Raw genomic sequence first — 69,258 nt, forward strand, 5'->3', positions numbered from 1 at the left:
CGAGTTGGTGAGATAGGTTAGAGAGGAGAATGCCTGCTCCTGCCCTTCTCTCTCTCTCTCTCTCTCTCTTTCTCTTTCTCTTTCTCTTTCTCTTTTATCATCTTATATATATATATATTAAATCCTCAATCATATAATAAAGTTAAAGTCACATTTAACTATAGAGGTGACATTTAGTTTGGTGTCAATTTAAATTTTTTTTATATATAATGATAATGTTTGTATATTAGGCCAAAATTCCAACCTCTTTCACATATGTATGTATGTATCATCCTCCTTTTTTTTTATTACTATATGATTTAAATATTATTTTAGTTTCTACGTTGAAAGCTTCGTTTAATTTTAGTTTATGTACTTTCAAATGTTCAATTTTAGTGCGTGTGATGTTAATAAATTTTAACTTCAGTATTCTAAAGTTAATTTTGTCAATGTTGACTTAATAATGATAATAATTCGCATCCAAGAAATACAATGTGTATTCCAAAAGAAAAAAGCTTGAGTCTAGAGTTTGGGTCGATTGATCAAACTAATTATAAACATATACCAATAAGGAAATAATGGATTAGTGCTTGGTCTTACATCGCAAAATGTAAACCTAACTATACATGACTGTCATAGAAAAGATCTTATACATAGTCTCATTTGACGACCTCAAAAGAAAAGGAAAAACCTTGTCATACTTCTATTGTGTTGAATTATATATACACTATGTATGCAGTAACTTAAGAAATGTGTTAGGGTTAGCACCAAACCTATGCAAGGACCTTTGATTCAGGTCAACTCAAAAAGTGAAATCAAATTCCAAAAAACGAGTTGAAGAATTAAGCAAATGTGAAGAAGATGTAAGAGTCCTCAATTAATATGTTGTGAAACTTTGTTAACTTTGTTTCATAATTTTCTGTAAACAACTTCTTCATATATTGTATATTAATGTTGGGTGGGGTTTGGTTTAGGTTACTTTTAATTAATTTGATAATTTGATTTGCCTCTCCAAATCTTGCTTTACTCAGCAGACAACATGTACTATCATGCACATTCACAGCTACTTATATATTCTAAATATATGACATAAGGGAAAACTAAACTAAACCCTCCATTCTTATTTTTTGGCTCAATTATTTCCTACACATGCCCCACACCACATTGTTTAGTGGCCTTTGCACCCTAGACAAGCAAAAGTGGGAAAAGATTAAACCTTTTTTTTAAGTGGGTTTTGATAATTTATTATGTGTTATGTCTTCCTTAATATCATATGGGTTTGCATTTATTTGTTTGAGGGAACAGTCTCACTTTGGATGTCTCTTACAAATACGAAAAATGTAACTTAGATTTAAATAAAACAATATATATATATATATATATCGTACCAATGTCGAGATGTAAAAGAGTTGTAATTGTGTGGTATTTTCTTGTTTCTAATATTTGAATAAGTTTAGTTAATCATTTATTTGATTAGATCTAATACTAATCTTAACTTATGTAGAAGAAGAAATGATATTTTCTTCCCTCGATCAAATTTTGACAGCAAACAACGTCTACATGGTCATTCAAAACATTACTGAATTAGGACGGAAAGATATGTTTGATTGATTAGATGAATGAAATGAGGATGTGGAGTAAGATTTGTTAATTTTAGGTAGGGATGGTGGGTACACAAGAGGAAATTGTGATGAGTGGTTTTACTATCCTTGTGCAAATAAGTATAAAGATGGTATGGTAGTTGTGGTTTTTCTTTTTTCTTTTTCTTTTTCTTTTGGGCTTTAGGTACACTATCATTCACCAAGAGAATAGGGGATGGGGGAGGGGGGAAAGCTAGGTAGAGAGAAATTAATTATTAAATAAATAAGGGTTGGGGGGGAAAAAGGGTTTCTAGAAGAGTTTGGAGTTTGGTATGATGATGCAACAAATAGTAAAAAAGATATAATCATAAATTTTGGTTGTGGTTGTGGTTGTCTCTCGCCTTTGGTTCAACTTCCACTCTTTCTTTTTCTCTCTTTTTTTTCTTTCTATCCTTTTTCCTTAAAACAAACCAACAAACATATTGTTTAGATCGACTCTCCCACTTGATCTAAAATAAAATAATAGAGATTATATACAATTGTTCGTTGAGTTAAGTTCACTTTAGGATTGGTGATGTGTAAGGTTGTTTAATTAAACAAAACGATTTTTTTCTTCAAGTAGTTAACCAAAAACTTTAGATAAAATTATAATTTGATTTAAGAATATGTGTTTGAAGAGAAATAAATTACACCCTACTTTACTTAGTAGTGAAAGAAAGAGATGGGCACTTTATTATAAAAGCTTTATATATAGTTTCACCTACCATTTTTCTATTTTTCTATTTTTTATTATTTTTCACTTTTTTTTTCCTATTGTTCTTCTTTGCACTTCTTTAGCAAAACCCATCAAAACATATCAACTTTACATTCATATATGAAAGAGCTATCATCTTTATTCCTACGTCACAACTTGTGGGTCTTTGCCTTCTTCCAACATCATATGTTTTCTCCCAACACCAACAAAAAAATTACAAATATACCATATGATATGATAATAATAATACTTCTCACATAGTTACGTTCATATTTGGAATGATAGATGAAGTTGTGAAATCTTGTTTACTCGTTTAACTTACTCACAATGTGTGAAGTTAATAAAATATATAATTAATGTTTTGTAATTGTAGAAGTCATAAACTCCTTGGAATGAAAAAGAAGATGTAGTTCATACAATTCCACTTTCTCGAACTTCAACTATATATTAGGTCAAACACACCTCTTTATCATGAGAATAAGTTCATTAACTAATTGTCTTATTTTCTTGTAAGGTCGTAAATAGAAAACTTTTGAATATATATAGAACAATTAGGATGAACTTCATTAATCATTCTACTATGAACTTGACATAATACTTTAACGAAGCTCCAATTACCCTCTCGATAACATCAATAATTAAAAAGTAAAAAACATAACTTGTATCATTTTTTACCTCTATAATATCACGTAGAATTTAGAAACATTTTCAAAAGTAGTAAAATAAATTAAACTATTTACAAAATATAGCAAAACGATAGACACAAATAAACACTTATTACTATCTATTAATGTCACTGATAAAAGCATATATCAGTTTCTATGATAGACGTTGGTAGAATTTGAAATTTTGTTATATTTTGTCAAAATTGTGCTTTTGAACAACAATTTTTCAAAATTATATTTATAACTTGTATGAGTTAAAATTCTCAATTTTCAAAACTCAAACACGAACTAGACCAATCATTAAGATTACGTTTGAAAATGATGCATAGGTACTTCTTGAAATAATGTTAATTTAACATATAATACAGACCATTAATTGATGAGAAGTTGAATTAATAGAAAGAAAAATGAAAAATGAAAAAAGAAAAAAGAAAAATGAAAAATGAGAGGGGTATAAGGGGGAAAAGTGGATATTAATAGTATTTGTGAGGCAGCAATCAGAGAAAGCAAAGTGGTTCCATGAAAACTGGACTTTGTTGTTTATTGTTGTTTGTTTTTTTGTTAATTAATTAATTTAGTTAGGTCTAATATTTAACATATAATATAAATCATATTATATAGTCACAACCTCACATCATGTCATTGTCCCAACCCAACCACACCACACCTTATATTAACAGAATTCCTCAATATGCCTCACCACCACCACCACCCACATGCCCTTTTTCCTATATAACAAAACAAAAACAACCCCATGATATCCCTATATATAGTTCTCTTACTCTCTTCTTCTTCTTCTTCTTCTAAACTCTCTCTCTCTCTTTCCTTTTAAGCCAATTTAATTACATTATTTTTGTCAAATCTTCCATCTTAAACTTTAAGTTTGGTATCTTATACTTATTTAACAATTTAGATACTATATATATATATATATATATATATATATATACATATACACACACAATCATATCTCAAAACGTACTACACATTTGAGTTGGTGATTGGTGTATATAACCAAAACGACAAACGAGAATTAGACTAAACGACCAACTAATCTAAGTTGCCTACGAAAAGGAATATATCGACCACTTGAATGTCAAACCAAAGTAGAAACTAGATCTTTGAGAGTTTGTTGAATTTTAGACAATATATATTTATTTATCCTAGTAGGTCAATATCACTTGCTTTTTAAACAACAATATCACTATTTGTCATTGGGTATTGTTCCATAGATTAATAATGTTAAATCTTTGGTGAGATGTGTTAGAGAATTGGACTAATTTATATTAGTAAAAACTGGATTAAAAATCACCTTTGAGTGGGTAAAAGTAGTTCCTAATTAACTTTGTTATAAAACATATTTTTAAAAAGAATTAAAAGTCAAACAAAATTAAAAAAGAAAAATGAAGGAGGGAAGTGAAATTCAAAAATAATTAGGTGGATTGATTTAAAAAGAAAATAAAGAAAGAAAGAAAGAAAGGGCCAGCACATGAGCACGTGGAAGTCATGTGCAAGAGGTATTTGAAAAAAGAGGAATGAAAGATGATCCTCAAAGGGCTTACCTACCTCTTTGGCTGTCCTCCACATGTGGGGCACCTACCCTTCTCCAAACCAAAGAATATACATGGGATTGGCCATGGCCCCCACCTTCCTACATATTACCTTTTAATTCTACCCTAAACCCTTCTTCTGTATTTCTTCTTTTTCTTTGCTAAATCATTCATTCACACAACTAATTTTACATCTCACTCCCTTCTTTTCTTCTTTCTTTCTTTTCAATTTACTCCATCACACAATCCATCTTTTTCCTAATCTCCACATCCGAGATTGAGAAAAAGATTTTCACTTAAAGTTAATCAATAGTAATCTGACAATTTTTTTTGTTGATGCATTTGCTTCTCTTTCTATTGATGTCTTGTAGCTTCACTTATAGTTTTGTAATGTGTTATTGCTCTCTAAACATTGGATCTACTGTTGCTAAAATAAGTTAATCCATAAAAAATCACTTACACTATAGACTCCATACCTTCACTTGTAAAAATTCTTCTAAATTTAGCAATTGTCATCGTAGAAATTGAACTCCCAAACGATAAAAAGTACATCTTTAATATATACACAACGTTTCTACAAAATAAATTTGAAAGTTCAATTTTAACGTTTTTCCTTTCTCCTTTTTTTTTTTTTTTCTTTTGTTCCTTCCCCCAACCCAAAAACAAAGAACCTCCAAACATGTAGATTTTGAACCCTCCACTTTTTGTCATATACTTTTAAAATCATTGTGGTTAATTAATATTCATTTGTCATTATTTTAGTTACGCATAATTTGGAATAATAGCATATAGTTCCCATTATTATGTATAAATATTTGCTGTTAGTTAGGTAGGTAACATTGTCACTTTTTCTTTCCCAATTTTGGATTACAATTTTATAATCTATTCTTTAATTCATTTACTTCTACTTTTTCTACTTAAATGTCTTATATTAGAACATTTTTGTAATCTTTTTTTTACTTCAAAAATTCTTAAACAAATATTAAACTCTAATATACTAATTATTTCATTATTCTCCTTGTCACATTTGCAGCACCAATAATATATTTATACTCTCAAATATGTTCTTATACTAAAGTCTAGTTTTCACATTCACACATGTTCTTGTACCAAAATTAGTTTCCACATTGAATATGATTATATTTGTTATAACTTTGACAAATTAATGCGGTAGATCTCAACTTTTTTAGCCCAATTAAGTTAATTATAACAGTGCAACACTTTTATGACTTACTTTGAGTGTCTTTCTTTATATTTACCAAAATCTTAAATTGATCACCTACGTCAATCTTTGTATAATTTTCTAATTTGACTTACGTTCATGAGTAGGGAGGAATTATTATTATTATCAAAGAGTTTACATGTAGCATCCTGCTAAACAATAACATATTATGTGTATACAATACAACTTAAATTAGAACTTAAATTTGGAGGGTGTTGCGCTCAAGCCCCAATTAAGGTGTGTCACTCGTATACCTCAATTACCAACCTTTGTTTGGTCACTCGCACAATATGACAAATTCAATGCATTCCAACAAACTTCGCTTGGTCAAAGACGTATATATATGTCTTGACCAACCAAACCTTGCTCAGAGTCACAACAATATGTCAAACATTACCGTTTAAATTTGTTGGTTCACTTGAAAAAACCAAAACTTTTATGATTGAAATGGACTCCAAACAATTACATAGCATGTGACCAAAGCACCTACCATGGCGAGAAAAGGTGCAATGTTTGGAGATTGGCATCCTCAATTTGACCCACTTTATTTCATAAGATCCACATGCCATTGCCCTCCCCTCTCTACCAACCTAATCTAATCTCTTTGTTCCCAAAAGCATCACAGGACTCCCAAAAATAATATATATATATATATATATATATATAATACTTTCACTACAGATAATACACCTTGAGTGAAAATGGATCTTTCCAGGTAGTTGTCAACAATGTACCTTTCAATCTCTCTTATCCAATCTCCCCCCAACTCGACATTTGCCCACCTAACCCGCTTCCACGTTATAATTTAACTAGTTGTTATAAATATACCTTAGATATTTTATCTACACTTAAAACGACCGAGCACTCTCTAACAATAAATCGATTTCTACATTTGCTTGTGAACATAGCTAATATACTGTTGACAAACTGTGAAAATCTACCTGCTTAGGCTCGAAAAGTGTTTTATTTATTTGTCTATTCTATAAAATTATTGTTTTATTTATTTGTTGCATGAGATTGAAATGAGGAGATTGGTGGGAAACGTTAGACATTACTGACATGTCAGGTAAAAAGTCAACAATATGTCTGAAGTTCAAGCACAGTAGTGGTTGAGGAAAAAAAATATATGAACTTTATCAAGAACAGAGGGATGTGGTAAAGACCAAATTAATTTTTCAAACCGGGTAGCATGTGAGATTTACGGATACAATTCAACTACTTCAATGGAAGGGAAATTGAGAAGTGCTGAAATGGGTTGAAAAATTGACATTTTGTTTTTTCATTTTGCTAATAAGTCCATTGACATTGCTATTTTGCTATTTAGTACATGTATTTTTTATAATTTTATTGCATGTGGCTGATGGCCTTCCACATTCATACATTTGTAAAATGAACCACAATTGCAGAATAAAGTTTTATAATAATGTCTTCATCTGAAGATAGGAAGAAAATGAAACGTTGTCCTTTGAGAATTTGCCCTTCAAAAGAAATGTTTTTGGACATCAACTAATAAGGTTCGTCTACGACCAAACAACCAAAATACATCAACAAGCTAACAAACATTAGCTCTCCCAAGGATCCAGCCAAGTATAGCTGCAAACTATGGATTCCAAAAGACCATGAACATTATATTGAAATGTGATCTATGCTTTGAATAACCAAGGTTTAGAACTGGCATGATATATACAAATCCTCTAATTCCATTAGCACATACCTGTATTTTCAGCTTGTAGAGTAGATCATATAGTTACGCTCTTTCCTTACTGTCCATTTTGTTCTATCAAACTACATGCTTTGCTAGCCTAAAACTTAATCCAATTGAAACTAGAGAAGGTACAGAAAAATCAACCTTTTTCAATGGAATTGGCCTGCTACTACTAGCATGCATCACACATTATCTCCTTATTTGATTCTTAACATTATTGTTGATGTTCTTACGTAAATCAGGTTATAAAAAAAACTTTTCACTGGTCCAAAAGTTATACAAAACACACCCGAAATTTACAGCTCAAAAAACAAATAAACGAATGCAAACACGAAAGAAGTTATCTATGAGGAAGTTCTCCATTGAAGTTCAACATGGATGCGTCCATTCTTTGAGTCTATGAGATGGTACTTCTCATTAATCCTTTTGTTAGCCACCACATCCGACAGGCTGATGTCCACATAGCCAAGACATTCCTAAAGTACAAATCAAAAAATATTTTTAAGTTTCACTCAATAACCTAAGTAAATTAGTTGTTGGTTTTCTTGGTAATGTTTTATTGATAATTACCTTCGGATGCAGCAAACCTATTTTTGAAGAAGTGCTGATAACTTCTATGTGTAATTTGTCATTTGTTGGAGGTTCGTCTAGTGCAAAATGGAACTCCTCCTCCCATCTTGGATCTCTATTCTTCTTCACCCGCTGCAAGGTTTTCAAGTCAAAAAAATCGTGACTATTTGGTTTTCTTGTTTCTGTTTTATGACTGTTTTATTATGTACTTCTAAGGATGTTTTCAAAATCTAGTTAAGTTTTGAAAAACCAAAGCAAAGTAGTTCTAAAAGCTTCTTTCTTTTAATTAATTGACTCAAAATTCAAGTGTTTCCTCCTAGCGAACAAGTATAGACTTCAAGAAGAGAAGATTAATAACAAAATGGTTATCAAATGGGTTTGGCCTTAGTTGTTAAGTTTTGTTCTTATATGAGTGTTGTGACCTAATATGTTCAGTAACAATCTTGTTCTATGTAAGTGAATAAAGAAATTGCATTGACTGACATATACCTTAGTTTTTTTCTTATCACCTCTGAAGTAAATCCTTACAAATGGATTGGTGTGATGTTTTCCTTCAACATCTTCAGCTTCATGAATTATGACCACCAACAAACCGCCACCGGCTGGTGTTCCGTCAGGAGCTTTTGGTACTGCGTGCATTTCCTCAAAACCTTTCGGTATCTCATCCTCTTTAAATGGTCTATATTTAAGTTCAACTACAACCTGACCATGGTCCTTCTCGTTTTCGATGCCATCCGAATCAGTCTTCTTTCTAAGAGCAAGAGTCAAGACTTTCACCTCATCAGGAGGAAGATCTTTCAAAGGTACAACATTCATGCCCATCTTGTCATGCTTCCCAATCTGACATATATTTTAACTCCACATTTTAAGAGATTCAAGGCTGTCCTTTTGGTTCATGTCGACTTAGACACGGTCATTATTTAAGCTGTAAAGAATAATTACCTGCTCCCAATCATAAACATGGAGCTCTAAGGCTTGGGATTCAGGATCTCGAACAACTAACTTGAACTCCTCGTTCCATTCGGGGTTCAAGTTATTGTGCTTCACGGATGTCTTCTTCGAAGGTAACTTGTCGTCGGTGAGCTTTAGTTTCATATATGGATCTGATGCACCTAAAAGATCCTTTTTTCTAAGGTTCATCGCTTTAACAACTTTCACATGAAGAATTCCCACAGGCTTCTTATAGGCTCTATAAAGTTAATTATACTAGATTAGTCCAATCCATATATAGAAAGAAAACTTTAATAAAACTTCACAAGGAGAACTATATACATACTTGGCAGAGTCAAGAATTTGTATTTTAAAAGTCTTTGGCCACAGATACATGCTTGCAATCTGATCTTTTATTCGCTCCTAACAAAGTGAATTTAGAAAGAAATATAATAAATATGCAACAGACAAAGTTTGCTCTGATAGAGAAGGTGTTCATGAAACCCAAGCATAAACATTGCCCCCGTATAGTAACCATTTTGAATTTGTCATTTTTTTGTTTTTGAAAATAAAGTCTATTCTATCTCAACATTTTAACATGGTTTCATTTTCCTTGAGTAAAAGAGTTTGATCTTAGCTAATTTCAAAGAATAGAAACTAATTTCCTTTGATTTGTTTTTGAAAACATTGGTAAAAAGTAGATAACAAAGAAAGAAAATTGGAGGTAGAAGAGGAATTTATAGGCTTAATTTCCAAAAACTAAAAACCAAACGGTTACAACCAAATGAAGCCTAAACACACAGTTTATTTAATGGTCATCCTTCGAATGGAGGGAGATGGAAATGAAAATCAAGATAGATAAATTGACAAGCATCATACCTGGACAAACGTATAAAGACCGGGTATTGACATAAGGTCTACCCCCATGAGCTTTAGTCCAAAATCAATGTGTGGCTGCAAATCGTAAGAGATAGTTGATAGATATGTTGAAATAGAAACAGGGGGAAAAAATACTGAACAATTATCTTCCACCGTTCTCGAAGTTAGGTTTAATGCTAAGTTAACAGAAAGAACAAGTAGTTCAAATGAAATAGCACCAACTTTTAGAAATTCAGTCCTTGTTGGATGAACATTTTGTTTTTAGTTCTCTGTTTCTGAAAATTTTCTGTCTCTTTACAATTTCCTAAGAAATATCAGATTACTTAATTTCTAAATTGGGCCTAAACGAATAGGCAATCATCTTATCTTAGAAACATTAACCATATATATAAGGCCATGTTAAACCTCCTCTTCATAGCAGATTTTTACATTTCTTTAACGCTACGAGGCCCGACCAAGAAAACAATCTAAACATTGCCTTCTCAAACTAAACTAGTTGCACAGACTGTAAAAACATTACAGGCTCCTCGCAAAACTAAAAACAATCACAAACCTTTTCCATAAGAGAGACAGAAATGTTTGCAAAACAAGGAAAACTTGGAACCAGTGGCTTCAAGATGATCCGGGGAATGGCGAAAACTTGCAGATCCACCATCTTTCAACAAAAGCAAAAGGGAGTGAAGATAAGAACTTGTTCTCAGTTCTTACAAACATTTCCTTTGATCCAAAAATGTACAGTTCACCTGAACAGTGGCTTTTAATCCAAAGGCTTTAATTGCAACCATGATGTTGGGATTTCCTGCCCACTTAATTGCTGGTTCCAATATCAACTCATTTTCATGCATCTCATACACTTTCATACCTGTTAAGAACAAAGTTGAGTTAAAACTCTCTGCACCAAACAATGTTTTCAATTCAAGACACTCACAAGAACAGTGTTTCAAAAAGCCCTTTCGAGCCCACGCCTAGGCTCACGACACTAGTCTTGCGCCTCACCTTGAAAAGGCAAGACTCAAGGAATAAGGCTAAATGGCAAAACATCTTGTGCTTGGGGATCTTCTTTTTCATATTTCCACCTCAACTATACATGTGCATAGGGATCTTTCTGAGCCTTGTGCTTAAGGCTCAAAAGACTTGCGCTTTATTGCACCTTGAACTTTAAAAAACACTGCACGGGACTAATTTGTCATCATGACGTTCAGGCAGACATATTAGAACAAATGTATTATCCATGTTCTCAGTGTCCCATCGGATTTCTGTTCTTAAACAGAACAACTATCAGATTTGCTTAATTAGTGAACGACCCATGACAAACTTCAAGAGTGTTTTGTCATATTTCAGAGTGATTCTAAGAATAGTTAAAATCATGCGATTAAAAGTGTAAAATTAAACACTTAATTGGTTACGAGTGATTAAAGATGTGTTAAAGTATATAGCAACACTAACTAGTCTAGAAGTATACATAATATGACATTAATGTGTAGATTAAATTCTTAGAATTATGTAAATAAATATCTGAAAGAAAAAATCTAGAAATATCCTAGATTTTATTTAGGTTAAGGAATTGTAGAGAGTTCTTTTAGATAAGAATGAGACTAAAAATATCTACAATAGTTAGAATTCTAGAGAAATATTTTGACTCGGGCTCCAAAGATTTCATTCCTATACATAGGAGGTGTGATCCTCATATGTGAACCAAGCAAACCAAACAAGCAAGCAAAGAGAGGAAGAAAAGAACAAGAGAGTTAATGAGAAACTTTGAGTAAAAGTGAGTGAGTGTTTTGAGAGTAAAAAAATGGTCTCTCCAACAGTATCCATTGTTTGAAAATTTTCTTAGAAAAAGTTTCTTCCTTCCAAGTGAGTGTCTCTTTCTTTTGTGTCAATTTCTTCATCAAAGATGTGTTCCAAAGTGATTTAAAACATGACAAATATGTGTTTAACCCTTTCAAAATCACTCCCAAAGCAGTTAATGAGTTTAACCATAGATTGGCTTCGTCGTACAACTCTCATAAAAGTGTTCGTTTGCAAATTTTTCTAGCATTTGAGTGAACATCTTAAAACAATACCATGTTTCATTTGCATATTAAAAAAAGGAGGAGGAGGCTGGGAGACAAGAGTTTAAAGCATAAATTATTGAAAAACCTTGAAGAGTCGGCGAAAGCGACCCAAGCGTGAGCTCTTGGATTTCAACAGACTGGATCTTATACTTGGGAATTTCCTCAGCAATTATAGGCTTAATAACAGTTCTTACTGTCTTGGCAATTGCCTAAGCCACAGAGATTACAATGTAACAAATTAAACTGATGACAAAGTAAAAGAAAAGGAGAATAATTAAAATAAAATAAAATAAAAAACAAGTACCTTATCAATATAAGGCCACAAATAGTCAATAAACGAGTTTAGCCAATCCATCTTTAAGAAAATGATACAAAAAAAGATTGTTAGCCATGAAAAACTCCAATAACTCCTTACCACTTCTAAACACCATAATGAACAAACAGAATCTTTTTTTTTTTTAATTATCAATGATTAATTAAAAAACATTTTCTATAGTATTTACGTACTCGATCATAATCTGGATTCTTCACCCAAAGTGGCAACTCGAGGAGCATCCGCTGCATAGTTTCCGGGTCGGGTTCAGTCAATGGCTTGATTTCAGGATTCTGTGACATCCTCAACACACAAAACTAAATTAAAATCTGGAAAAATAACAAAAAGCATACAAGTAATAGTACATTGCTAATAAGAATAGACCTTCCTTTGATAACCATCTCATTTATTAGTTTTAGTTTTTGAAAAATAGAGTTTTGTAAACTTTGATGCCTACCTATGAGTTTCTATGTTTTGTTAATTACTATTTCGAAGTGTTTCCAAAATTCAAGCCAAAAGCTTTGAAAACCAAAAAAAAAAAAAAAATAGATTTGTAAAAGTTTTTGTTTTTGTTGTGGAATTTAGGTATGAGTTCATATGTTTTTTTTAAAAAAAAATTCAAATATCAAACAAGATCTTATTAGGCTTTCATAGATAATAATCATTTGATTTTTTGTTTTCCGTTTTTACTTTTACTTTGTAGGGTGGTTTGGAAAACGGTTCTGAAAACGAAAACGTTTTTAAAAAACAAAAATGAGAAACTTAAAAATTCTTTTTGGAGTTTAGTGAACTTGAATGTCTAGTTTTGAAAACTAACTAAAACTATGCCAAAGAAATGGTAAGAAAACAAACAAAACCAAGTTTTATATATTTCAATATTTTTCCTACATTTTAGAAATGCGTCAAAATCCAAACAAAATCTAATTCTAATTGGCCAAATTTAAATTTAAAAGAAAAGAAAAACCTTAGTTATCAAACAAGGTTTTTTAAGGCTCACTAATAGTAATGTTAAACCAAACTTAGTTGATGATGAGTTGAGGTAGAATAATATATGTTACGTGTTACAGGGACTGGAATCAGTAGGTAGAAGCATTGTAGAACATACCTTCACCTCAGTTGGTTTGAAATAAATGAAGAAGAAATAACCAAGGATGAAGCCAGCTGAAATCCCAAGGGAGAATCCACAAATGCTCCAAAGGGCGTTAAGAAAACCCATCACAAACCGCCGTGTGTGTCGGAGCCGGATCCCACTTCCGGCTTCCTCGTGCTCGGCCGGCGAGGTTTGTTTGTATGAGTTCTTGTTTACTTTGATTGAGAAGTTTTTTGAAAGTTGGTAAAAGGAAGGAAAAGGAAAATTCTTTTCTTATTTGGTAATCCACCGAGAAAACGCGATTCGTTGTCACGTTTTGAACACAAGAGGGATTAATCAGAGAGATGGGGTTGAAATTTTGTTTACACGTGGCCCAAGATAATCATACTTTTGAGACTACCGTGACATAAATAACCATACTTATTATTCTCCTTTATGAAAAGTGGGTTGTTATCACTTACATAGTTTGTGTTACCATACTCATGTTTTTGAGCTCTAAATTATAGTTTTAAAAATAACCACTTATTTTATATCAACCATCCCATATTCATGATATTTGTTTATAAAATACTCCATCTAATTCACTCCATCCTAGTCAAATTGTCTATGAATAGTAGCATTTTGTAAGTTGGCAAGTATAAACAATATTGGAGATAAATACAAAAAAATTAGAAAGAGGGGAGAAATTGGAGATTTACAATTACTTAATTATTTTCTTGTTTTTTATTTTATTATTTATTTACATTATATATTATTTTATTTTAATATTATATTTTATCGATTTTTGTATTTTAATTGTGTCCCATTTTTAAAACAAAGAGTAAATATTGTAACAAATAAAAATTGATGAAAGTAAATGTGGTAGTAAATGAGTGGTTTTGAAATAATAAATTAAAATAAGTGTTACACTCGATGTATAACGTAACACTTGATATATCTAATATACAATCTAAGTGTTATACTTAATATCCTTGATACATGCTTATTTATATACATTAATGTTGAAAATGACTAGATGTGAAAGGAGAAAATATTTTGAAAAGTAGATGAGGATTATATTCCTCACCCGTGCCTCACTTCATTTATGCATGTATCTAATTTTGATGTATGTAACTATAGCTTATCATGCACAATAGTTATATGTATAAACTAATTATATATATATATATATATATATATATATATATATATATATATATATTATAGGGGTACTTGTAAAAATAGCAAAAGAAAAAATATGATAATATAATTTATATGATATCACTAATTACTTGTCATATTTGTCATATTTTCAATATGCAAAAAAAGGTGTAAGATATCATAGACAGTTTTTTTCTAAATATTTTTGTCGTCTAATGTATTTTTAAAAAAAAAATTATATATCACTTTTTAGTTTATTTTATTTATATTTTTATTAAGTTATATTGTCGTGATATGAATTTGAATTTTAGAAATTAGGGAAAATGAAAATTTTAATTACATATTTTGAGTAAGATATTTAAATATGGAAGTAAAAAATGTTGATATAACGTTTTAAGTAATTAGTCATTTTTAAATAAGTATCCAAATGAGAAAATTTTCTCGAAAAGAAACCAATCCCTGTGGGAAATTTAGAGAGGATAGGAAATGAAATGGGTAGGAGCAAACGACGTAAGTCCTCCCATGGACACTTTTACTCTCTTTACGTCTCAAGTACCCTCTTACTCTCTCTTCTAGTACACTGTTCCACTTTTGTTCATTTTAAAATACTAACAATGGCCCGTTTTAATTTAGGATTAGACTATATTAAAAAACCCAAAAGAATAATACAGAACCATCGAATGACCTTATGACTTAAACGTTTTTTACCGATGTTGTAAGTCATAAAAGTATTAAAGCAAAATTTGAAAGTTCAAAGTTATTGATGAGATAGGTCCATATATTAACATCGTGTTAGAACTTTTTAAAACATGTTTTTAGGTTTGGATGTATTATTGAAAATTTGTAAGCTCAACGTATTCTTAAAATAAGTAACTAATATGATGTGTTTAAGGCAAACAGCTAGTTATTATAGTTTGCATTTGAGATATAGATTATTTTAGTTTATGTTATAATAATATGTGTTTTGTACATAAACTATTTTATTTTAATAAAAAACAGTAAACATGGTAGCAAATAAAAAAAACGATAAATATCAAGCAAACGGTAGTTAATTAATTATAGACTTTTAAATAACATTTACCAACTACCATGTAATCTTTGCCCTTCTAACAGTCTAAAATATATTTTTAACATCTTTTAAAAAAGATAAGTAAAATTTTGTATATTTATAAATATATTTGTTGTTTTTTTATTATTATTTAAAACAATATTATTATTATAAATTAGCACAAAAATATTTATAAAAGAAAAAGAATACAAAAAAGGTTTGGGGTGAGGTCGTGTGGCATGTGAGAAACGTGGCGAATTACAGATGCTCCACGTTGGAGGGTAGTTGAAGGCAAGAATTAAGAGTGGGCCCACTTCGATAACTGTCAAATAACGGTAATACGGAAGTCTTCGACATTGGCGATATTCCAAAATTGTCCCTCACAAGTACACTTCAGGGTGAGAGACGCAAATTTGATGGAAATTTTTCGTTGGATGGATTCTTGTTTTTTCTTTTCATTTTCTCGCTATATATATATATATATTATATAACACATACAGAGTCTCAATATCTATGCTAAATTTGTTGGTATTAAAGAATATAAGTGTGTGTCAACTTTTAATTGAAACACTCACATTTGAGTATTTGTCAAATCTATTTATTTTCTAAAATGTTATAATATCTCAAAGAGGTCTACGTAAAATTCTCGGAAAACGCCAACGATTACTTTCTTATTTATCAAAGAAAAATAAAATGCGTTATAAAGAATTAATTAATCAATTGGATATTCGGGAGTCAAAAACTCAGTAATTTGAAAAGTAATTTTGAATTATTTGATTTATTAGATCTTGAATTTTTATGAACTTATTTTCATTTTCAGCAATTCATGGAAAGATGAATCGAGGAAAAACTTATGAATGGACCAGCTACAAGAAAAGACCTCATGATTGTTGAATTATGCGTACAGCTTTAAGAGATACACGTACGATAACTTCATGTCGGTTTTTTACACGAGAATCGTCACCTCCCCGTCTTGTTATTTGTTTTTCTCATATTTATTATAATAATTTAATTTTAAGGCGTGTTATTTGTATTTATTATATTTCATTTTCAAGATGTATTGTTTAATGGTCACAATAATGAATATATTTGAATTATAATAAATTAATAATTAGATAGATAACTATTTTCTTTTTTAACTTTGAGCATTTGAGTAATTTATATACTAGCCAACCATTTACTTTAAATTTTTACATAACAAGTATTTGTCTCAAATCAGGAAAATGAATTGATGAGCAGGGATAGAATTAGAGAAGAGCTTCATTCGCGAACGTCTCTAATAGTAACAACTAAATTTATGATAACATTTTGGTTAACAAATATTATTGGTTCTAAATTTTATAACAATTTAGTTTGTAAACTTTAGTTGGTAATACTTTAAATTTTAGAAAGAGATATTCAGACCGTAAAATAAAAACCTTGATATAGTGATAGATATTACCTTAAAATGTAATTTTACGAATATTTTGATGTTTGTTGGATTTATTTGATGAATGAAGTTGTTGTTGGGTTGCAGCCAAATTGAGGGTAATAAATTATTCAAATGCTTTGGTATAATCACAGCTGCATTAGAGTACTCAAATGGAATAAATATTGTTTATAGTAACAAGTGCCTTGGTTTCATTATTGGTGGAAAAGTTTGAGAAATAGTGCTTTGTATAAATAATAGCAAAACAAATCTAATCAACAATAGAAAAAAGAAAAAAAACCTTTATTTTAGGTTTAGTTTTTATTTAATTTTAAAATATTATAATTTTACTCAATCGAGATTTATTATTAGTGGTTTCAAATTTTCGTTAAACAATTGTTTTAAAGTTTCGAGTGTTGATGCTTATTAACTATCTTATTGTTTATTAATTAGTTTTAAAAAAATTATAACAAAGAAAAATTATTATAAATTACGAAACACCGTTGAAAAATAAAATAAAATATTAAAATTTTCTATTGATATTAAATACGAAATTTTGCTATATTTAAAATTGTCTTTAACTATAACTAATTAAGTGTCACTCGTTTTCATCACGTTCATTTTAAAAATTAACTTTATAATCATTTTAAATTAATTAATAGACATTAACGTCTAACACTGAAAGTGAGTATATTTAGTGAAAATTAAGGTTAAAAGCGTAAATCTTGAAACTTAAGAATTAATTTGAAATAAAATTCACACTTTGAAGGTAAATCATGTAACATTTTGAAATATTTAAAACTTATAAATAAAATAGAAATTAAACTAAAAATCTATAGACTACAAAAAAAAAATCGAATAATAAAAAAGTTAAAGGTAAAGGTTAAGGTGTGAGAAAATAACAAATTGTCAAAAGTAACGATGATGATGATAATAACAACAAAGAGAGAGATATAATGTAAATCACGTGATAAGGAAGGAAAATGATATCGAATAGCGAAAACAGGGAATCCAAAAAAAAAAAAAAAAACTCCCAATTTTGATAAATAGGAATGTAGCAGGTTTACATTTTTCGTTTATAAAGATTCTCGTAAACTTACCTTAAGAATTAAGATAATAACATTTTGTCAAAATTAGCTAAAATGGTATATCAGGATGATATTGACTCCAAGGTTTGAGTTTCAATTCTCCATCATCTCACAAATGAATTAAAGTGATTAGAGTATTATTTGTCGAGAGTTACAATCAAACACGTCCATGTATATTCTACCTACTGTTTCATTGATATATTTTTTATAATATTCTTTTAAGTTAATTAATAATAGTTAATAAAATAACAAATAATTTTCCATACTCAACTTCTAGATAAATATTTTTTTTATAACTTATTTAGAGAACCAAACATTTTTATGGGCATTTAGTTATTCGGTGAAGGAAGTTGAGTTGGGTTGATAATTATTGTTTAGAAATTCAATTATATGTTGAGTTATTAAATAATAAATTGAACACTAGGTCCAATCGTGAAACATTTTGGCTCGGTTACTCGATTATTTGTTTAGTTAATATTATAAAACCATTATTAATTTACTCTTAAAAAACATAATTGAATTGGGTATGGAACAATAAATCTATTTCAACCACAAAATCAATACGTTGTTTCTCAAATGAATGACAAAATTACAAATTATAAAATCTAGGACTAATAGTTTGATCTTCGATGTTAAATTGTCATTAGTTCCAAATTTGTTCCACATGGCAATAATGGCACGTGTATTTTTTTTTTTTTGGCCAAAATACCAACCAAAGCTAAGCCCCGAAATTTAAATCAGAAGACTATTCAAGCCCAAGTTCACATGACTCTAAAAAAAATGTTTCGTTTTGGAGAGAGAAAGGAGAATGGAAGATCGAAGTTTTAAATATCAAAATATTCAAATAATGTAAATCTCTTGAAGTCTAATATCATAAAATTAAAGCTTTGAATTAGGTAGACTCTAAAGATTGAAGACTTAAAAGACATTCTTTCTTGAAGACTTTACAACCACAATTGAAGATCCAAGAAAACTTGAAAGAATAACTTGTTTCAACGATCGAGAAAAAGGATCAACTATTAATATAATATTGATTGTACTCATCGTAGACTATACCAAATGTAATATAAATTCAAATATTTATTACACAAATTAAATGTTATTAAAATCTACTAGGAACATTAGTAATTAAATTTCAATTTGCATTTGAAAGACAAAATTTACTATTGTTTAAATAGTTGGAGAACCAAGAGTTCACAATTCAAAAAATTAAGAACACATACTCATTGTTAATACAAACAATACTTTTAAGCTTTAACAATTTGATTGAGTTTACCAATTTTAAGTGAAATGATAAACCAATTCAATTAAAAAGAGATGTATACAACAATTTAGATTATGTGGGTAAGGTTGAGTTTATCAAAATTTTGAATCATCCATTTTTATCATACTTAATAGATACTATTCTGATTTATTGTTTTAAAATATTAAATCAAGTTTTAAATATTAAGATCATTTGATTTTTTTTGTTTTGTTTTTTAAATTAAGCAATGTATATAGAAACTATTTTAACCTCTAAATTTTGTTAACTTGTTATTTACTATTTATTAATGGTTTCAAAAACCAAACTAAAAGTTCCTAAACTAATTTAAAAAATAGTTTTTAAAATTTGTTTTTGTTTTCAGAATTTCACACAATAATTCAACAACTATACTTAAAAATATGCAAATCATGATCATGGTAAACCAACGAACATAATATATGTCTAATTTTAAAAAATAAAAAAAATGAAATGACTAATTAACCCAAATAAAAAGAATAAGAAAAACCGTATGGTAAAAAGAAACAACCCCAAACTTAATAAGCCAAATAATTATCGATATAATTTTTAAAAATTTAATTAAACGACTTACAAATATTTACAAATATAACAAAATATCAAATAGATTAGATATATTGTGATAATTTTGTAAATATTTGTTTTATTTTATTATATTTAAAATAACCTAGTTTTAACTTAAATTTTTAATTAAAATAATATTTTTTAATTGTATTTCCGAGTTTGCTTAATTTAATAATTATATTCTCATATGTCAAAATAGTATTTGTATTCTTAATAAATCTTAACTCTAGTGTTTAAAGTCAATTTTAATCCAAATTTACTGAAATAATCATAATAAACAAAAATATCTTAAATAAAAATATAATTTTACATAAGGTTGTATCAATTTAAATTAAATTATTACAAAAATATCAATTTTACTCTCATTAAATAGTGCTTAGAAAAAATATTTCATGATTATCTATTAAATTCCTGACAATTAAACTTTTAGTTATACATTTATTATGATTGTCCATTTCTTAAAATAGTGTAATAGATCATTTCTAATGATAAATACAATAAAAAAAATGTAAAAAGTATTTAAACACGCGTAATAAAATTGGGATATAATAAAAAATTCATATGTAGAATTAACATTTTAAATTCAAATTATAATATTAAATTCATTTTTATTTCAACAAATTTCAATTAAACTATATATATATGCTTTTTCACTTTTTTAAAGATTTTATTTTTGTTTCTATAAATTATAGATTAAATTATGAATTTCAATTGATATTTATATTTATTATGAAAACAAAGGTGGCAAAGAGGGTTTTCGGACGTCGGCGATGGAACAAAGCGGGAGGCGTTTGAGTTTGCGTTTGGTACTATAAAATGCTTAATCACCGCCATGCAAATTGTGGAACCCCATCCTTCTTCCTTATCTTACACTTTAAATCAAAAAATAATTAAAGTATTAATTTGGTTGATTTTAGTATTTCTACTCTCAAATCTTCCATTTCTCCTTTTAGTAATTAAATATATGTTTAAAATGTATAGTAACCATGCTAACAAGAAGAAATAAAAAGTAACAAAGAAAACTAAATTAAAGATTTATTTAAAATCCAAAGATTAAAATTAGTTGTTTTGAATTATATAGCTTTATATTCTTTTTATAAGAATAATAATAATAAAAAAAAAAGACAAAAGATTTTACTACACAAAGTTTTGTAACGAAATTTAAATATTCTTTTTGTCAAAATTTTACCATTTTGGACGAATTTCCTATTTTATATTCTCAAAATTAAAATAATAATAATAACAATAATAATAATAATAATAATAAAAATAAAAAAAGAGAGTATAATAAGAACAATTAGTTCCCATTTCATCTTCTTCTACGTTTTTCTTTTCTTCCTCCCTAGGGCTTTCCTTCCATTTTTTTCTTTTCCTTCTCCATACCTGAGGGGGGACCTTTCGTTATACGTAAATTCAATCTCCACTCAGATTTCCAAACGTTTCCAACTCTTCAATCCAATCCCCGGAGTTTCCTCGATTTCTCCTTCACATTTCGATGGGCGTTTTGTTCTATATCTTGAAATTTTATTTTTGATTTCTTTACTTTCGTTGCTCTAAAGGGTTTATGACCAATTCGTGATTTTTCTGTTTCTCCGTCCTTGGATTCATATTCTTTTTCTCTATTGGGTTAAGGGGAATCTAGGGTTTTCGAATTCGGGTGCAGGACTTAGCTGGTTTTCGGTTCAGCTACTGTTTGTCCCTTGTTGTTGTTTTTGATTTGGTGCTGCTCAGATGTGTAGTAAATTTGGATCAAGAACTGTGTGATCGCCGCTCGGTGGCGAGCGACTCGTCGATTTGAGGGTTTGGGTTTTTGTATGGAAACTCGGAGCAGAAAGCGGGCGGAGGCCTCCTCAGCAGCCCCTTCTTCTTCGTCTTCTGGTCCCAATACTCGTTCTACCAAGCGCTCTCGTCTTTCTGCTACTTCTTCATCGAATCTTGCTGCTGCATCTACACTTTCGATCTCTACACGTTCTCGCTCTACCCGAACCCAAGAACCGTCTGCCACTACTACTCCAATGGACTCGACTAATGAATCATCTGGGTCACGCCGACGTGGGAAGAATTCTGATAAAGAGAACTCGGATAAGGGGAAGGAGAAGGAACATGAGGTTAGGATTGGGGATAGGGAAAGAAATGCTGACCAGAGCTTTGGGTTGAATATTGAAGGGAGTGGCGGTGGGGAGGATGATGATAATGATAGTGAAGGAGGAATAGGAGTCTTGCAGCAGAATTTATCCACTGCTAGTAGTGCCCTTCAAGGACTTCTCAGGAAACTCGGTGCTGGATTGGATGATTTACTTCCATCTTCTGCTATTGCATCGGCTTCATCCTCACAGCAGAGAGGACGGCTTAAGAAAATCTTATCTGGGTTGAGAGCGGATGGAGAAGAAGGGAAGCAGGTTGAGGCATTGACACAACTATGTGAGATGCTTTCAATCGGGACTGAGGAGTCTCTAAGTACTTTCTCTGTTGATTCTTTTGTCCCTGTCCTTGTTGGGTTGCTTAATCACGAAAGCAATCCTGATATAATGCTTCTAGCGGCTAGGGCACTAACCCATCTGTGTGATGTTCTTCCTTCATCATGTGCTGCTGTCGTGCACTATGGTGCTGTTCCCTGCTTCTGTGCGAGATTGCTGACTATAGAATACATGGACCTAGCCGAACAGGTTTGCTCTTTGCATCTGACTTGGCTCTTGTGAAACGTGGGAGTAGATATTGTTACCAATTCAGAGTGAACTGTACTTTTCTGATTTGTAAATGTGCTTACGCGTAATATTTACCGTGATAATTGAGTGGAGCCAAAAATGCTCTTCTCACACACTTGGTGCTCACGAGGTTATGAGACTGGATGTGACTTGTAGATTAAGCAGTTTTGTCTCGTCTTGTTTCTGTTTTAATAACTGATAGTATCATTCTGACGATTAATACAGGGAGGTTTAATGAATTCTTTGTTTAAGTTGCTGTGCATGAAATCCTATGAGTTCATATTTTCTCGAGTCTGATATGATGGTACTAATAGAAGTAGGTTTCTGTCAACAGTCCCTGCAAGCTTTAAAGAAGATATCCCAGGAACACCCTACTGCTTGCCTGCGGGCTGGTGCTCTCATGGCTGTGCTTTCGTATTTAGATTTCTTCTCTACAGGAGTTCAGGTAACTGATGGCCTTACTCTGCAGATTTTGGATGTCATCAAAGATTGGACTTGTTTGTCATCAGGGTTCATATATTTTACTGGTTAACTGTTATCATTTTGTTGAAATTGTATTGTAGCGAGTTGCATTGTCCACTGCTGCGAATATGTGCAAGAAGCTTCCTTCAGATGCAGCTGACTTTGTGATGGAAGCTGTTCCTCTGCTGACAAACCTTCTTCAGTATCATGATGCAAAAGTAAGTTGCTTTAGTCATAGTTAACAATTTTGAGATTCGAGGTTTTTGTAGTAGATGAATCTTTCTTTGACTTCAATTGGAGACCAATGAGACGGTGTCTTATAAGTTATAACAAAAAGAGAGATAGGCTCTCCTCCTGGAGGGTTTCTCTGAAGAATGAATGGCATTTCTTTACACCTTTTTGTGGGTTCTTGCGGCTAAACCCTTTTGTGATGTTCTTTTTTTTTTTTTTTTTTTGTTTATTTATTTCTTACACTTGAAGTTTTTGGATGTCTTTTTGGTCGCTCAGGCTTGTCCACCCTCCCACCCACCCCCTCTTAAAAGATTAACAATTAAGGTCTTTTTAAAGGAAAATCAGTGAGGAAATGTGAGATACTCTTGTTTCTTTGTTTATCCACCTAAATTCCTTGTTGGTAGGTGTTGGAGCACGCTTCAGTTTGTTTGACTCGTATTGCGGAGGCCTTTGCATCATCTCCTGATAAATTAGATGAACTATGTAACCATGGACTTGTTACGCAAGCTGCCTCACTTATTTCCACCAGCAGTACTGGAGGTGGACAGTCAACTCTGGGATCAGCTACTTACACTGTAAGTTCCAAATGTGCTTTCATCCTGCGATGGTTTAGTGTTTGAGGGTATTGATTACATCTTCACAATTATGCAGGGACTAATCCGACTTCTTTCCACATGTGCAAGTGGATCTGCCTTGGGTGCTAAAACTTTGCTGCTTCTTGGGATCAGTGGCATTCTTAAAGATATATTATCTGGTTCTGGTGTGTCTACTAATGCATCTGTTTCGCCTGCATTAAATAGACCACAAGAGCAGGTGGGTTCTGCTAATTTTCCTGGTGATCACTCTGCAGTCTGCATAGTATCATTTTCCCCTTTTAGACAACTCTTGTTGTTCCCTTGGGTTTTCCATCTCATTTATAGTCTAACAATACGAAAATGAAAAATCTGATTGATTATTTTCTTGCTCTTTTACAACCCAAACACCTGTATTTATACTCGTGTTAAAACTAACAGAAACTTTGCTAATCTAACATAGTAGCTGACTAAACTAACTGATGGAGGGTTAATGTGCTGACTGATCAGGTCTAATTTGCAGCCTAGCTAATTGTATTATTCGTTGACTAGGATTAGTATTGCGAACCAAGATTAAAATATCCATTAACATGTCAATATCTGGAAATCCAAGGGTTCAACATTGATATTAAAGATCCACTGATGTCTTTGACATCTTTTATTAATGCGCGTAAAACATAAAAAATGTCATATGTTCAGTCCAATATGAATATAGGTTATCCGTAACTTAATTTGGGAGTAAAAATAAGTTAATTGCTAACCCAAATAAATTTTGTAAATTTTTTACTCCCAAAAATATCCATTAATATTGATATTTATGGTAAGGTGGACTAAAATGATTCAAGGCTTTTGATCAATGTGGTTGAATGTAATCTTTTAATTAATAATTATTTACTATCAATAGATTTCTGTGAATTAGTTACTTATCTGAAAAATTTTCAATTGCCACAAATTACAATCTTCTGCTTTTGGTCTGTATTTTACTCTAGTATTCTATAATGGAGGTTATTTTTCTGATTTTGTTAACTGTTGAGTTGAATGTTTAACCTCTTTTCTTAAACAGTTTGATTTCTGTTGAATGTAGATTTTTGAGATAGTCAACTTGGCAAATGAGCTTCTACCTCCTCTACCTCAAGGAACTATTTCCTTTCCGCCCAACTTTAATATGCTTGTGAAAGGACCAGTCATCAAGAAGCCATCTACTAGTGGTTCTGTGAAAGAAGAAGATCCAACTGATAGTGCTCCAGAAGTGTCAGCTCGTGAGAAACTCTTAAAGGATCAGCCAGAGCTCCTCCTCCAGTTTGGAATGGATCTCCTTCCTATTTTAATACAGGTATGATGGCATATTATACTTACTTTGGATCCTAAGAGAGGTCGTTTCTGGTTCAGTTAGTACTGAAATTGTGCTCTTTTGTCAATTAGATCTATGGTTCCAGTGTGAATGGTCCAGTACGTCATAAATGTCTTTCTGGAATTGGAAAATTGATGTACTTCAGCACTCCAGAGATGATACAATCGTTATTGAATGTGACTAATATAGCAAGGTATCCAACTTCACTGTGCCTAAGATTTCTAGGCTTGCTTTGTTGATGTACTTAATTTTCCATTTCTTGATTTAGTTTTCTAGCTGGTGTTTTGGCATGGAAAGATCCACATATTTTGATTCCTGCTCTCCAAATTGCTGAGATTCTTATGGAAAAGCTTCACGAAACATTTTCTAAGATGTTCCTTCGGGAGGGCGTTGTTTATGCTGTTGACCAGCTTATCTTGGCTAATAACCAAAATACTTCTTCCCAATCGGCTTCTGTTGAGAAGGATAGCACCTCTGCTTCTGGAACTTCATCACGCACTCGACGTTATAGGCGGCGTAGTGGAAATATGAACTCGGATGGAAGTTCACTGGATGAAAACAAGAATTCTGTATCTGGAAGTGGTGTTCCACAGGGTTCGGTGGAGGTTCCATCAATTAATTCTAATCTCCGATCTTCTGTAAGTTCCTGTGCCAATGCATTTAAAACTAAGTATTTCCCCTTAGATCCGGGAGATGTTGAAGTTGGAGTTACAGATGATCTCTTACGTCTGAAGAATCTTTGTTTCAAGTTGAATGCTGGTATTGATGATCAGAAGAGTAAATCGAAAGGAAAGTTGAAAGCGTCAGGGTCTCGCTTAGACGATATTATTACAAATAAGGAAGAGTATTTAACTGGCGTGATATCTGAAATGCTAGTTGAATTGGGCAAAGATGATGGTGTTTCCACCTTTGAATTTATTGGTAGTGGTGTCGTTGGAGTTCTGCTTAACTACTTTTCTTGTGGATACTTTTCTAAAGGAAGAATTTCGGATGTGGAGTTGCCAAAGCTTCGGCAACAAGTGCTTAAAAGATTTAAATCATTTATTTCTGTTGCTCTTCCTGGTAGCATTAATGAAGGAACAGTTGCTCCTATGACAGTCTTAGTTCAAAAGCTGCAGAGTGCTTTATCGTCGCTGGAGCGTTTTCCAGTTGTCCTGAGCCATTCTTCTAGATCTTCCAGTGGTAGTGCCCGGCTTTCCTCTGGGCTTAGTGTATTATCTCAGCCATTTAAGTTACGACTTTGTCGAGCTCAGGGAGAAAAATCACTTCGTGATTATTCATCTAATATTGTTCTGATCGATCCATTGGCAAGTTTAGCAGCTGTTGAAGAGTTTCTGTGGCCTAGGGTTCAGAAAAGTGAATCTGGTCAGAAACCTTCAGCATCTGGTGCAAACTCAGATTCGGGAACTACGCCTTCAGGAAATGTTGCTCCATCAGGGTTAAATTCAACCCCGAGTTCAACCGCTCGTCGTTACTCTACTAGGTCTAGATCATCGATGACTATTGGAGAAAGAGCAGGGAAGGAATCTTCACAGGAGAAAAACACATCAAAGGGGAAGGGGAAAGCTATTCTAAAGCCTGCCTGGGAGGAGAAGAGAGGCCTGCAAACTAGAAGTTCTACCCGTAGAAGAGCAGCTGTGGACAAGGATGCACAAATGAAGCCTGTAAATGGAGAGACTACGTCTGAGGTATTTTTTCACAACAGGAGGAACACTACTTCAATAAATCTAATGGTCCAGTAATATGCAAGTTTTGGGGCTAGATGACAAGTTTAAATGGAGTTCGAAATAAGTTATCTTTCCGAGTATATTTTGCTATGTATTAAATTTGTAATTTGTTGATATGTTTGTATGTGCTTTAACATGTCCTTAAATGCTACAAGTTACACAGATCCAACTTTATGTAGTTGTTATGTTTGTTTAAGAATCTCAAACTTTCTTGATAGTACTATTACTTCGGTTTTTCTCTTTTTTTGTTCAACTCGTTTGATGGTCAGCTTCTTATTCTCTGTAGGATGAAGAATTGGACCTAACCTCTATCCAGATTGATGATTCCTTAGTGATTGAGGACGATGATATTTCTGATGATGAAGACGATGATCACGATGATGTATGCAATTAATTAGCAGTTTTTCTTTTTACATCACAGTTTGATAATTTCGTACTAGGATTCTGATAATTGATATTGCAAAAAAAGGGCTCATCTTCCACTTCTGTTAGTTTCTATCTATAGAAATCTCATTGTTTTGAAGCATGCTTAGCATGTTAACTGACTGAACCTTTTCTTCTCAATCCTTCTTGGTTCTTATGATTCAGGTGCTGCAGGATGATTCTCTTCCTCTTTGCATGCCTGAAAAGGTGCATGATGTCAAATTGGGCGACACAGTTGAAGATGGGGATGCTGGTCCAGCTACAAGTGATGGTCAGATTCATTCAACTTTTGGCTCGAGCAGCAGAGCTGCTACAGTCAGGGGTTCTAGTTCTCCTGATCATAGGAGTGGAAATTCTTTTAGTTCGAGAGGAGGTATGTCATTTGCTGCTGCTGCGATGGCGGGGCTCGGACCAGCCAATGGCAGAGGTTTCCGTGGAGGTCGGGATCCACAGGGACGCCCTCTTTTTGGTGGTTCCAATGACAACCCAAAATTACTTTTTTCTTCTGGTGAGAAGCAGCTTGATAGGCATTTGACAATATACCAAGCTGTTCAACGTCAGCTTGTTTTGAATGAAGACGATGATGAGAGGTTTGCTGGTACTGGAAGTGATTTTTTGTCTAACGATGGTAGCAGTTTATGGGGTGATATATATACTATCACATATCAGAGGGCAGATAATCAATCTGAAAGAGCTGTTTTAGCTGGGGAATCAAGCTCTTCAAAATCTAAATCCACCAAATGTGTATCAACTTCCAATTCAAATTCAGAGTCTCAGTTCCATCAAATGTCACTTTTAGATAGTATTTTACAAGGGAAACTTCCATGTGATTTTGACAAATCTAATCCTACATATGATATACTATCTTTATTGCGTGTACTTGAGGGATTGAATCAGCTTGCTCCTCGCTTAAGGGCACAAATCGTGTCAGATCAATTTGCAGAGGGAAAAATCACTGCGCTTGATGAATTGGGTGGAGTTGGTGGAAAGGTTCCTCATGAGGAATTTATCAACAACAAGCTTACTCCCAAGTTGGCTCGACAGATTCAGGATGCTCTTGCACTATGCAGTGGGAGTCTTCCCTCATGGTGCTACCAATTGACTAAGGCATGCCCATTCTTATTTCCTTTTGAGACCCGCCGGCAATATTTCTATTCAACTGCATTTGGGTTGTCACGTGCATTGTATCGGCTACATCAGCAGCAAGGAGCTGATGGTCTTGGAACAGTAAATGAACGAGAGGGAAGGGTCGGAAGATTGCAGCGCCAGAAGGTTCGTGTCTCCCGTAATCGTATATTGGATTCTGCTGCAAAAGTTATGGAGATGTATTCCAGCCAGAAGGCTGTTCTTGAAGTTGAATATTTTGGTGAAGTGGGAACTGGATTAGGTCCGACCCTTGAGTTCTACACACTTTTAAGTCATGAACTGCAGAGGGCTGGACTCGGAATGTGGAGGTCTAATTCATTGCAAGAGTCAACAGATAGTGGTGAAGATGGACAAGCTAGGAAGCCTAAAGGTGGCTCTAGGCTTACTTCTGATGCAGCCAATATTGATATTATTCAATCACCTCTTGGGTTGTTTCCTCGACCTTGGCCAGCAAATGCTGATTCTTCTGATGGCAGCCAATTTTCGAAGGTTATTGAATATTTCCGGCTTGTTGGTCGTGTGATGGCCAAAGCTCTCCAAGATGGAAGACTGTTGGATCTACCGCTCTCAACAGCATTTTATAAGCTTGTTCTTGGTCAAGTAAGTTAGTAATATGACATACTTCCGTTTTTTCTCCCACTCTAAATGGATGGATGTTATCTGGGCATTGGGCTTTTAATATTTTCATTTTGATGAAACATGGTGAATTAATTTTCAGGATCTTGATTTACATGATATCCTCTCATTTGATGCTGAGCTTGGGAAGACTTTACAAGAATTGCAGGCTCTTGTTTGCCGGAAGCAGTATTTAGGATCGTTAAATGGTGATAATCAAAATACAATTTCCAACTTGACTTTCCGTGGGATTCCAGTTGAAGACCTCTGCTTGGATTTTACAGTTCCTGGTTATCCAGACTATGTGTTGAGACCAGGAGATGAAACTGTATAATTATAAAATCTCTAGTTATTCACCTCATCTTTTCACGTTTAAGTAAAATGTTAACATTGGATAAATTTTCAGGTTAACATTCATAACTTGGAGGAGTACATATCCTTAGTATTAGATGCAACTGTCAAGACTGGAATAATGCGGCAAATGGAAGCATTTACTGCAGGATTCAATCAGGTAACTTCATGATGATATGTTTATTTGATTTGGTATTGCATGTTTCCATTAGATGTGTGCAGTATTGAAGGAAGGCTTTTGGATTCAATCTCTATATCAAGACGGCTTTAAGACACCTGCTGAGATATTAAATCATTTCTGAAGTCTTCAAATTACCATGTTGTGATGTTTTGTAATGGTTTTAATTTCGAACCTACTGCACTGGGGGATTCCACAGTAAAAAGAGAATGAATGATGAAACACATGTTTTGTGCATTTGTGGACCTTAGTATAGTGTTATAACTTTCTTGCTTCCCATTCTTATTGCACATTATGGCTTTTGTGGGTTTTCAAAGATTTCCTTACACAGGTTGATCAATCACTTCTCCCCTAATGAGTTATTGATCTGTGTTCCTAGACTAATTCTAACTTTTAGCTATCTGAATAGGGACTTCAAGCTTGCTTTTGATACATATGGTATTGGTACTGTATTCACTGGGAATTTTTTTTGTTATTTATTCATTTATGACATTGATCTTAATTCATTTATGACACACACACACACACATATTATTAATAATAATAATATTTATTATTATTATTATTGGTATTTGAATTTGTTTTTGCCCAAGCAACTTAGAGTTAAACCAAGGATGGATCGGCTAATCTTTGCCAATTGACCTATCCTGTTGGACTATTACTCAGAGTTGTTAAATTATTGATCAGTGGGAACTGAGTTTTCAAATTTAGATATTAATCAATAATCTACAGCATCAGCATAATTCTCTTTACCTCTTTCTTTATATGTGCATGGATTGTCTCTTTCCTTTTCCAAGATTTGATCCTTTATGTTTGAAGTTCAGGTGTTTGACATCACAGCATTACATATATTCATTCCCCATGAATTGGACCATTTGCTATGTGGCCGTAGAGAATTGTGGAAGGTATGCCAATATTCATGTTACCTACTGTTAAATCAGCAGTTTTGGAGTTTCTTGCGTCATCTTGTTTCAAAATTGCCTTATTGAAATAATAGTGACATTATGCCATATTTTTTAGGCTGACACACTGGTGGATCATATTAAATTTGATCATGGATACACAGCCAAGAGTCCTGCAATAGTCAATGTGAGCTATTTTCGTAACTTTTGAAGAATGAAATCTCGAATTATGAGATAATCAAGTATTGATTCATGGTTCTCATATGTTGTCTGTCTCTTATGGGCTTCTCAGTTTCTTGAAATTATGGGAGAATTCACACCGGAGCAGCAGCGAGCATTCTGCCAGTTTGTTACAGGTGCACCTAGGCTTCCACCAGGTGGCCTTGCAGTGTTGAACCCAAGATTGACTATTGTGAGAAAGGTATTGTATGAAGGAGTATTACTCTTTTGATAATATACGGACAGCAATATCTTTTAGTTGCCATAGGTTTACTAGAAACCTTAGTGAAATTTCTAATCAGTTATACTGATAGGTCAGTTTGATACCAAACCGATGGCTTGGTTGCTTATATGGTTTAAGGTCATATTGATGTATTTACTTTCGTTTTTAAACATTGAATCAATGGGCTATTTTTTCTCCATTGAAGGCCTAATGCTGTTTTTATGTTCTTCAGCATTCATCAACAGCAACGAATGCAGCAAACAGCGCCACAGGGGCTTCTGAGTCAGCAGATGATGATTTGCCTAGTGTCATGACATGCGCCAATTACCTTAAGCTTCCTCCATACTCGACCAAGGTACTTATATTCATAAATTACATTTACAAAAACTTGAATTGAGGATGAGACGTTCTAAAGCTTTGTTTTAGTATGTGAATGAACGAATGGTTTGCTGTTGTGCGAGCAGGAAATAATGTACAAGAAACTAATCTATGCGATCAATGAGGGGCAGGGATCGTTTGATTTGTCATGAGTTTTTGGGACTAACCACAACTTGTGTATACTATTAACTTGCAATACTCGGACCGGATGGATCCTGTTTGTCTGCAAAATAGCTACGGTGGTGAAAGGTGCCTTACTTTTGGCAGCTGCCGTCAGAGAATCAGTACCTTCTCATTTTGTTTCTACTTTTTTTACCTTTTGGAGTTTGTACATTCATATTTTAACCATTCTGCTCATCATGTTCTCCTGTTTATTTGCTCTCTCGTTGTTAGAGCAATGGGTAATTCCACAGTCTGGTTAATGTTCGGGTCGAATTGGAACTATTGGCCACATTTTCAGGGAAAATGTAGAGGGAATTTTTCGAAAGTACTTTCTTCTCAGTTCCAACTTTTTAGATTATCATGTAAATAAATAGGAATTCGTTGGATTCCCTCCACAGGCACCTGGGGTGGTTATTGGCTGATACATGATGTATGTCATAAAAATGATTGAAAGCGAAATAAACAATTCAATATTCTTCTTCCTGCTTTATTTATTTTTGCTGCTGCTGATCAATACATATACATGTTCATCTTCTTTCTACTTATGTTTTTTAAACTCATTTTCTTGTTTCCGAGGATTCTTCTAATCGGAAAGCTTATGATATTGGTAGACCATTTAATTGAAAGATCAAATGAAATGATTTTACTTCAAAGTTGTGTGGTTTGTATGAATTCTAAACATTTAGGCATTAAGGGGAGCACAAGGACACTTAAAAATCTCGTCTACATTATCTCGTAGGGGTTAAGTTACAGAAAAATTATATTTTAAACTATCATTTGTTTCAAAAATACCTTTGACAAATTAAAATCTTTGTAAGGGTTCCAAGAGTCATTGCAACTTCAGCATATTTCATCGACTTTGCTTTTAGACTACTATATACCACTAAGGAGAATGGTAAAGCTAAAGAATCTTGTGGAACATTCTTTGTTCTCATGTGTTGTTTTTCATTACGAATTAGCGATCAAACATAAATGGATTTGCTCTTACCTTTCTATTGAAACATAAAGGGATGAAAGAATATATAGATTTCAAGAAAAGGATATGAAAATTCAAAAGCCTCACTTTGTGTAATTTAGAGGACTCAATATCGTAATGGGCCTAAAATCGGCCCAATGGGCCACTAAGTGAGGTTCTCCCCGCCAAAAGTATAAAATAAAAATTTCACTTTCGCGGCAAAATGGATATAAAAACCAAACAACGAGATTACGAACAACAAGACGCGGAAGCTATGGGCACTGAAGAAGACGATCTCGATCTTCTCCTTTCTCTCCAAGATAAAGTCCTTGAAACTCCTCCTGGAACTCCGCCTCATACCTCAGGTTCGACTCTTAGTTCATCAACTATGGTGATCAATCACTTCTTTGTTTCTTCTTCTTCTTCTTCTCCTCATCGTTTCCCCCCCCTGGTAATTCAGATTCCATTGTTTCAATATGTAGATGAATCAACGTAGTTTCCATAATCAATGTATGTTGATTTTTCTTCCAGAAGAAAACATTTGTAATGAAGATATGTTTTGGACGGAATTGTTTTTTATGTTGCAGACCTTCTATCTGACGATGAATCACCAAGACGAGCAGGTCCGGCGGATATGTCTATCTTTAGAAACGCTGTCAAAGACTGCCTTGATTATGACCACATACCGACTGAAAAAAATGGAAAAACGAACCGGTCTAAGGCCTCTAATGATGTTTCAATCGAGAAGTTTTCTGGTTTGCGAATGAGGTACTGTGTGGTGATTTGCGTTACAGAAGAACTGTGCGTACTCTGTTCTTGAATTTGTACCGGGATAATTTATGGTTCGTCTCAGTCCTATGTGAAGGTTTTAGGGAACTTAGAACTCAATTATCAGGGAAGCTATTCTATTAAGCGTATTAGATGTGTTTTTCCTTACTTTTATTCTCTTTTGATATCAGGAATCAAGTTGTAGCACCTGCAGAGCTTCGTGATCGTTTTTCTGATATTCGCTTTGTTCGTTTGTCAACCATAAAGTAGGTTCACTTCACATCTTTTTATTTTTGTTTGACTGACTTGAATTCGTGGCGCTTTAAACAACCAAATACGGAATTTTTGCTGTTAGTGAAATGTGTATAAATGTGTGCAGTACTTTGTTGATTTTGTAACAATTTTTGTTGGCTTTACTTGCTTACTATCGAGGTGAATGATGGTCATGCTCTATTAGATCAACGATTATATTTTTCCTCATGTGAAATAAGAGAATATAACGACAATGATTTCTTTTATTAAGATTGATATGATATTATTCTGGTTAATCTTAACACGAACTCCATCAACATTGAAGGGATCAATTGTAATGGTGTTTCACATTTTTAAAGGCAAGATAGTCGACTGAATTTCTCAAGCGCAAATAACTATATCTCCAAAGTCTATGTATCATTGTATTTGTAACATCATAAAGATGCATTTGACTTTTTCATTAATCTTCAATGGTGTCATGCGGTTTGTTGGGGGTTTTTACATGCTTCAGGACTTAACTCCATTAAAACCTAGCACCAGTTTTCTATTCATTCGGGGACAAACTCTCTCTAAGATCATTTCATTCGGGGACAAACTCTCTCTAAACTCTCTCTAAGATCATTTAAATACAAAAGTCTCGGATATACATTTCAATTGCAATTATAAGAAATGTGATATTTACATAAAGAACATAGAAAGTAACTACGAAAATTTGTGTACACGTATTTAAAAATGACTATTCATTTTTTCGAAGATATTAAATATATATCTGTAAAAGGATTAAAGGGATTTCTTAAACTTCATTGAGATTTACTAAATACATATGAAGTCTATCAGGAACGGCATTTTTAGTTTTGGAAATAGATTTTGTTAACTTCAATTTTGGATAAGATTTGAGAAACAAGTTCAATTGTTCGTTAAATTTTCAGGAATATGTTGATCGGGGACACCCTTTCAGGCTGTTGGGTAACTGTCGGAGTGTTGACTGAGAAAGGAAGTCCAAAGACAAGCTCTACTGGGAAAGCTTACTGCATCTGGAAACTTAGTTGTTTGGATGAAAACACTGTTTCTGTTTTCTTATTTGGTGACGCTTATAAAAGAAATTGCAAGGAGCTGGCTGGAACAGTTTTTGCCCTTTTTAACTCTACAGTACGAAAGGATGCAACGGTACAAACTATAAAATTCTTCTGTTCAGTGATACATGTGTTGTAGTTCTTGAATTACCTACTTCCATTTCTTATTTCAGGGCATGGGATTTTCTTTAAGTGTTTATCAACCAAACCAGTTGTTAATGATGGGCACTTCAGATGACTATGGAGTATGCAAGGGGAAGAAGGATGGGATTGCTTGTACAGCAGTAATAAATAGGTTTGTCATTAAAAAATCTAAGTTACCTTGTATATTAGCTCCTGATATGATTGAATGTGACTCCGAATACCTACGTGCAAAAAGGAGTTATATGAGTGGACAGGAACTGAGGGCCGATGAAACTTCTTGGCAATTTTGTGATCCATTAGACTAAACGTTTACACTATTGATTGAACAACTACCCAATGTGTCAAAAGCATATATACCTGGATCAGCCTATCTTAGATGGGATTTTCCTTTTATTGATAAATGGGACAATCAATTCATTGTTGGATTAGTCCTTTGGCTAGAATAACTTTAACATAATATTTTTTTAAAAAGTTATGAGCCAGATCTTATAATCAAGGGAACTATTTGATACGGTCTTTCTGGGTTCATTGATACTTTGTCTTTAAAGATACTTATAATACTAACCTTACAGTTGGTATGTTCGAAGTGGTTTTCCCCCTAATTTTGTTTTGGCCTGAACATGATTATTTTTGTGATCAAATTTGTCAAAACCCATATTATAGTTATTGATAATATAAACTGCATTTTCCCATACAATAAGACTATCTGTTCATTAGCTAAATATCTGGGTCTAACTTGCCTATGTCCATGTGGATTGTGGACTGCCATATTGTCTTCAGTTTATCATTCATCGAGGTCTTAATATAATAGCATTCACAAGTTGTGTCTTGTTGAGCTTAGTAAAATGCGAAACTTGGGTCTGTTATCTCTTCATAATTCTTTTATTGTTATTATTATTATTATTTTTGAAATCTCATAATTCTTTTATTTCTTTACTACATATGGCAATCTTCTTTAGGGATTCTTGTTTACAAAGTCAATAGTGCATGTAGTATAAGGGGTCTATTTCTCATGTTTTCATAGTTTTTGCAATTCAAAATTTGGAAATTCTGATTGAATATTTTGTTACTACAGGCGACGTGGTATATACTGTAAATACCACAAATCAGTAAGTCAATGTTCTCGATATGGTAATCTTGTTGTGAATGCGTATTTTGAAAACACATCTAACTGATGCGTTGCTTCTTTCTATTGTTTTCTTACAGAAGGCATCAGAAAAATATTCCACAACCACACGAACTGAGCTCAAAGGAGGGTAAGGGAGCAATGACACGATCATGATATTACTTTCTTTCATACTCCATCCTTTTTCTTTCTTATTTGTTTCATTTACGGGCACAGGAATCTGAGGACTGCATTCAGAGATTATCATCATAAGCCAGAGGGAGTTTACATGGTAGATCCGCTAGCTGGTAAAGTGACTTCTAAGAAGCCAACACAGCCGATTAAACTGTTGTCTGTGGAAGGCCTGAAAAGGGCATTGAGGTTTGTACAAGACATAGCATTTCATTCATAATTTATTTTAATAAAAGCAATTTCGGAGGAATTAAAAGATTTTAAATAAGTGGGGGGATGTTATCTTGATTTCACGACTATGGGTAAATCCAAAATACTTGCAACACTTCACCCTATATGGTTAGGTAGATTCTACTCTCTTTATTTCAGTTTCAAATTATTTATCGTTTCATTTTAATGGTTAAACAAATTCCAATATGATTTCCTTCTACATATTGAATTAACGCCTATAACAATCTCTCTTACTCTTGAACTATAGACTTCGAATTTTTCATTCAGAATATGAACTTGGTGGGTTGGACTAAAAATATGGGAAAGAATTATGTACTTCCAAGTTTAACACTTGATCATTATCTTGAATTTTAATTGCGGGTCATTTTGAATATCCCTTGTATTATTTGTACTGCAGCATTCTAAAAAAAGATGTTTTCTGCATTTTCCATCCTTCTTTTGTTAGAATAGAACTTAAGCGGATTTATGAATGGAATTAGAGTATGAGTGGTCATTCATCTGTAGACCATATGTCCTCTTGGGTTCATTTGTATTGAGTCACAAGCCATTTGACTCTATTTTAGTGTAGTTTTCCATTTTCAAACATTGATCTTCAACAAACGGACAAACTAAACGGATTCTTGAATGCTTAACAAGTAATTATTTTGTTGTGTTCTTTGTTTTCGGCTGATTTACTCTATCCACGTGAACAGCAATGCAGATAAAGTAACCACCAACGCACACTCGCAAGGGAAAAGATTCCTCGCTGAGATAACAGGTTAGAGATCTTAACCTTTACGTTGCATTATCCGAAGATTTATACTTCTCTTGAAACTTCTCCCAATTGCAGGGAAATTGACTAGCCAAAGTGTAAATAAAGAATCAACCAAAAGAAGTCAGCAGAGAATCAATTCAGAAAAGACATCAATTTTGTAAGATTCTACTCATTAACTTATTGTTCTTCCATTGCCGTCTTTTCACGCCATTAGCGAACTACATGATATCTTTCAGGAAGTCGACAGTTGAAAACCAACAACCAGACCCAAAAAGAAAGAAAACTGACCATACTCCGGCAAACAAAACCACTAAAGATATCGGGAAGATGATAGAGTTAGATTATGTTAGCTCAGAAGATGACGATGATGATATCAACCTTATATTCGGCAGATAAATTAATTAAAGTTAGAGCTTTACAACCAGAGCTAATCTAATAATGATCAAGTCTCGACGACTATAGTTTAAAAGGAATCCTTGCTCATTGTGGTTTGAGAGGAGATGTGGTATTGATTCATGGACTACTGCAGCAAGAACAAAGTTTTGTTTATATTGAAATGGGAGGAACTCGATTTTGCTTATTTGAGGCCATTTTTTAGCTTCCCCTTTTGTTTGCTTTGCATAATGAGTTTGTGGTTTTACACAGCTTGGTGCCAGATGGCTGAATGCAAAGCTCTAATTGTTGATATAAAACAAGGGGGGAGAAATAGTCATCCACATCTCTTTTTAAATCTACTATGGTACTTTTTCATCCTAAATTTGGTCCTCTAAAATGAAAAGGGATGGATCAAAATTGTTACTTTTTTGGATCAGAGCATTCCAATTTATATCTCTAAATCTAATCTAGGTTGTATCCATAAATTTATTAATTTAAATCTTGAATTATTTTATGCTCTCTACGTTTTTGTTCAATTAATATTGCGTAAAGTTTAAGATTTGAGTTGGCAACTAAACTCAATTTAAACATTTCATTATGATTTTTTCATCATATATTGGTTTTTCAATGTTGTATGAACTTCTTCAAACGTTGATTTTACAAAATAGACTATTATAGACAATTCTTAACGGAACTTATGACAAAGTCAAAATCAATTCATTTACTAATGTTTTAGCAAAGTTTTTTTTAAACAGAATGTAATGAATGTAATGTACGATGTAAGTAAACGATCAAAATAGTATTTAAACTTTCTATTACTTCCTCGTGTTTTTCAATGTTAAATAGCAGTGATCTTAGTTTTAAAAGGTCCAACATAACCGTCTGTGAAACTGTATTTGTAGATTGTTTCCAAAATGAATTGAAATCAACGTTACTTGCAATCAATTGGATTACTGTTTACATTAATTACAATTTGGTTCACATATGCATAAAATGTGAACTATTTAAAATGATCTTACAAATATAACATAATAATTGCAAACCAAACATGACATCATAGCCATTCTAATTAATAAGATATAAACATTATAATTAAATAATGTATTCTTCTCCAATTCTCCGTCATGTTTGTTCAGGGTGGAAGTGAATCATTAAAGACATTTTTAACTGCATAAATCAAAGAGAGATCATACCAATTTATACGTGTATTTTTTCGTTACATAGTTTTTTATCGACTAAGAAAAAAAAGTAAGCATTCTTCGTATCCTTGTGTTTTGGTTAACCTAAAAGAGAAGGTTGAAATGTGGTGATTTGTGTTGAATCATAAGTGTTAGTTGTTGGCACATTATTTGATATGGATTTAGTTAGGTTATGATTGTTAGCCAAGAAACTGTTTGTGTCAACAAATTGACTAAAAGACCAAACTTTGAGGAATTTTTTTAAAGCCATGAGATAACAAACTTAAGAATTGTTGTGTGTGTAAGAGAGAGAGAAGGAACAATTGAAAAGTAGACTAAAATACAAATCTACAACCACCATTAACCACTCAACCACCACCATTCTTTTAAAAAATCACAATGGACAAAAATTCTAGTGGTGTTTGGTCATTTGGTTAATTATGAAAGTTAATCTATATATTAATTTGGTATGTGGATTTGTTTATGTAAGATTATGAACCAAATCTCCCAAATAATGTAAATTTATGTTACATATGCAAAACTCTAATTTTAACAAATTCGACCGCCAAAGAAAGCGATAGGAAACATAGATAGTAAAAATCAACAAGGAGATTTACATGACTTACTAATAATGTGTTAGGTGTGTTCACAAACAAAGAAAGTGAGTATTTTTATTACTAGAAAAAATATTAGGTAATACAATGCAAATGGGTCGACTGGTGTTAGGGAGTTTATGTGTATGTATCAAGGATATGTCCTAGACTCCAATTTGTTGATTGGTTACTTGATCACTCAAAGCAACCAATTAATAAATCAAGGCAGATTCTAACATTTAGATTTTACGTTAAGGTCATGTTTACCAAACCAATAATGAAAAGTGATGTAATCGTACTTAAATTTCATTGATCAGTCAATTGGCAATGAGCTTGAATTGCAAACGTAATTGAGTTATATTTTATCATGTATACTTAAAATTATAAATTTTGTAAAATTTACTGTTATTGTTATCGTTACCTTTATCTTTGATGGTCAGAAGATATCAGTATCTCTAACTCTAATAGTAAAAATGTTACAATTGAAATTTTTTTAACTATAACAATAGCAATAGTGATAGACATAATGATAACTATATCGGGAACAATACAATAAGACGTAATTCTCAAGCGTAATTAGATTGAGCATTCTCAACTCATCAATCAAATTGAGTTATTTCATTACAAATTTGGATGTGAGTTCCATGTGTCAATATAATTGCATAACATATAAATAAAGACCTATTAGTCATGTTTTGGTCTAAACAAAGTAAAGTGACATTATTTATTAGTCATGTGTTCTTCAATTCATTTTTTTTAATAGGTTTTCATAGCATGAGATTATAATTCAAAGTTTAGAAGTGTAATTAGAACTCGTTAACACGTAGACATATATATATCTAATTGATCTAATCACACACATGTATAAATATATAATATTGAAGGCAGGTTTGATCTAAACCAAACTTTCAAACAGGTTGCAACTAATCTCATCTCACTAATTTAATAAAACTTTCCTACAACTACCTTCCTAATTCACATTCATATTTTTCTTTTCTTTTTTTGTTCATCAAGTCCTCTTCTTCCATTTGATTAGCTGAAACATCAAGAATCGATATCCCATTTAGGACATTTAAAAAAAAAAAACAAAACAAAAACCTTTTTTAGGTTAAAATTCACTTTCTTACACCTTAGTTTAAAAGACTCATTAATACCCTTCATTTCTTTGTTTGGAAAACAATGGATTGCCCACTGGCTTCTTCATTCATCTTATTTATTTGTTAGTTCAAATTAAATACAGTGGACCATACATAATATATATATATATATATGTTAATTAAGGCAACGAAACCTCCGCTTTTACCTCTTCTCATAATATGATATGATATTGTCCATTTTAGACATAGAACCTAATAGCTTTGTTTTTAGCGCCGCTCAAAAGATCTAATATATTTGTCTTAACTTTCTTAACGCATAGGACATTTTGTTTGCCCTCCTAACAACATTCCTCTTGAATAAAATACCATTTTGAGCATCCTCTTGAAAAAAAATTTGTATACTCCCAATTGTGAGAGCTTGCTTTAAATCTCGAGGGCACCTTCATTTCATTTCGTGTCACTTGTTCATCTCTAGACACATTGTGTCCATCCTAGATCAACATGTAAATAAAGGGCAAACATGGATCACACTTGCTCTTATCAATGTAAAGAGACACAACAAGAATACTCAAATCAAGCATGAACGATACTCACTAAACTTAGAGGATTTCACCCACACAAGTAGGTTTAGACTATATGACTTTGATACTAGTCGGTAAGGGCAAGGAAATTCCTCTACATATCTCTATTATGACAGCAAACAAACCTCTCAATTACTAAGACATTTTATACGTTAAAATAGAGTTGTATTACTTTCGTTATGAGTTTATTATATTGATATTTTGTAAAGAATTCACGTATTTGTTAATGAAATAAAAAAGTGTGAAAGATTTTCAAATATTAATTCAAGTAGGGTCTGGTAAATTTGGTTTCATTTTCCAATTAATAGGATTAAGATTGTATGTTTTCGTTGCGTATAATACAATTCTAATTGTTATAGCTCTTATTGTTTTCACTTCAAAATGTTTTCAAATTTAATAAAATATTAAATTCTAGCGGTGATAGACAAAAAGATAGTTATGTATATCAATATTTACGGGTGTTTATTATCAACTTCCTCTTTCTTTCATTTTAAAATTGTGGGTACTCACTTTTTCTTTTCTTTTCTTTGTTTTGAAATCAAATTTTCTTTACTGCTTTCTTCTTTCACTCTGCTTTTGTTATAAGGCTCGAATTGAATTCAAATTGACATTCGAAAGTTTGGTAAACAAAATCAAAAAATAAAAAGACCCTTTTTTCTTTTTGGATTCAATTCTTAAACAATTTTATAAATTGTAATGAAAAGAAAGAAATCTCCACATTTTCATACACAAACAAAATCTTTGGTTGTGACTCGTGTCTTCCTTCAAAAAGAAGAAAACAAATAACAACCAAAGAGAATACCTTTCTTTAAAGATGAGATTGAAAATTGAGAAAATTAGTCGAAGCAAAAAAAAGAAAGAAAAAAAAAAGTTACCCAAAAGTTGGTGCGAGCCTGATAGAGACCGAGAGCGACAAGTTTCACCTTCAACATCCATTGATTAGTAAAAATTTCCAATTTTTCATCAATCCCAAATCAGTAGAATCAATAGGGTACTTTCAATTTCAATTTTCATAACCTTATTTTTACTCTGCCATAGATAGCTGGCCAAGAGCTGGCCTCTTCTTTCCCTTCTTTATAGACCCAGTTCCCTTGTCTTCTTGACTCTCCCTCTCTCTTCTAATTTCTTTGTGACCCTTTGTAAATGTGCCTAGATTTGTGGGTCAACTCCACAATTTTCTCTTTTTCTCTTGGTGATTCTGCATTGGGAGATTTTTGAACGAAGGTCTGAGAGGAAGAAATGAGTGTTTCGAGGTTTATTAAGTGTGTTACGGTTGGTGATGGTGCTGTTGGGAAAACTTGTATGCTTATCTCCTACACCAGCAACACTTTTCCCACGGTGAGCTAATTCAAGCCTTGACATGACTCTTTTGTTCTTTTTCTTGTTTGGTTCCTGAGAAATTTTGGGGGATTTAGTTAATTCCACGAGGGTTTTTCTTTTTGAGTAATGAACTTCAGTTTCTGCACCTTTTAGACTGAGAATGCTTGTTTCTTTACTGGGTTTTGTGCACTTTGTGTTTTTTTTTCTGTTGCCTTCCTTAAGCTTTTGGTGCTTGTGTTCTTGGTTTTGGGAGAATACATCTGTTGTGTTTTTGTTTGCATGCTTTTACCAATTGAAGCAAAGATAATTTGTATCTAAATGTTTGGTGGAATACGAATCTCTTGGAGTTGCAGATTCTGTTGAGTAATTTCAGCCTCTATCCAGTCTATTTGTTGTTGTAGGAAGACTCCCAAAAGAGAGCACTAAAATTTTCGTCTTTTGACCAGGTTTACAAGATTAGGAGGGAGGGGATTATGGTTTCCTTTTTATTTGTGTATGGATTTCTTGTTCTTTATTATTATTTGTTTTCTGTTTAATTTTGAAGTACACTTTGCTTTGTGTATTCATGTGGCGATCCTAATATTTTGGTGTCTAAGTTTAAATACAATATCTATATCTTCAGCTGGAAACATTTCCTGATCCTCCATAAAACCGTACTTTTGCCCCGTCTTGGATCTCCATTCGTCTCTGTTCATGCATGAGTTGGGGAATCTTTTTGCATTGTAGGAATCTTGATAGTTTATCTGGAGCGCTTGTCTTCCATTTCAAAATTTTGTGAAATAAAGTGCCTGGTTTGAAGATTGTAACTATTTACATACACAAGGTTTTGTATGCTTTAGATTATGACATTGATACACAAATTTTGTGAGATTGTTATCCATCTTTGGTGACTGGTAAATGCTCTGAAACAGGATTACGTGCCAACTGTTTTCGACAATTTTAGCGCAAATGTAGTTGTGGATGGCAGTACAGTCAACCTAGGCTTGTGGGATACTGCTGGTATGTTGAAAACAAGTCGTTACTTAACTTGACTTCTTGCTAAGATTCTGATGCATGAATCATAAATCAGGTCAGGAAGATTACAATAGATTGCGACCATTGAGCTATCGTGGAGCAGATGTATTTCTGTTAGCATTCTCTCTCATAAGCAGGGCTAGCTATGAAAATGTGGCCAAAAAAGTAAGTCTATGCTTTATCTTTGTCTTGTTGAACTTATCCTTCATTATTTTTGTTTTAATGTCACGTGTTCCTATTTTAGCTAATACACTTCTTTCCCATGACAGTGGATTCCTGAACTAAGGCATTATGCTCCTGGTGTACCGGTTATTCTCGTCGGGACTAAGCTTGGTTATATTCTTCACTACTTTTATACTTTTCAAGTGTAGCATTTCAAACTGTCTTTTCCCATTTGTTTGTTGGAGATTGTTCCTAAATGCAAATAATTCACCATGTTGAATCCGTTTCTTTAAGAAAAGGAAAAAAAAAAAAATCACCATGATAAACATCATGAAACAAGAATGCTGTTAATTAGATATGGTGTTAGTTGAACGACCTTATAACCGTAATCATGAGCATTGACTTGCTTTTTGTAGATCTTCGAGAAGATAAACAGTACCTAAACGAACACCCAGGGATTGTGCCAATTACCACTGCCCAGGTATCCTGCAGTATACCCCTATATTTACGAGTTCCATACTACAGAATTATTCCAGCGTCTCTTTTATAGCGTGCTTTAATTATATTCTTCTCATGTTTCTATAGTTTAATATTTGAACTCTTCTTGCAGGGAGAGGAACTAAGAAAACTCATTGGTGCCCCAGTTTACATCGAATGCAGTTCGAAAACACAGCAAGTATGAAGAATCCATTTTCTTCTCTCTATACTTTCTCTAGTCCCTCACTCCTTACCAACTCCTTTTTGGTTTATGATCCGAATGCAGAATGTGAAAGCAGTTTTCGACGCAGCAATCAAAGTGGTTCTCCAACCTCCAAAGCGGAAGAAGCGAAAGAAGAGAAAGGCACAGAAGGCTTGTTCTATATTATGATGCAAAATTAGGTGTATCCCGACCGGTTAGAATTCGAAGACCTAATAGTAAGCTACTCATCACATTTAGCCCCTAACGATCACTATATGAGTTATATTTTCACATTGTCCTTAACACAACCCTATAATCAAGCAGCACAACTCATCCTCTTTGCTTGCTTGCTTTCTGGGTTGTGCTATGATTTGTAAAAAAGTGGTTTAAAGTCATCTGCTTGTAATATGCATACGATAATATATGTTTGAGTTTAGATATCTTTTGTGTAACTGATTCTCGAGTTAGTATTGATATAGTGCAGTATGTTGTCCTGCTTCAATATATTGTGATGTTCTTGTATGCTTTTCATCTACCAGTTGGTTAGACTCATCTTTCCAGAGATTTGGGTGATTGTAGAAGAACAATCTGTATTTGGAGTAATGTTGACTCAACAATATTTATAGGCTTGTAATATCATTTGAATTTCTACCATTAGTTTGTATGTAACTTTGGGACTTCATATATGCATGATTATGATATAATAAATCTTCTGAATTTAGTTTTCTTGTTCTGTTCAAAAGGGTTATATCTTAATCCAAATGTTATGTTCAAGTTTGATTGCATATCTAACACAGTACTACTATTTCCCTTGTTCACCACTCTCTAAGGCTGATTTCGATATTGTATTAGTTAAAATGTTGATGTCAAAGGAAATGTTCGTCGATAACAAATTTTGTATGACACCTATGGTAATGCAAAAATGTCGACGAAAATTTAATACCATGGTTTAACTATGAAAACACGATTTGAATTGTTTCCTTAGGTCCTTTATTATTTACAAAACCAAATAAAATTCAATAACATTTTTTCAAAAGTTGAAATATCATTTGGATGGAGCTTTTCATGCAATAAATTTATTGCTTTGAAGGACTTTTATTATGTTTGCATTATGGTGATATTGTGATTCTTCCTCTTTTTAATGAGTGTTAGGACTATTTCAATGTAGGGGTTCCATAGTTAACATAACTTTTGGGGGACTTATGAATTAATAATTAATAGTGGTTGGCATTATTCATATATATATATCAACCTCCCTCCCTCCATTTTATTATTATTTTTAAAATTCCTTTGTCTAGGAAGATGGGTTATATTTGAAATTATGTAGGGCATTTAATTGACCTATCACAAATTTGCCTCCCCCACAAAGATTTTGTAAAGATACTTGTGTGAGGGAATATACCTTATTTTCAACCTCTCAAATTAAATCTTGCTAAATCATAAACTCATCCTCTATTTGATTCGAAGATATTTTTGATAAATGAAAAAACTCTAAGTGAAACACGTATTTTTTCCTTTTAGAAGTTCTCGGGTTGAAGTTTGTATTGTTGCATTATTTAAAATTTTATGTTTAGTTGGTAACCAAAAGGAAAACAAAACTCAAAAAGTTTACTCATATAGGCTTTTAATTATGTTTTGTTAATCAAAATTAGAATATGACACTGTTAAATAAGTAAATTTCAAATAGTTATTGAATTAATAAACAATTAAATTCATTTGAAATCTATTATGAATTGCATCATTAGTTATAAATATATGTAATAACCAATTTTTGGTATTTCCTCTGTGTTTATTCATGTATTAAATAAATCTTTAAATGGCAAAATATGTGTAATACTAATAAGATTTTGTAAAACTCACTTTTCAACTTCACTTTCACAAATTGTCATTTTAAAAGTTGATGGTAAAATAAAGCTAAATAAATTTATCTAATTCTAACAAAATATCATTGTTTTATGCATACATATATATATATATAGTTTGAATGATTTGAATAAACAAAGAAATTTATAGTTTCAATTAAATGAAATCAAAGTCAAAATGGTAGCTGTAATACCTTCTTCTTCTTCTTCTTCATTCCATTCCATAAAATTGAATGAAAGGCTCAATCATGATTTATTAAGTAACACTCAAAGTATTTAGCAACAAAATTAAAACAATACAAATAAAAAATTCCACCACTTATTATTATCATTATTGTTTCTTCTTTCAATACCCTCTTCATGTTTTTAATTTATTGATGGATTTAAGACTTCAATACTAACTTTCTTTTTTTATTTCGAAAATACAACAAATAAAAGACATTAAATACATAGAAGATTCTCATATAAATCATTCTATATAAATTTATAATTTATTTAACAAAGAAAGAGATGAATCCATATGAGGTGTTACATCATATATTTGGTTGTATTAACACTTCTGACCATTTTTCCATCTTTTCCATTACACTTAACAATTATTGAAAATTTAATTGGAGGCTCTTTTCCAAAAATTAAATAAATAATCAAAGATCAAATTGAGGCATTATGACAAAGATGACTCAAAAGGCTTCAACTTTTGGTTAACTTTTAATTCCAAGTCTCTCCTAACGAAGGTAGGTTTCTTCGATGCTCTAACTTTCGTTATCTTACTTTCTTTCGTATTATGATAAATAGCGAAGAAACCTACGTTCTTAATAAAATAAATGAATTATTTCTTTCATTATTAGTTAATTTTGAGGTAGAATCTATAAAATTAAATATGATATTGAGTATGTAAAACAAAAATAAAGATTTAGTTCAAAAAACAAAAACTTGAGATCCAATCTAAGAATGATGAACCCAAACAAACCCCGTTTGAGAAAACATGCTGAGTATCCCATGTTCGATGGATTACTCGCTACTCCTTACCAATTGGTTTTGAAATGAAATTCTATATAATCTAATATTCTTGATTTTTAATATTTCAAAAAAATTTATCCCCTACGTGATCTTAAAAGTGTCAAAGTTAATGTAGCTCCGTAATTAATTGACATATACTGTTTTTTTAGATCGAAAGTTCAAATTTATATTTCCTAACAATTAGGAAAACAAAAAATTGATAAATTTTTTTATTGCGAGTCCATCCATCTTTTGAGATTTGAACCAAAATATTTACGAATACAGTAAAATATCAATAACAGATGTTGATAGATACTGAAAAACTGTCACCATCTATATCACTGATAGACAATATAGATCTCTATCATTGTTGATAACTAGTAAACTATCAAACTATCAAACATTGATATATTTTTAAATATTTTCTAACAGTTTTATCATTTAAAAATTTTCCTTAAAAAAGGATGATGTTTTGCATTACGAGTCCACCAAAAACCATTGACTTTCATTACTCTTAATCTTGAATTTAATTTTGAATAATGGAACAATTATGGAGAAAAAAAACTAACCAATAAAACCATTGAAAGTTATAAACAAAAATCCTCAAACTTAGGTATTAATTAGAATACTAATCTATGCCATAAGATTGGGTAGACAAAAAGAAGTCAAAACAAAGATTTTAAACCAACATTAAGAAGCCATCTCAATACAACTAGGCCCTAGGATAGGGTTTTTATTTAAGATCCAATTTTCAACCATACAAAAAGCAAAGTCAAATTTAGTTTTTGAATAATAGAACAATGGTGATTTAGGATGATTGTTATTAGGTCATTTCTATTGTTTAATTAGTATTTAATTTGTTTTTTTTAAATTTTCTTCTAAAGTTTACAAATTAATGACTTAAGTTGTAACATTTAGCATTTTTTTTGAAATTTTTGAAGAGTTTTTCTCGATTTTATGGATGAAATTTTGTTATTTGGCCATGTATTTGACCTAATGTTTAATCTTATTAAGATTCATAATTATAATTAAAAAGCGATAAATCATTAAAAGCTAAATTATAAGTTTAATGATCAGTGAAATTTCAAATTTTTGTCTTTAATTTTTAATTTTGTATTTAATACTTTCATACCATATCTAAAAAATTAATAAATCTATCAACCACTTTTTAAAATTTAGAAAATAAATAAATGTAAACTTAAAGTTTAAAGTTTAAGTATTTGCTAAATACTTTTTAACAAGATATTACGATCTATTAATCAGAGTAGACTACTATTTATATTTATCGCAGTCAATTGTAGAAAAATCGTGATATTTTATAAATATTTTTGTTTATTTTGTTATATTTAAACATAGACTATTTTTTTAAAATTTTTGGATGATTTTTTGAAAATCCAAAAAAGAGAAATAATTTGTATGTGTTTACTTTAAAAAGAAATAATGATAATAAAAAAGAGAGAGAGAGAGAGAAGCACACATTTCCTTAGACGATTTTGTTAGCATGTAGTACGGGCAACGGTCAGGTAAAAGGCAACCCGCAAGAGCCGGTAGAAAACTTGAAGTCCGCTTTAAAGGAACCACACAAAATTACCGGATACCATAGGTTTCCCGCGAAAACTTCCGGTTTCCCTTATTAACTTTTCTCAAACACTTAATAAATTTTTTTAAAAAAAAGTTGCAAAGAATCAAAATCTTCTCTTTCACTTCCTTCAAAACCAATTAAAATTCTCTGCAACTCTCTCTTGCCGACATTTCCTTTTCCCTAACTCCATCTTCTTCTTCTTCTTCTTCTTCCCTTTTTCTTTTCCTCAACTAATTTATGCAATAAATCACTCAATCCCCATTTCTTTTCATCCATGTTTGACGTCACTCTACCTGAAATTATTGTCTTTTACGACAATTCTTCTGTCCTATTTTCCCTTCCTTTTCAAATTTCTTTATCCTCCCTTTGATTCTTCTCATTATTTAAGGGTTTTGATTTGATTAATCTGTTAAGTCGGTATTTAAAAACCATGCTGAGTTTGGACGACGAACCGCTACAAGTTTTAGGTACAACCCATTTGTCGGTTTGCATTTATCTTCTACTTTATTTTGAGTATTATATTTGAAATTATTGTTCTAATTTCTCATTTGGGTTTCTTTTTCTTTTTCTTTTTTTTCCCTTTCTCTAAAAGAAAAAAGTGGTGGGGTTTTGATTTTCTGTTTAATGGTTTGCTTTTCTGGATGCGTTAATGGGTTGTTGTTGTTGTTGCTGCTGCTTGTTTTTAAATACTTGTAGTTAAATACTGGTTCTGTCTTTCTTTCTTTTATGGGTGGAATAAGGTTTCTGAATCGTTTGTTGGTTGATTTTGGTAGTAGAGAGTGAAATGGTGGAGGGTTTTAAAAGTGGGGAGTCTCTTAATCAGAGGTTACCTGCTGAAGCCCCGGAAATTGAAGAAGATTCAAAATCTGTGGGTTTTGGGGGATTATAGGAGATTAATCTCGAGGAAACGAAATGACGGTTGATCAGGAGGATTCTGAAGCTATTGAAGAGGAAAAGAAGAAGAAGACAAGGAAAAATGTTTTAGTGGGGATTAGGATGAATGGGGATAGCAGAGACCTGCTCAATTGGTCGATTGTTAAAGTTGCTGATCCTGGGGATTGTGTCATTGTAATCTATGTTTGTCAAAGTTCTGGTGCGTTTTTCTTTTCTTTTTCTTTCTTCAATCCCCAACCTTCGATTTTAGTTATTTTACATCGGATGGTTACTTTATGGTGTATAGTTTTGGAATGTGATTTTTCCCTCTTGCCAAACAGACCGTGCATCAAAAGATAAGCCCTTATTTGATGAATTCTTAGAAGGATACAGAAGCCTTTGTGATGTAAACAAGGTTTGGTTTGGAATTTTTGCTCTATATGGATACAATGGATGAATTGAAGTTTTTGGTAATGTTTGTTATCTTTGGATTTGGGTGTTAGGTAACTTTCATTGCTCACATGGTGACTGGAAGTTCGGTTAAGAAGACTCTAGTCAGGCAGGCAAAAATCTATGCTGCTGGGGCCGTGGTTTTGGGAACAAGCAAACCATGTAATCTTGGGTAGGGAAATCACTGAAAAGTCAAGTTGTTTGGTAGATGGTAGTTGCCTCTTTTTTGCTTTGGTATTTGGTCCTAACAGACACCATTTGCAGGGGTTGGTCTTCAATAACCAGATATTTTGTTAAGCGTCTGCCTCCAACCACTAATATTTTGGTTCTCAACAATGGCAAAATTGTCTTCAGAAGATCCACCAATGATCAACTAACAGGTTTGGTGTTCTTGGTCTATAAGTCCATTCATTATTTATTTACTTTTTTTTTTTGAGAAGAAAAAGTTGAGTTAGTTATATATTTGATGTAATGTGGCAGGCTTGAGTCTAGACCCAAAACCAAGTTTTAGTCAGGCTAGTCAATCCGACTTTGATGGCTCTGAGACTGAGAAATCTGTTTCTTATGGGGTTGGTAGTGAAGACTTGAAGGATGAAGTTGATGGAGTTGTCCTAGAAAGTAAAAGAAATTGTTCCAAACCAGATTCTGCAATGATGATGGAGCATTCCGAGCCGGGGCTTGGTTGGCCATTGCTCCGAACGACTCCAAGGATTTCGCAAACCTCATCTGTACATAACATGTCTGTAGTGCAATGGGTGATGAACTTACCTGATCGTTCCCCACATCGAAGTTTAAGCATAACAGTAAATGATCCATCGAAAAGTGAGATCCATCGAAAAGTGAGAGCTAAAGGAAATTTATCTTCCTTTTCTGAACTACCAGAAGACTTGGAGGATCTCCTGAAAACTAACTCAACTACTTATAAATGGTTTAGTCCTTACGTGTTGAAAACTTCAACTTCTCATTTCTCTTCAGGTTTAGAGTTCATTCTTGCTATGAATTGATGACTGCGTTCGTTTTCTTGCCCCACCCTTCTGAGTTTAAGTTTGTCTTTGGCACATGGCTCATGAATCTGTTTTCTCTGAACAGAAAACCTGATTGGGAAAGGTGGTTGCAATCTTGTTTACAAAGGAATACTCCCAAATGGGAAGCCAGTAGCCGTTAAAGTAATGAACTCGTCCAAACAGGCATGGGACGAATTTTTTCGGGAAGTTGACATTATGTCCTCATTACATCACAAAAACATAAGTCCCTTTCTCGGTATCTGCATCGCAGACAATAAATTGATCTCTGTTTATGATTTCTTTTCCAAAGGAAGTTTAGAGGCAAATCTATATGGTAAGGCTTAAATGTCAAAATTTTCTTCTTCAAACAAAAACACTATCAGATCAAGGTTATGCTGATAATAAAATTATATGATATTTAGGTAGGAATAAAGAAAAGAACATACTTTCATGGGAGGTAAGATTCAGGTTGGCTATTGGAATTGCAGAAGCGCTGAACTACTTACATGACGAATGTCCCCGACCTGTTGTGCACCGAGATGTTAAGACTTCAAACATTCTGCTCTCTGATGAACTCGAACCCAAGGTAATTTGTTAGAATATCCTCATTGGATGAGACTTTTAATTTTTTTCGTTTATTCCTAACATAGGGTGGTCTATGTAACAGTTATCGGATTTTGGGCTTGCTATATGGGGACCAACAGAATCATCCTTTCAGATTGAAGCTGACGTGGTCGGAACATTTGGATATCTTGCTCCGGAATATTTCATGTATGGAAAAATGAGCAATAAGATTGATGTGTATGCCTTTGGTATAGTTCTACTTGAACTGTTATCGGGAAGGAAAGCAATCAGCGCTGAGACTTCTAAAGAGCAACAGAGCTTGGTTATGTGGGTAAGATTTCTACAAAGCTGCCTACAATTTAAATTTTCTTGATAATCTACATATTCAAGTATGATTAACATTTATCACTGTACACCAGGCCAAGCCAATCACAGAGAGTGGCAATGTGAAGGACATAGTTGATCCAAATTTGGAGGGAAAATTTGACGAGGAACAGTTGCAGAGAATGATTCTTGCAGCAACCCTTTGCATCACAAGAGCATCTCGAATCCGTCCTAGAATTAGTCAGGTATTGCTTTGAACATTATACTTCTTCCTTAAAACTCAACGACAAGATTGTAAAACTTACAGAACATATCCTGTTTAAGTAAAAGCTAGTGTGCACATTACTTGTATTAATCAAAGATGTTTATGAACCGTCTTTCGTTCTAGATATTGAAGATTCTAAGAGGAGAAAGCGATACCGAAACCCTCCCTGTGGAGGATTCACAAAGTGTAGAGAATGGAGATGATGAAGTTTATCCAAATTCAAGTTCTGAACTGCATTTAAACCTTGCATTGCTTGGTGTTGATGATGATGGTGGAGACTCATTTAACAGTATGGAACAAAAAAAAAAGCTTACATTGGAAAAATATTTCAAAGAAAGATGGAGCAGATCCTCAAGCTTCAACTAGCTTCTTCTTCAGAGATATGTATCAGTTTCCCCTTATCTTAGACTGTATATTAGTCAATAATCTATAGAACAAAAATTATACAAATTTAAACTGTACAATCATTAATATTCGTATGCACCCTTTTCTGAGGTGATCATTTCTTAAAGGCTTGTAAATATTTCAGTTTCTTTCTTTTCATTGTTTGTAAGGGCAATTAAATCAGTCCATGGGACCATATTTACCAAAATATCAATTAATTAGTGTTGTTGGATGGCAGACAATAACATTTTGTTATATTTGTAAATATTTTATTTCGTTCTGTTATATTTAAAAACAACATTCTTTGAATGGAAGTGACCTAAGTGATTATTTAGGATATTGTGTTACATTTGTATTCAATAACCCTCTCTCCATCTTTATCACCATATTATATTACTTTTGTTTTGCAGTACGATATTTATATTATATTAATATATTCAATTTAAATTTATATTAAGACAAATTGTGTGCTATATGTATCAAACTGTATGATAGAACTCGAATATATAATGATAATATACAAGTAATTCAAGGTATTTGAATTCTCCCTTCTTGAGATTGCTTGTGAGATTGCTCCCAAGCCTATGTTGAGATAAGTGTGAAGCCCTAATTCACTTACCAAATATTGCTTATCTTCTATCATTCTCCACTCCCTCTATTTACAAATATAACTAACTCCCTAACTAATATTATGCATTTTAATACCCTTATAGCCTCTAATACCAATCCTATAATTGTTATAAATTTGGGTACTTCTCGTTTATACTCTAATGGAGATAGTTGTTGTGTTGACAAGAATCCACTCCTTTGGGAACAATATATGTTGTACCCTTAGATACCATCGTATCTTTGACGTGCACTTCTTAGAAAAATGATAGATTTCAAAACAACAATTACTCATAAATAATAGCAAAAATCAGGTAATAAAACAACTTTTTCAGATCCACAATCAATGAAGAAAATGAAACAAAAACTTTTTTGCTAAAAATATTTGAAGAGAAACTTTTGAGTTTTTTTTTTTTTAATTCTATTTGGACATAGAAAAATTCAATTTTTTTTTATTATATTTTCTTTTAAAATAAACCAAAAGATCTTCAAGTGAACCCAACTCAACACTAATTATCACGATCTTTTCTATAAAAGTTGAAAATTCGATAATTTCTTTTATAATTGTTGTATTTAAAAATTCAACAAAACACTAACATGACTTTGCCCAGTTGCATATTTTTCTTAATCCTAAACTATTAAATTAACTCGATTATTTATTTATTTATTTGTATAAGAAATACAATCATAGAAAGGTAGAATTTATTAATTTAATTAAGTTATTCAATATTGAGAAGTCTAATTATTTTTTTTTTTAAAAAAAGTGTGTCAGCAAAATTTTAATTAGTTATGTAGATATAGAATTCATGAAATAACTAAAAGGGCATGGTTTATGCTCATTACTCCAACTTTGACATCTTATCATAATATTAATTTATACTTCCAACTCAATTGACAAAATAAAATTATCATTTTAATGTAAATTTATATGATTTAATCGAGTTCAAGACACACCTACAAAAATTTAACGTGCATATGTCAATAATAATTAAATGATATTAAATAGTTTGCCTTATTTTTCTACCTTTAAAAACACTTCTAAATTTTATAAAATATAACAAAATTTCAAAACTCATCAACGATAGACTTCTATCGGTGTCTGTCTATTATTGATTATATTAAACTTTTACTATATTTTATAATTATTTTTGTTCATTTTGTTATATTTGAAAAGGAGCAAATCGTTCTTTCTATTCAATTCTAAAAAAACAAAATTAAAGATGCTCATTCCCTTTAGTGGAAATGGGCCAGAAGAATGCCTCAAAGGAGGTGAAAAATGATTGAAAGAACTAGGAAAGAATTGTTCTAGTGAATGTGAAAGATGAGGAATATTGTGTGCATACGAAAAATTTGTACGTCACATCAGTGTATTTTTAAAAGTACGATAGAATTTACTTTTATCGATAAGATCTACTAGTATTTATAATGATATATCTATTGTACCAATTTTTCGTAGAAATGTGAAAGTCCAATGGATGATATAATTATCACTATGTCCAACCCCATCACATGAAAATCTCTAACAAATCAAATAACTCATTCTTAGTCTTTCCAACTTGAGCATAAAATATATATTTTTCGACAGATTAGAGACCTTCCATGTTTATAGATTAAAAATATGTTAAAAATATTATTTCTAGCTTTCCTACTTTAAAACTAATAATTTTAATAAATCTTAAATTTAGTATCTCAAACTTAATTTTAAGTAAATTAATTTAATGATAATAAATTTTGTCGTACGTGAATAAACCCTTAATATTTGCAGTAAAAATGCGGTTAAATATTAATTTTTTTTATAAAGAAAATTATTAAACAATAAAAAAAATTTAATGTAAACAGGGAAACTCTTCAAAATATTTACAAAATATAATATTTATATTTAAAAAAATTAAAGATTGATTAGAGTTGTTATTATAAAAAAAGAAAAATGTAGTTTGTAAATGAGGGTGAGGAGATGATGAATTTAGAATAGAAGAGCGTTTAAAGAAGCAAAAAAGATTTGATTTTGAAAAGGAAGAAGAAGATGATATGAAGAGAAAAAGAAAAAGGATGAGTTTTGGTGGGTTATGAACTATATTTGGACCCACAATGATAAATGGTCATAAAGAAACAAGCAGCAGCTAGATTCTCCCACAAACCTCTTCCATTTTTACATCTATGTCCTCCACATACCTATAAATTCCTTCCATTTACACTCACATCCCCAATTCCTTGACTTTTCAGGCAGCCAAAAGTTGTTCTTCACTCCTCTTCTGATATTCCCTATTCTCGTTTATGATCCAACTTTGAAATTCTGGCATCTCTCTTAAAGGTTTTGTATCCTATTCTCTTTCGCTTTCTTTCCGATTATTGATTCTCCCCAAGATTTTTTTTACCGTTTACTTGTCATTTCTTAATTGGGTTTTAGGTTTTGCTTGTTGGGTTTTCTTCCTTTTTCATGCTCTTTCATTGTTCTCTTCTTAATCATGAAATGAAATTCGCTTTTAGGTGTTTGATTCATTTGAGGGTTTTTTTTTTTTTTTCTTCTTTTGTCACTACTTGTTTTGTTAGCATGCTCTTCTTGATGTAGAGGAAATTAGTGTTCTTAAAGGGTGAGGAATTTTCCATGTGGGTGACCTAGGAATCCCCATCTTAGCTGATAAATTGGTTCATGTTGGTTTTTGTTGTTGAATTGTGCTGAATCGTTGTTATGTTTATCTAATTGTTTAGGATCTTGGTTTGAGTTGTTTCTCCTTGGTGTTGCTGTATTGAAGTTGATTTTCAAGTGGTTTTCCAGCTGTCTTGGTTGAGATATCTATAATGGAAGATGGGGAGCTTGAATCCTCGAACCCGGAAGTGTTTTCGAGTTCGAATGCCATTGAGCTTCCGAGTAGTTGCTCAATGGATAGCTTCTTTGATGAAATTCTGAAGGATACTCATGCTTGTACACATGCTCATACTTGCAACCCTCCTGGCCCTGATTATTCACATACACATACCTGTTTTCATGTTCATACGAAAATTGTTTCTTCCCCCACCGAAGAAAAGGTTTCCACTGATGATACAGCGGATTCTGTAGATAAAAAGAATAAGAAGCGCCCATTAGGTAATCGTGAAGCAGTTCGTAAATACCGGGAGAAGAAAAAGGCAAGAGCTGCCTCATTGGAAGATGAAGTTGTGAGATTGAGAGCCCTGAATCAGCAACTGTTGAAGAGGTTGCAAGGTCAGGCTGCATTGGAGGCTGAGATTTCTAGGCTCAAATGTTTGCTTGTGGATATTCGGGGAAGAATTGAAGGGGAGATTGGAAACTTTCCATATCAGAAACCAACCAATTCAAATCCGCCCAATCAGAATGTGTCTGGTAGTTACATGATAAATCCATGTAATGTGGAATGCAATGATCAGGCATATTGCCTTCATCCAGGGGATGATGGAAAAAGTGGAGAGAGCGCTTTGTTGAATGGGCAAAGTTTTAGTGCATGTGACTTTGAAAATCTTCAGTGCTTGGCAAATCAAAACACGGGAGCAAAGGAACCTCCTGACTGTGGACTGGGAAACACAATTGCTAACGTTAATTGTGCAGAACTAAATCCGAAGAAAGGTACAACAAGAACACTTTTAACTTTTAATCTTTCTAGTTTTATGATTTTGCAGTTTATGGTAGTTTGGTCGATCAATTATCAGTTTTTCTGACTTACTATACTTTGTAGCTTTTTTCATCTTTTCCTTATCAACTTGTTATGACATCTTACTTCGTTCTGAGGCTTGATCTAGATTATGCTCTTTATATTTTGAGAACTTACAAGAAATAGCATTGCAGTTTGTGAACATGGTCTACTAGACACAGTTGATTTCAATTCCTTATTAGTAAAAAGTGAGAGAAAAATTTGCTCCATGGTCATTGTGCAGATGCATGAATTCCGTTGCATATTATTATCATGTAGATGTCGTAAAGATCATGTTGTTTAGTTGATTGGTGCATGGCCCTGTTTTATGTTGGGATGCATAGATCTTGCAATAATATACATTTGATGAACAATTGATTTTCTCATAATAGCTAGGATTTTCTCATAATAGCTAGGAGATCCGAGTATTGGACAATATATGTCCCGTAGTTTACTTTTTTTTTTACTCAATGTATTATGTGTGTATATAATCACGTCTTAACCTCAGGTGTATATGAAAGACTCTATCCAAGTTATGTCTTATAAAAGTCTGAACTTGATGTTGCCTGTCGAAGCAAAATCTGACTGGCACAAGAAGATCTCTCTACCGTCTTAGGTTCTTTTCATATTTTTCTTGCAAGACTCATGCTGATTGGTTGTTGGGATTAAATTTATTCATTTTCAGCTGTCAAACCATCTTCTTATCATCTGATATGAGATTTGTGAACTCTCATTTTCCTTTGGGGTGTAAAATTATATGCAAAATTTTCGTATATGTCTCGTAACCGTTTGTAAAATGATAATGAGTAATCTTCTCTTTCCTTCCTTTCCTTTGTTTTTTCCCTTCTTTACATTTATTCAAGTTTTTGAAGAGTTTGATACCGCACGAGGACTTGCCTCATTTTGTCTTCAGCTACTAACAACTCTTTATATGATGCTCACGGTTTAATTAGGAGGAGGGGTCTGTAAGGCAACGAAAAATGGGAAAAGCTGATCTCAGATAGTATATGCATCTTTTTTGTGTATATAAAGCCTGCCACGTCAGTTCCTGTTCTGTTCAATGCAGCATCAACATTGTCTTTCAGGTTTTCTCTTATGCAACACGTTCACCCTCTTCTAGGTTGTTTGAGATGGTTATTTATGTTGAATGAGAAAGCAAAGCAGATGCATAAGCATGCCTTTAAGAAGCTAGAAAACAACTATTTAGAATTATCAACCTTGATAGTTTAAGATAGCCACGACACGCCATGCATATATTTAGCTGTGAGTTTCTGGGATATTGTTAGTGGGTTAGCAAACTTTACCTCTTTCTAAGTCAAGAAATTTCATGGATTATTGGAATTACAGAACTAGGAAATGGTGGGATTTCAGTACCTGAGCCATATCAAAACACCTGAAGGAAACTTAGATCTGCCATTCAATGTGCTAGAGAAATTTGAGTAACATACAGTCTAAGAAGAAAAGTGACAAGGAATCAATGGAAACGGAGGACTTTTGTTTACTTCCATTCTGAGTAATCCATGTCGATCAAGTGGGGTTTCACCATCGTTGGTTAAAAATGCTTGTGGCTGTACTTTTGAGGTCTCTGATGAAGTAGGTAAGGTTTGAGAGGAGATATAATTCAGAAGATAAGGCTTTTAATTATGTTATTTTATTCTGAAATGTGAACCTTTTGTAATATCATGGGAGATTTTCAACATGCAAATTGCAAATGAAAAATTCTTGGAACTTCTGTCACATGTCTTGTATAACTAGCCATCTTAATGAAATATGGAAGATGATCATAATCTTCCAGATCTTTTTTCGTCTTCGCTAAACTTTTAGGTTTGATTTATTTAAAGTTGCGTCGAGCTATAGAGTTCGAGTATGCAAACATCTATGAAGAATTTGCATGGTTTCTTCTACTTTTCAGTGGTTGTCATTTGTATCTTATTTATGATTATTAGTTTTGATAACTTCAGAATTTTATATTTTAGGTATGGTGGAGGACTTTGTATTTGTAATGTTTGTCACCACCCCCTAAAAAAATGAAAATCAAAGCAAAAGCTGTTTGGATGAATGCTGTTTTAGCTTCTTCTTGGAAAGATCTGTTTAGAAAGTTCTGTAAGAAAAAGAATATTTCAAATGGTGGAGGAACTATTTTGAGGAATATAAGGAATAGATATATCATTTGCTTTGTAGTCTCCACTTTCTTTTCTAGAGATTTTCAAATTATTCTCTTTTTGTACTTCTACTTTCACAAATTATGTGACATTTTTATAATTCCTAAGGGCATATTTCCTATGTTCCTTCTATTATTTGTATTTTTTTCAAACACATGCATTTATTTTTTCACAGTGGTGTGACATTCCAAATATTTTCACATTAGTATGATATTATCTACTTTTGGATATACACTCTCATTATTTTGTTTGTTCAAAAGGTCTTGCACAAATATAGATAGTCACCTTTACTTATATACCTATGATCACTTTCTTTTTTAACGAATTTGAGTTTTTGTTTCTCTAACAATTTTGTCAATTGACCTACACAGAAAAATCACTTGCCACATCATTTAGACTTTGGACCGATTTCGATTGTCAAATCTTCTAGAAGGATAAAATAACAAAATTTGAAAAATAAGTAAGGAGGTTAGAAATAACAACTTAATAATTATGGATTATATTTGTCTAGTGTGCTCATTTGACCAAAGAAGAAGAGAAGTGTGTGATTGGTTAAAAGTTGCTTAAATTTGTGCAACTTTTGTGACTTAAATGTGCTATTTTTTTTCTTTCTCCATAAAATACGCACCACTCTTTTTCCCTTCCTTTTCTTTCATTCATTATTTGAAGCTGTCTTTTAGTTGCATTATTTTGTATTGGTCTCCATTTTTGGCATGTAGAATATAGCTCTCAATATTATGTGATAATTTTTTTAAAAAATAAGACTTCATTAAACTCCAATCACGAGGAATTATAGGACGAAGATCGACGATAATTACATCCTCAACTCAATTAAAAAAGCAAGAACAACGTCAAACATAAGCTTCTGAATTGAAAGAACAACAAGAAGAATTCAAGTAACGAGTAGCATAACTAGTTATACTATGAGTAGTTTGATCACAAATACACCCAAAAAAAAAAAAAAGAGAAAGGGATAGTTTTTAGTAAAGTCTAACCAGTAGTTGTTAATAAAAAAAGAAACTAATTCACTTGTTGGCATGAATGGAAATGCTCAAAATAATAAATAGTATAATATAAATTTGGCTAACACGTGTGCAAATTGACGAGAACTTCAAAAGTAGTCAACTTTAGAATTCTATTTCCCTTTTCTCTGTGAATCGGTAGTTTTATGTATGGATTAACAAAAAAATATAAAAAACATGATATAAATTATATTTGTCAAAAATAAGCATCAAAAGTGGTTTTCGCTAGAGTTGGCTATCAAAAGTCATTAGAGGTGGTCGTTGAAGTTGAAGTTGATGGATAGAGTTATTGAAACATTGAACGAATAAAAAGTTTATTTTAACAAGTAATTGTAAATATAATAGTTTCATTGTACTATAGAACACAAGAGGGTTAAAATAATCCTTATACCTCATGAAATCCAATACACACCAAATATTTGTTAGTGAGTTCAATCCAACTCTAAGTTGAGTCTAAAAATTATTGTCCTAACAAATAAATTAAAAGTTAAAAATGTGTTTAAATCTCTCCTAGGATATATCATTTTCTATTCTATATAAATAGATGTTTATCACAATTATCGAGTACATACATATTAAATCATCCAATAGATCCATACATATAAGATTTGATTCAAGATAAGAAGAAAACAAAGAGAAGGACAAAATTGATGGCGGATACATACTAATATCAATTCAATGAATTTCTCCATCATAGGCAATCAAAATCACCCAATATTGATATAGAGGCTGCTAAGCAAATGGAAACAAAAACAAAGGGAAAGGGGAAAAAAAAAGGCACAAAAGTTAAACGTTTTTAATAGTTTTCAAGAAAGCCAAGTGGACAAAAAGCATATGAAAAAGCTTATTAAAGAACACAAGCAATTGACAATTAATTAATTTTGCATTAGGGCAAAGGCCTACTTATTTGGTGGGTTTGTCCTCAACAATGGGAACAAGATTTTGCCTCTCTCCCAAAGGTCTTTTAATAATTTCTTGGTTTAAACATCACAACAAGTTTGGAAGCTGCCAAGAAATATACTTTCGGGAGCTTTTCTCAATCATATCATGACAAATAATATTTTTCTTTTATATATGTAACTGTTTGGACTAGCTTTCGCGACTAATCTCATGTGACAACCTGTTTGATCCTATAATATTTAGATGTCAAGAAAACATAATTAATTTCGAGATAGGTGGCTACCATGAATTGAACACATGACGGCCATTTAGTATGGGGTTAAATAATATATATAAATTTAGAAGTTGATCATTGTTTTATATAAATTTAAACATTGTAGACTTATATTATACTTAGATTTGTCTTGTTATAATGGTTCTATTACAGTGGCGCGAGTACTCTGATGTAGATAAGCTTGAAAAATGAGACAAGGCCAAAGGAAGGAGCTAGCCAAGGGTCGACATAAAGGCTTGCAATGTTGGAGTGAAGCAAAGTGCAAAACACTTTCAACCAAGAAGAAAATAAGAAAAGGCTTGCAATGAACATTGTTTTGTAACGATGTAATTATAGCACTATAACAATTTAATCTTTGAATTTTAGAGGATAACATAAACAAAAAAGTTAAAAAGGAAAACAAACTAACAAACTACATACAAAGAGAAGAATGATACTTTGCATAAAAATATCATCCTTTACAAGATTTACCTGCCATAGAAAAATCAAACTCCATAAAACCATCAAGCTTTTCTTAAAGGAAGGGGTAACTTTTAAACCAGCACGATCGACAGACGTAATGAGTAGCTTTTAAATTTGTTATTTTTGTAATTTAAAAAATGCAGTGACATGAGTTTTATTATTATAACTTTTTTTTTTTTGTATTTTCACAAACGCCTCAAAACTAAAGAGAATTTTTCAAATATTTTAAAATGAACTAAAATATTTATAAAATTAGAAACATTTTAAAAAATAGCAAAAGAAATAAAACTGTTTACAAATCGTAACAAAATTATTAAATTCTTTTTTTTTTGCTATTAACAATAATTTCTCTACTTTTTATTAAAACTAAATTGTTATATATAAAAGTTAAAGAACTAAATTAACACAATCAAACTAACCACGTTACAAAGAAGAGTGTAGAGATCATTTATTATTGGAATGTTTGCAAAAATATAAAAAACAATTACGATAAAAAGGTCTGTTACTATATTTTTTAAATTGTAAAAATAATCATTTTTAGAGTGAATAACTTTATATGATAATTCTATAATAGTGGTCATATATATATATATAGTTACGCGTCATATCTGTGTGTATTTATATGTAAAACTGTTTTTTTTATAAAAAATATTTGTCATCCAATTTCTGATGAAAATTCCCATTATTATTTTGATGAGACTTTATATTTGAAATGTAATTATTATTATTAAAGAAAAAAGAAAAAAGAAAAAAAAACTGTCCACTTTAAATATCTGACCCACCCGATTGTTTAATCACCAAATCTGCATGCACTCTCTCGGTGTTTACCGCCTCCCTTATTAAAACAAAAACTCCCTTTTAGAGAGAGAAACCACCCCGTCCCCGCCCCCCTCTTCTTTCTCACTCTCCTTGGGGTTTCCATCATTACATTACACAGATGGATTATTATTCTTCTTCGTCTATCAGTTTTCGTTTTTGAAACCGGGAACGGCGCCTAATTTCCTTCTACTTTTCCCTTTTGCCGTTTTCATTTCTGTTCCAATCAAAATGGCTATTCAATTGCAGTTACACCGCCGGAATTTTGGCCTCGATTCTACTCCTTCTTCTGATCATCAGTTTCATCAATTATTTCATCTTCTTAATCATCATCATCATCTTCTTCTTCAACCACCAGATCATGCTGCTCAATCCGGTACTAATAATAATGATGATCATCTTCTACTATTGCAGCAGTACTACTCTTTGACTCAATCTGATTTTCATCAATCTCTCACCTCTTTCCTCTCTGAAATGCCTGCCGATCACATCGATCGATTCATTCGATTACAGGTACTTTTTAATTAATTAACTTCGATTTTCAATTTGTTATACGTTGTCGTTTTTGTTGTTCTTGAGTCTTTCCATTTCTTTACTCTGTAAAACAGAGTGAGAGATTTAGATTACTTCTACAGCAAAAGATTAATCAACAAATCGGAGTGTTGTTGAACCAGATCGAAACAAGAACGCGGGTTCTGTTTCAGCAGAAGGATGAAGAGATCGCTTGTGCGAATATGAGAAGAATGCATCTCGAACAATTATTGACGAGATTACAAATGGAGAATCAAGAACGGAAGAAATCCGTACAAGAGAATCAAGCAATGGTAGCTTCGCTTAGTCGCGCACTCAATCAAATCAGAGAAAAAGTTTCATTATGCGCGAACGACGCTGAGTCGAACAACAACAACAACAGTAACAACTACAGAAACGGAGAAGACGACGCCATTGATTACGGAAAAAAGAAGAAAAAGAAGAAGAAAATGATGATTTGTAAAATCTGCAACTCTCGAGTTTCGTGCGTTCTGTTGTTGCCTTGCAGGCACCTCTGTTCGTGTAAGCCATGCGAGAGTACTCTCGATTTTTGCCCCGTCTGCAACACGACGAAGAAAGCCAGCATCGAGGCTGTGATTTTCTAGGCAAATTTTCCGGGAAAAAACGTTTCAAGTTGAAAACGAAGATGAACAGATCAAACCGTCTCACTTTTTCGGTTGGATTTTCGAATTATATTCTCTCTTTTTTTCATCATCATCATCATCATCATGATTTTTCATTGAAGAACAAGTAATTGATTGATTTTTTTTCGGAAAATCAAACTACACAGAAAACCAAAATTATTCATCCATTAATTTGTTACTTCTTTTACTTAGCTTACTTCATTTTTAGATTTTGCTACACCTCGGCTGATTTGACTCGATTCCATTGCTGTTTTCTCTTTATGAATTTTCCTTTTATAATATATGAAAACTAATTCCAAATTAGATTTAAATTTTGTTTTCTTCCTTAAAATGTCTTCATTGATTATCATCAAATTTGTTTGTATATATCAGCAGAAATCTTAGGTCATTTTATAACAAATTTGATTATGGTAAATGTAAGAACAGAATTATTATTATTATTATTATTATTTTTTAAAAAAGTATATGATGTTGAATTTAAATATGGAAGGTTTTCTCATTAAAATATGATTTAAACTCATAACGAATCGTATCCTTATATTATTATATAATTCTTTTGTCTGATAGTAAGGTCAGCAACAAACTAACTACACCATAGTTCACAATTCACATGTAACTTCTTTCATCTCTACCTTTTTCTCCTCTAATTACAATATTTTTCTTCAAATATCATTTTTAAGTTTGTTTAACTTTAGTTAATGTACAATATTTCACCAAATCTTAATTAGGTTTCAAGTTTTGGAATCCATAATGCAATTTTGTGAAAGAAAGTTAATGGGGAAATTAGATAAACAAGTATAGTATGAGGCCTTAGAAGAATACGTTTAAGAGAAAATGTGGGCTAAAGTTTACACAAGTTTCTATTAATTAACGAGAGGTTTAAGCTAGATGGGATGGGATGACTAGAAAGGTACTTATGCATACAAGTAGTATTCATGGATGTGGGCCTAGGAAAAATTAATGTGGAGAAGATATGTAATATCAATTTGAGGCAAGACACAAAGTCCTAGGTGCAAGGCAAAGGTAGTTTGTCCAATCACCCCAACAGTGTGTAACATTGAATCTAGTACCATTCTCGTACCATAGACTATAACAAAGTCGACCAATCAATTTTACTCGTTTACCTTCAAAAGAAAATGTTATATTGTAACTTGTTCGTTACATTTGTAAATTAGTAAAGTATCATTTGAAATTTGATTGTTATAGTTAATAGAATAGTTGTATTACAGTCTACTTTGATTTTGTTTATAATAGACGGTTCATGAATGATGAATTATTATTTAAGTTTTTTTTATCATACATGGCTGCTTGGATATATTATTTTGTCAACCACGTCAAATAAACAATCTTATTTTTCTTAATTTGTGTATAGTTCAATTACATAAATTATATATTTGTAAGCCAAAGATATAAATATTCTTACAACACTAACTTATATAATTGGGTGTTGAAGGCGGTATTAGTTGGAGTTGACCGCTGAAGTGATTGTATAAGTTAGTTTGTTGGAGGTAGCACAAAGGTTTAATCATCGAAATTTGCACTTGAAGGTGGTCTCTTTGCTAGGGGTTGTTCGTTCAAAGTGGGTGTAGGAATCAATCATTGGATGAAGTTATTAGTAGCCGACCTTGATGGCCTAATACGCTTTTAAATTTTAAAAAAATGTCAAATATATGTTGATCCAGATTACATAAAATTGAAAGTTTAAAGATTTATTAGATATACTATTAAAGTTTTAAGACTTATTGAAAACTTTGTACCAACTTGAACATAGTCCAGTTTGCTAGTTCATGCATATATGATACACTCATTTAAAGATGATAAAAGTTTGCATCATTCGAGTGGTGTATATGTATATTTTGAAATTGTATCCACTTAAAAATAACCACCCAACCTAACATTAATTTTTTTAAAAGTAAAGTTATAAATACTACTTTGGACTAGGTTAAAATCACACCTAAATTTTGTTATTTTGTTATAGTTATAATTATGTTGGTCATTTTGTCATACAGGGAAACAAGTCTATTAATGAAATTACCAAAACTTAGATTAGACTTTTAAGTAAAAACAACTTAATCAATAATTTACGTACTTTTGTAAAAAAATTATTCATAAAAAACATGGATGGAAATGGATATTTTATCCCTATATTCATGAATGATGCATGCAATTAACATCTCAAACCATGATTTCAACGTAAATACTTTAAATACTTTAACTTTTGAATGTGATCAAGTGGACTATTACAAACATATTAAATAGCAAAACAAAGTGAGAAAATTATCCCACCAATATTGAGATTTATAATCCACTTGGCACGATAGTTTGAGAATGTCAAATGTGGTGAAATTGAATTCAACGTTACATCCTTGTTTACTCAATTATGGATGTTGTGGAAGTTAACACATACTCAATTACAAGCCCTCTTGTTAGAATTTGTAGTAGTTTGTAGTTTAAAATCATAATTTATTCAATAAAATTGTTATTGAGGAATTATTTGTGAAATTGAATACTATAAACTTGATAAACTAAGGTCTCAAGGCTATCTTGAGTAAATTTGAACTTTATGTAGAGACATAAACATAGGTCAAGTTCAAGTATATACAGTCTAAACAATCTATAGTATATGAATAAGAATGGATGTCTTATTATGAGGACACTATGGTTGTAACTCGTTTTCTAGTTAGTACAAATAATGTGATCCTGAATCGTTCATGTGGAGACATGAAAGTTGAGCATTCTATGCAAAGAGTTTACATAAGACTATAACTATGAAATAATTATTTTTACGTTATAACACTATTGACTGTATACAATTGACTATTCAATTATTGATAAGCTAACTATGAATTTTTGTTCATGTGAGATTATCCTTAGATCTACATAGTGAGAAAACCTCAACATCACTGACCCAATAAGCCTTCCATTTCAAGGGTAAAACTGGTGCATGCATAACTAAGGACATAGAGTGCAAGACAAAATTCACTCATGACATCATAAAGTTAGTATATAGGTTGTTCCCTTAAGGATTTAATCTAGGTCTTAAACAAGAGGGGTCATGCCCTCTTATTGGTTTGAGAGGAATTCCATCATTCTTTGCTTTTCTTTCTATCGTAAGTAACATCATAAAATAAAGCCAATGGCCCACCATTAAGTTTGTACTCATGTCCTCTTGTTCCTGATTTTCAAAGCAAAGTCCAAAATTAATTCAAGCAACACTCCAACTAAGTCATTTTTCCTATGAAAAATCACATGATTACACAACTCCTAGAGACGCCACAACATCTCACGAGCAAGATCTCTAAACTTAGGATTTTTTATGCTATGATATCCCAATCAAGTAATCAATCTCTATCGAATTGTTCCTACCACACAAAACCAACCCATCGTTAGCATAAAAAAATGAAAGCAATAACTTTAAGTACCCAACAATTCCAAAACAAATGTCTTGTTGTCTTTGCCTCAAGTTCATTTTAGATCTTAACATAGTACATGTTTCCTAAATAACTCCTGAATTTCTATCAGAGCAACTCTTATATCCTAAAAATACCTCGCTAGAAATATAAAAGATTTGAACCCAAATATGTTTAAAGAAGAAATCCACTCCAAAAAAGATATTGTCCCCTTAACACACCCTCGAGCAAGCTCTCAAAACTCCTAACGAGATGCCAACACGGTTAAGAAAATAAAGTACTTAAACATCTCTAGAACCCAAATAAACTAATCTTTCCCACCTCCTTGTCAAGGTGCATCCTTTTCCAACTTAAAAAAAAAGAAGAACCAATTTAGATTCTTGTTGAAGATATCATTTGAAAAATTCTTTTTGCATCAATCCTAGTGGTCCATTTTGTTAATAACACTGTATGCGCAAGAATAGCTCTTCGTATATTTTAATTAATCTTAATTCAAGTTTTTTAATTCAACAATTGTCGAGAAGATAGATAGAACATTTCACCTTTAATATGAAAGATTATGCCAATTATCTTTGAACTAACCTCACTTTGACATTAGTTCAGAATTTTCATAATCTTATTTCAAACAACTCAAAGATTGTACTTACAAATCAATGAGTTACTTTTCAATGTAACAAAATGAATCAAAATATTTACAAAATATCACAATCTATCTACGATAAAATGAATATGTATATCATAATAGACACCTGCACTAATTTATATTGGTGATAAATACTATATTTGACTATATTTATAAATATTCATTTTAGAAACTTTTTAATTTAAAATAATGTTTATAAGCAAATATATATTTTAAAAAAAGTAATGATAAAATAAAATTGGAAAGAATAAAAGAAAAGAAGAAGAATCAACAATAGCCCTAATTTTGAGTTTGATTTTAGTACTCATCTTCTCTCTCTGGGTGTCAGATTCAAGCTTTTCATATGCAAGATTCCGCCATTGGAGCCCGACTTACTGACGTTCTCATCAAGTTGGTCTCCTCTATTTCTCAACCTCCATTTCCATCTCTCCATTCTCTCTTTTGCACCTTCTTTCCTTTCTCCTCTTCCGACTGGTACGATTCAACTTCTCTTCTCTAATTCCTTTGATTTATGCCCTCATTCCTCATCATTCCCTCTTCTTCTTCTTCCTAATTTCACAACTTCCCTTCTGTTCCCGCCCCAGATTCCCAATCTTCATGGGCCCCATTTGTTCCACGATCTTTCCTCAACCTTCGTTTTATTAAATGCTCTGACTTTGCTTTCTCATTGCAGTTATTCCGTTGCTTGCTCCACTGTTATGCAAAGAATCCGAATAAATCATCCATAAAAGGGTAGCCAGCCAGTCAAGGGTTTTTTTCATCTGCGCACCCGGGTCAGCCTTTTCCTTTTCAGGTTCTTCTCTCAACCCTTCTATCCATCCATCCTTTTTTTTCTTCCTTACTTCATTTTTCTTGAATGTTTTCTTGATTAATTTGATTAGTTGTGTTTCCACGTTTTTTTGTGGATTTGGGTGTAATACTTAATCTTGGAAATGTGCGATGGATGCAGGAGTTATAAATTGGTTTCTAGAACAGTTCATTTGACTCAGTTTTGAAGTCTTTGAGAAACTTCCATGGCTGATAAGTTGGTGCGAAAACAAAGTAAATTGTCTGTGTACCTTTACGTTCCCAATATTATTGGTGGGTATTCAAGTTTCTCTTGTTGTTGTGTTTGTGTTCTGAAATTTCTCTCTTTAATGTCCTGCTCCTACTCAAGAAGTCAAGAAACCTACTTAATTGCTGAAGTTGGGACACTTTAATGGTTTCTTGAAATGATCTTTTAACTGAAATGCAGGTTATATAAGGGTTCTCATGAACATTGTTGCCTTTGCACTATGCTTCTCAAATAAAATAATTTTCTCAGTTCTCTATTTTGTCAGGTGAGTGCTTAACTTCCTAGATTCCCTTTTCTTTTCCAACAATATCTTAATTCAAAGGGGTGGAATTGGGAATGTTTTTTGATTGAACTCATGTTTTCAGCTTTGTATGCGATGGTGTAGATGGGTGGTGTGCTCGCAAATTCAATCAAGGTACTTACTTACTCTATTTGTGCTTTTGCCTGCTATATGTATACGATCAAATCCTTGTGAAAATGTACATATATTAGATGCAATTATCTGGTGCATATCATGGTTTCTGTCATTATTCTCTTTTATTATCTTTTCTTTCTGTTATTCGGTAATATGAAAGTTTTTAAGTTTGAACAGAAATAAATGTTTGTAATTTCGTGATACCCAATGTTGAGTACTTTAATTGAACTAAGTGAAAGAATAACCTGTGCTTGGTGACTTTGACTTATTATGGAATTGAACTGTTATTGCTTTTTTTTTTTTTTGGGAAAAGAAGTACATTAAAGGGCCCTTAAGTAGTTGCCTATGTAATTTTTTTATTGAAAGGATGGTTGAAGTGCTTTCAATAACTTAAACTATGATAGTCATTTAAAAACAAAAAGTCATTTA

General features: G+C 32.2%; 9 protein-coding genes across 18 annotated transcripts in view; 7 read left to right on the forward strand and 2 right to left on the reverse strand.

Moving 5' to 3' along the window:
- The window catches only part of LOC101218319 (myb-related protein 308), a 1,531-nt gene extending 1,449 nt beyond the window's left edge, over window positions 1-82 (reverse strand). Inside the window, exon 1 of the mRNA XM_004146990.3 lies at window positions 1-82. This exon is cut by the window's left edge and continues 490 nt beyond it. The gene's annotated coding sequence lies outside the window, so the exon portion shown is untranslated.
- A 7,502-nt stretch (window positions 83-7,584) lies between these two features.
- LOC101218559 (synaptotagmin-1) lies at window positions 7,585-13,559 on the reverse strand. Of its 2 annotated transcripts, XM_004146991.3 has the most exons (12): window positions 13,310-13,559; window positions 12,399-12,497; window positions 12,196-12,246; window positions 11,977-12,100; window positions 10,578-10,696; window positions 10,388-10,489; window positions 9,835-9,909; window positions 9,302-9,378; window positions 8,968-9,214; window positions 8,515-8,865; window positions 8,026-8,157; window positions 7,585-7,931 (listed from the first exon to the last, which is right to left on the reverse strand). In XM_004146991.3, exons 1-12 carry the CDS (start codon window positions 13,418-13,420, stop codon window positions 7,800-7,802), a joined length of 1,620 nt encoding a protein of 539 aa, XP_004147039.1. In that variant the 5' UTR covers window positions 13,421-13,559; the 3' UTR covers window positions 7,585-7,799. The 2 variants fall into 2 exon arrangements, with proteins under 2 accessions (XP_004147039.1, XP_031736483.1); XM_031880623.1 differs by lacking the exons at window positions 11,977-12,100; window positions 12,196-12,246; window positions 12,399-12,497; window positions 13,310-13,559 and adding an exon at window positions 10,831-11,321.
- A 7,576-nt stretch (window positions 13,560-21,135) lies between these two features.
- LOC101218793 (E3 ubiquitin-protein ligase UPL3) lies at window positions 21,136-31,956 on the forward strand. The gene is made up of 17 exons (XM_004146992.3): window positions 21,136-22,487; window positions 22,861-22,971; window positions 23,090-23,206; window positions 23,624-23,794; window positions 23,871-24,032; window positions 24,876-25,124; window positions 25,214-25,335; window positions 25,411-26,830; window positions 27,156-27,251; window positions 27,458-29,038; window positions 29,157-29,381; window positions 29,460-29,564; window positions 30,407-30,487; window positions 30,603-30,671; window positions 30,777-30,905; window positions 31,159-31,281; window positions 31,391-31,956. Exons 1-17 carry the CDS (start codon window positions 21,636-21,638, stop codon window positions 31,454-31,456), a joined length of 5,679 nt encoding a protein of 1,892 aa, XP_004147040.1. The 5' UTR covers window positions 21,136-21,635; the 3' UTR covers window positions 31,457-31,956.
- A 685-nt stretch (window positions 31,957-32,641) lies between these two features.
- Window positions 32,642-37,836, forward strand: LOC101219022. Its single transcript, XM_004146993.3, has 11 exons — window positions 32,642-32,786; window positions 33,009-33,189; window positions 33,381-33,455; window positions 34,371-34,608; window positions 34,688-34,809; window positions 35,734-35,767; window positions 35,865-35,914; window positions 36,001-36,144; window positions 36,879-36,943; window positions 37,016-37,097; window positions 37,177-37,836. Exons 1-11 carry the CDS (start codon window positions 32,645-32,647, stop codon window positions 37,334-37,336), a joined length of 1,293 nt encoding a protein of 430 aa, XP_004147041.2. The 5' UTR covers window positions 32,642-32,644; the 3' UTR covers window positions 37,337-37,836.
- A 3,795-nt stretch (window positions 37,837-41,631) lies between these two features.
- LOC101219263 (rac-like GTP-binding protein RAC1) lies at window positions 41,632-44,623 on the forward strand. Of its 2 annotated transcripts, XM_004146994.3 has the most exons (8): window positions 41,632-42,102; window positions 42,996-43,083; window positions 43,154-43,263; window positions 43,368-43,431; window positions 43,677-43,741; window positions 43,871-43,936; window positions 44,024-44,175; window positions 44,479-44,623. In XM_004146994.3, exons 1-7 carry the CDS (start codon window positions 42,004-42,006, stop codon window positions 44,126-44,128), a joined length of 597 nt encoding a protein of 198 aa, XP_004147042.1. In that variant the 5' UTR covers window positions 41,632-42,003; the 3' UTR covers window positions 44,129-44,175; window positions 44,479-44,623. The 2 variants fall into 2 exon arrangements, with proteins under 2 accessions (XP_004147042.1, XP_011649289.1); XM_011650987.2 differs by having other exon boundaries at window positions 41,636-42,102; window positions 44,024-44,608.
- Window positions 44,624-48,484: 3,861 nt separating this feature from the next.
- On the forward strand, window positions 48,485-52,580 carry LOC101206547 (receptor-like cytosolic serine/threonine-protein kinase RBK1). Of its 3 annotated transcripts, none has more exons than XM_011650990.2 (11): window positions 48,485-48,849; window positions 49,156-49,475; window positions 49,597-49,670; window positions 49,759-49,877; window positions 49,970-50,085; window positions 50,186-50,680; window positions 50,795-51,043; window positions 51,132-51,295; window positions 51,377-51,604; window positions 51,693-51,842; window positions 51,986-52,228. In XM_011650990.2, exons 2-11 carry the CDS (start codon window positions 49,295-49,297, stop codon window positions 52,226-52,228), a joined length of 2,019 nt encoding a protein of 672 aa, XP_011649292.1. In that variant the 5' UTR covers window positions 48,485-48,849; window positions 49,156-49,294. The 3 variants fall into 3 exon arrangements, with proteins under 3 accessions (XP_011649292.1, XP_011649291.1, XP_011649290.1); XM_011650989.2 differs by having other exon boundaries at window positions 49,159-49,475; XM_011650988.2 differs by lacking the exon at window positions 48,485-48,849 and having other exon boundaries at window positions 48,975-49,475; window positions 51,986-52,580.
- Window positions 52,581-54,881: 2,301 nt separating this feature from the next.
- On the forward strand, window positions 54,882-58,313 carry LOC101219501 (basic leucine zipper 19). 5 transcript variants are annotated; one of them, XR_968717.2, is made up of 4 exons: window positions 54,882-55,163; window positions 55,562-56,432; window positions 57,005-57,112; window positions 57,450-58,313. XR_968717.2 is itself a non-coding variant. In XM_011650992.2 (3 exons), the coding sequence occupies exons 2-3, from the start codon at window positions 55,652-55,654 to the stop codon at window positions 57,040-57,042; spliced, it is 819 nt and encodes a 272-aa protein (XP_011649294.1). In that variant the 5' UTR covers window positions 54,882-55,163; window positions 55,562-55,651; the 3' UTR covers window positions 57,043-57,326. The 5 variants fall into 5 exon arrangements, 3 of the variants coding, with proteins under 3 accessions (XP_011649294.1, XP_004147043.1, XP_031736709.1); XR_968716.2 differs by lacking the exon at window positions 57,005-57,112 and having other exon boundaries at window positions 54,886-55,163; window positions 57,450-57,581; window positions 57,844-58,313; XM_011650992.2 differs by lacking the exon at window positions 57,450-58,313 and having other exon boundaries at window positions 57,005-57,326.
- A 3,799-nt stretch (window positions 58,314-62,112) lies between these two features.
- LOC101206792 (probable BOI-related E3 ubiquitin-protein ligase 3) lies at window positions 62,113-63,610 on the forward strand. 2 transcript variants are annotated; one of them, XM_004147026.3, is made up of 2 exons: window positions 62,113-62,645; window positions 62,741-63,610. In XM_004147026.3, the coding sequence occupies exons 1-2, from the start codon at window positions 62,364-62,366 to the stop codon at window positions 63,266-63,268; spliced, it is 810 nt and encodes a 269-aa protein (XP_004147074.1). In that variant the 5' UTR covers window positions 62,113-62,363; the 3' UTR covers window positions 63,269-63,610. The 2 variants fall into 2 exon arrangements, with proteins under 2 accessions (XP_004147074.1, XP_031736523.1); XM_031880663.1 differs by having other exon boundaries at window positions 62,807-63,610.
- A 4,007-nt stretch (window positions 63,611-67,617) lies between these two features.
- LOC101219739 (CDP-diacylglycerol--inositol 3-phosphatidyltransferase 1) overlaps window positions 67,618-69,258 on the forward strand; it is a 3,432-nt gene continuing 1,791 nt past the window's right edge. The window contains exons 1-5 of the mRNA XM_004146996.3: window positions 67,618-67,834; window positions 68,034-68,153; window positions 68,310-68,440; window positions 68,595-68,679; window positions 68,780-68,829. Of these exons, the coding sequence (XP_004147044.1) occupies window positions 68,374-68,440; window positions 68,595-68,679; window positions 68,780-68,829 (202 nt within the window). The 5' untranslated portion in view covers window positions 67,618-67,834; window positions 68,034-68,153; window positions 68,310-68,373. The remainder of the gene's footprint in view (window positions 67,835-68,033; window positions 68,154-68,309; window positions 68,441-68,594; window positions 68,680-68,779; window positions 68,830-69,258) is intronic.

This window comes from Cucumis sativus, chromosome 2 (genome assembly GCF_000004075.3).
Source record: "Cucumis sativus cultivar 9930 chromosome 2, Cucumber_9930_V3, whole genome shotgun sequence".
NCBI classification, from domain to species: Eukaryota; Viridiplantae; Streptophyta; class Magnoliopsida; order Cucurbitales; family Cucurbitaceae; genus Cucumis; species Cucumis sativus.

Bases quoted from the DNA above. Each gene is read 5' to 3' on its own strand.
- LOC101206547 (XM_011650990.2), top strand. From the start codon at position 49,295: ATGACGGTTGATCAGGAGGATTCTGAAGCTATTGAAGAGGAAAAGAAG. The intron at 50,086-50,185 runs GTTTGGTGTTCT...GTAATGTGGCAG, and splicing joins CACCAATGATCAACTAACAG to GCTTGAGTCTAGACCCAAAA. The intron at 51,296-51,376 runs GTAATTTGTTAG...TCTATGTAACAG, and splicing joins CTGATGAACTCGAACCCAAG to TTATCGGATTTTGGGCTTGC.
- LOC101219501 (XM_004146995.3), top strand. From the start codon at position 55,652: ATGGAAGATGGGGAGCTTGAATCCTCGAACCCGGAAGTGTTTTCGAGT. The intron at 56,433-57,449 runs GTACAACAAGAA...CGGTTTAATTAG, and splicing joins AGAACTAAATCCGAAGAAAG to GAGGAGGGGTCTGTAAGGCA.
- LOC101219022 (XM_004146993.3), top strand. From the start codon at position 32,645: ATGGATATAAAAACCAAACAACGAGATTACGAACAACAAGACGCGGAA. The intron at 33,190-33,380 runs GTACTGTGTGGT...TTTTGATATCAG, and splicing joins TTTTCTGGTTTGCGAATGAG to GAATCAAGTTGTAGCACCTG. The intron at 36,145-36,878 runs GTTTGTACAAGA...CCACGTGAACAG, and splicing joins GGCCTGAAAAGGGCATTGAG to CAATGCAGATAAAGTAACCA.
- LOC101219263 (XM_004146994.3), top strand. From the start codon at position 42,004: ATGAGTGTTTCGAGGTTTATTAAGTGTGTTACGGTTGGTGATGGTGCT. The intron at 43,432-43,676 runs GTTATATTCTTC...TGCTTTTTGTAG, and splicing joins TCTCGTCGGGACTAAGCTTG to ATCTTCGAGAAGATAAACAG. The intron at 43,742-43,870 runs GTATCCTGCAGT...CTCTTCTTGCAG, and splicing joins TGCCAATTACCACTGCCCAG to GGAGAGGAACTAAGAAAACT.
- LOC101218559 (XM_004146991.3), bottom strand. From the start codon at position 13,420: ATGGGTTTTCTTAACGCCCTTTGGAGCATTTGTGGATTCTCCCTTGGG. The intron at 12,498-13,309 runs GTATGTTCTACA...AGGATGTCACAG, and splicing joins TCAAACCAACTGAGGTGAAG to AATCCTGAAATCAAGCCATT. The intron at 10,697-11,976 runs GTTTTTCAATAA...TGTTCTTAACAG, and splicing joins GCTTTCGCCGACTCTTCAAG to GTATGAAAGTGTATGAGATG.
- LOC101218793 (XM_004146992.3), top strand. From the start codon at position 21,636: ATGGAAACTCGGAGCAGAAAGCGGGCGGAGGCCTCCTCAGCAGCCCCT. The intron at 27,252-27,457 runs GTATGCAATTAA...CTTATGATTCAG, and splicing joins AAGACGATGATCACGATGAT to GTGCTGCAGGATGATTCTCT. The intron at 30,906-31,158 runs GTATTGTATGAA...TATGTTCTTCAG, and splicing joins GATTGACTATTGTGAGAAAG to CATTCATCAACAGCAACGAA.
- LOC101206792 (XM_004147026.3), top strand. From the start codon at position 62,364: ATGGCTATTCAATTGCAGTTACACCGCCGGAATTTTGGCCTCGATTCT. The intron at 62,646-62,740 runs GTACTTTTTAAT...TCTGTAAAACAG, and splicing joins ATCGATTCATTCGATTACAG to AGTGAGAGATTTAGATTACT.